The sequence below is a fragment of the Atractosteus spatula genome, chromosome 7, assembly GCF_055471065.1.
Source record: "Atractosteus spatula isolate fAtrSpa1 chromosome 7, fAtrSpa1.hap1, whole genome shotgun sequence".
NCBI lineage: Eukaryota > Metazoa > Chordata > Actinopteri > Semionotiformes > Lepisosteidae > Atractosteus > Atractosteus spatula.
In genome coordinates this window covers 8730-80525 of record NC_142712.1, presented here as the reverse complement: position 1 = coordinate 80525, position 71796 = coordinate 8730, and positions in this window count along the sequence as shown.

The window sequence follows — 71796 nt, the reverse complement described above, 5'->3', positions numbered from 1 at the left end:
ATACAACTGTCGTGTGGTGCACCGCGACCTCCAGGCACCCTGGAGTTTCTGAAAAAAAATTTTCTGCGATTTTCACGATACCACTTTTCTTCAACTTGAATTGGGCTAAAAATCCATCCCTGAAAATAAAAATTCTCTGTGTAGTGTGGAAATGCTGATCCTTACCCTGCCTGGGTTGTCCACTGAGCATTTCCACGAACTCTACCTGAAGTTCTCTGGGCATGGGATTTTGACATTTTCCCCAAACCAAAAGGAATGAGTGGGAAGCAATCAAGAAAACAGATAGAAGCACTTGCATTTGAATGAGTTTCAAGCATGCTTGGGTACTCGTGTGATCTGAGTGACTCAGTTTTGGAATGCAACTGTCGCGTGGTGCACCGCGACCTTCAGGCACCCCGGAGTTTCTGAAAAAAAATTTTCTGCGATTTTCACGAAACCACTTTTCTTCAACTTGAATTGGGCTAAAAATCCATGCCTGAAAAAAAAAATTCTCTGAGTAGTGTGGAAATGCTGATCCTTACCCTACCTGGGGTGTCCACTGAGCATTTTCGCGATCTCTAGTTGAAGTTCTCTGGGCATAGGATTTTGACATGTCCCCCAAACCAAAAGGAATGAGTGGGAAAAACTCAAGAAAACAGACAGAAGCACTTGCATTTGAATGAGTTTCAAGCATGCTTGGGTACTCGTGTGATCTGAGTGACTCAGTTTTGGAATACAACTGTCGTGTGGTGCACCACGACCTCCAGGCACCCCGGAGTTTCTGAAAAAAAAATGTCTGCGATTTTCACGAAACCACTTTTCATCAACTTGAATTGGGCTAAAAATCCATCCCTGAAAATAAAAATTCTCTGAGTAGTGTGGAAATGCTGATCCTTACCCTGCCTGGGCTGTCCACTGAGCATTTCCCCGAACTCTACCTGAAGTTCTCTGGGCATGGGATTTTGACATGTTACCCAAACCAAAAGGAATGAGTGGGAAACAATCAAGACAACAGATAGAAGCACTTGCATTTGAATGAGTTTCAAGCATGCTTGGGTACTCGTGTGATCTGAATTACTCAGTTTTGGAATGCAACTGTCGCGTGGTGCACCGCGACCTCCAGGCACCCCGGAGTTTCTGAAAAAAAATTTTCTGCGATTTTCACGAAACCACTTTTCTTCAACTTGAATTGGGCTAAAAATCCATCCCTGAAAATAAAAATTCTCTAAGTAGTGTGGAAATGCTGATCCTTACCCTACCTGGCGTATCCACGGAGCATTTCCGCAAACTCTAGTTGAATTTCTCTCGGCATGGGATTTTGACATTTTCCCCAAACCAATAGGAATGAGTGGGAAAAAATCAAGAAAACAGATAGAAGCACTTGCATTTGAATGAGTTTTAAGCATGCTTGGGTACTCGTGTGATCTGAATGACTCAGTTTTGGAATTCAACTGTCGTGTGGTGCACCTCGACCTCCAGGCACCCCGTAGTTTCTGAAAAAAAATTTTCTGCGATTTTCACGAAACCACTTTTCTTCAACTTGAATTGGGCTAAAAATCCATCCCTGAAAATAAAAATTCTCTGAGTAGTGTGGAAATGCTGATCCTTACCCTGCCTGGGTTGTCCACTGAGCATTTCCGCGAACTCTCCCTGAAGTTCTCTGGGCATGGGATTTTGACATTTTCCCCAAACCAAAAGGAATGAGTGGGAAAAAATCAAGAAAACAGATAGAAGCACTTGCATTTGAATGAGTTTCAAGCATGCTTGGGTACTCGTGTGATCTGAGTGACTCAGTTTTGGAATACAATTGTCGCGTGGTGCACCGCGACATCCAGGCACCCCGGAATTTCTGAAAAAAAATTTTCTGCGATTTTCATGAAACCACTTTTCTTCAACTTGAATTGGGCTAAAAATCCATCCCTGAAAATAAAACTTCTCTGAGTAGTTTGGAAATGCTGATCCTTACCCTGCCTGGGCTGTCCACTGAGCATTTCCCCGAACTCTACCTGAAGTTCTCTGGGCATGGGATTTTGACATGTTCCCCAAACCAAAAGGAATGAGTGGGAAACAATCAAGAAAACAGATAGAGGCACTTGCATTGGAATGAGTTTCAAGCATACTTGGGTACTCGTGTGATCTGAGTGACTCAGTTTTGGAATAGAACTGTCGCGTGGTGCACCGCGACCTCAAGGCACCCCGGAGTTTCTGAAAAAAAATTTTCTGCAATTTTCACAAAACCACTTTTCATCAACTTGAATTGGGCTAAAAATCCATCCCTGAAAATAAAAATTCTCTGAGTAGTGTGGAAATGCTGATCCTTACCCTCCCTGGGTTGTCCACTGAGCATTTCCGTGAGCTCTACCTGAAGTTCTCTGGGCATGGGATTTTGACATGTTACCCAAACCAATAGGAATGAGTGGGAAGCAATCAAGAAAACAGATAGAAGCACTTGCATTTGAAGGAGTTTCAAGCATGCTTGGGTACTCGTGTGATCTGAGTGACTCTGTTTTGGAATACAACTGTCGCGTGGTGCACCGCGACATCCAGGCACCCCGGAATTTCTGAAAAAAAAATTTCTGCGATTTTCATGAAACCACTTTTCTTCAACTTGAATTGGGCTAAAAATCCATCCCTGAAAATAAAACTTCTCTGAGTAGTGTGGAAATGCTGATCCTTACCCTGCCTGGGTTGTCCACTGAGCATTTCCGCGAACTCTACCTGAAGTTCTCTGGGCATGGGATTTTGACATTTTCCCCAAACCAAAAGGAATGAGTGGGAAGCAATGAAGAAAACAGATAGAAGCACTTGCATTTGAAGGAGTTTCAAGCATGCTTGGGTACTCGTGTGATCTGAGTGACTCAGTTTTGGAATACAACTGTCGCGTGGTGCACCGCGACCTCCAGGCACCCCGGAGTTTCTGGAAAAAATTTTTCTGCGATTTTCACGAAACCACTTTTCTTCTACTTGAATTCGGCTAAAAATCCATCCCTGAAAATAAAAATTCTCTGAGTAGTGTGGAAATGCTGATCCTTACTCTACCTGGGTTGTCCACTGAGCATTTCCACGAACTCTACCTGAAGTTCTCTGGGCATGGGATTTTGACATTTTCCCCAAACCAAAGGAATGAGTTTGAAACAATCAAGAAAACAGATAGAAGCACTTGCATTTGAATGAGGTTCAAGCATGCTTGGGTACTCGTGTGATCTGAGTGACTCAGTTTTGGAATACAATTGTCGCGTGGTGCACCGCGACATCCAGGCACCCCGGAATTTCTGAAAAAAAATTTTCTGCGATTTTAATGAAACCACTTTTCTTCAACTTGAATTGCGCTAAAAATCCATCCCTGAAAATAAAAATTCTCTGAGTAGTGTGGAAATGCTGATCCTTACCCTGCCTTGGCTGTCCACTGAGCATTTCCCCGAACTCTACCTGAAGTTCTCTGGGCATGGGATTTTGACATGTTCCCCAAACCAAAAGGAATCAGTGGGAAACAATCAAGACAACAGATAGAAGCACTTGCATTTGAATGAGTGTCAAGCATGCTTGGGTACTCTTGTGATCTGAGTGACTCAGTTTTCGAATACAACTGTCGCGTGGTGCACCGCGACCTCCAGGCACCCCGGAGTTTCTGAAAAAAAATTTTCTGCGATTTTCACGAAACCACTTTTCTTCAACTTGAATTGGGCTAAAAATCCATCACTGAAAATAAAAATTCTCTGAGTAGTGTGGAAATACTGATCCTTACCCTGCCTGGGTTGTCCACTGAGCATTTCCGCGAGCTCTACCTGAAGTTCTCTGGGTATGGGATTTTCACATGTTCCCCAAACCAAAAGGAATGATTGGGAAACAATCAAGACAACAGATAGAAGCACTTGCATTTGAAAGAGGTTCAAGCATGCCTGGGTACTCGTGTGATCTGAGTGACTCAGTTTTGGAATACAACTGTCGCGTCGTGCACCGCGACCTCCAGGCACCCCGGAGTTTCTGAAAAAAAATTTTCTGCGATTTTCAAGAAACCACTTTTCTTCAACTTGAATTGGGCTAAAAATCCATCCCTGAAAATAAAAATTCTCTGAGTAGTGTGGAAATGCTGATCCTTACCCTTCCTGGGTTGTCCACTGAGCATTTCCCCGAACTCTACCTGAAGTTCTCTGGGCATGGGATTTTGACATGTTCCCCAAACCAAAAGGAATGAGTGGGAAACAATCAAGAAAACAGATAGAGGCACTTGCATTGGAATGAGTTTCAAGCATGCTTGGGTACTCGTGTGATCTGAGTGACTCAGTTTTGGAATACAACTGTCGCGTGGTGCACCGCGACCTCAAGGCACCCCGGAGTTTCTGAAAAAAAATTTTCTGCAATTTTCACAAAACCACTTTTCATCAACTTGAATTGGGCTAAAAATCCATCCCTGAAAATAAAAATTCTCTGAGTAGTGTGGAAATGCTGATCCTTACCCTGCCTGGGTTGTCCACTGAGCATTTCCGTGAGCTCTACCTGAAGTTCTCTGGGCATGGGATTTTGACATGTTACCCAAACCAAAAGGAATGAGTGGGAAACAATGAAGAAAACAGATAGAAGCACTTGCATTTCAATGAGTTTCAAGCCTGCTTGGGTACTCGTGTGATCTGAGTGACTCAGTTTTGGAATACAACTGTCGCGTGGTGCACAGCGACCTCCAGGCACCCCGGAGTTTCTGAAAAAAAATTTTCTGCGATTTTCACGAAACCACTTTTCTTCAACTTGAATTGGGCTAAAAATCCATCCCTGAAAATAAAAATTCTCTGAGTAGTGTGGAAATGCTGATCCTTACCCTGCCTGGGTTGTCCACTGAGCATTTCCGCGAACTCTACCTGAAGTTCTCTGGGCATGGGATTTTGACATGTTCCCCAAACCAAAAGGAATCAGTGGGAAACAATCAAGACAACAGATAGAAGCACTTGCATTTGAATGAGTTTCAAGCATGCTTGGGTACTCTTGTGATCTGAGTGACTCAGTTTTCGAATACAACTGTCGCGTGGTGCACCGCGACCTCCAGGCACCCCGGAGTTTCTGAAAAAAAATTTTCTGCGATTTTCACGAAACCACTTTTCTTCAACTTGAATTGGGCTAAAAATCCATCACTGAAAATAAAAATTCTCTGAGTAGTGTGGAAATACTGATCCTTACCCTGCCTGGGTTGTCCACTGAGCATTTCCGCGAGCTCTACCTGAAGTTCTCTGGGTATGGGATTTTGACATGTTCCCCAAACCAAAAGGAATGATTGGGAAACAATCAAGACAACAGATAGAAGCACTTGCATTTGAATGAGTTTCAAGCATGCTTGGGTACTCGTGTGATCTGAGTGACTCAGTTTTGGAATGCAACTGTCACGTGGTGCACCGCGACCTCCAGGCACCCCGGAGTTTCTGAAAAAAAATTTTCTGCGATTTTCACGAAACCACTTTTCATCAACTTGAAATAGGCTAAAAATCCATCCCTGAAAATAAAAATTCTCTGAGTAGTGTGGAAATGCTGATCCTTACCCTACCTGGCGTATCCACGGAGCATTTCCGCAAACTCTAGTTGAAGTTCTCTGGGCATGGGATTTTGACATTTTCCCCAAACCAATAGGAATGAGTGGGAAAAAATCAAGAAAACAGATAGAAGCACTTGCATTTGAATGAGTTTCAAGCATGCTTGGGTACTCGTGTGATCTGAGTGACTCAGTTTTGGAATGCAACTGTCGCGTGGTGCACCGCGACCTCCAGGCACCCCGGAGTTTCTGAAAAAAAATGTTCTGCGATTTTCACGAAACCACTTTTCTTCAACTTGAATTGGGCTAAAAATACATCCTTGAAAATAAAAATTCTCTGAGTAGTGTGGAAATGCTGATCCTTACCCTAACTGGGGTGTCCACTGAGCATTTTCGCGAACTCTAGTTGAAGTTCTCTGTGCATGGGATTTTGACATGTCCACCAAACCAAAAGGAATGAGTGTGAAAAACTCAAGAAAACAGATAGAAGCACTTGCATTTGAATGAGTTTTAAGCATGCTTGGGTACTCGTGTGATCTGAGTGACTCAGTTTTGGAATACAACTGTCGTGTGGTGCACCGCGACCTCCAGGCACCCCGGAGTTTCTGAAAAAAAATTTTCTGCGATTTTCACGATACCACTTTTCTTCAACTTGAATTGGGCTAAAAATCCATCCCTAAAAATAAAAATTCTCTGAGTAGTGTGGAAATGCTGATCCTTACCCTGCCTGGGTTGTCCACTGAGCATTTCCACGAACTCTACCTGAAGTTCTCTGGGCATGGGATTTTGACATTTTCCCCAAACCAAAAGGAATGAGTGGGAAGCAATCAAGAAAACAGATAGAAGCACTTGCATTTGAATGAGTTTCAAGCATGCTTGGGTACTCGTGTGATCTGAATGACTCAGTTTTGGAATTCAACTGTCGCGTGGTGCACCGCGACATCCAGGCACCCCGGAGTTTCTGAAAAAAAAATTTCTGCGATTTTCACGAAACCACTTCTCTTCTACTTGAAGTGGGCTAAAAATCCATCCCTGAAAAAAAAAATTCTCTGAGTAGTGTGGAAATGCTGATCCTTACCCTACCTGGGGTGTCCACTGAGCATTTTCGCGATCTCTAGTTGAAGTTCTCTGGGCATGGGATTTTGACATTTTCCCCAAACCAAAAGGAATGAGTTGGAAGAAATCAAGAAAACAGATAGAAGCACTTGCATTTGAATGAGTTTCAAGCATGCTTGGGTACTCGTGTGATTTGAGTGACTCAGTTTTGGAATGCAACTGTCGCGTGGTGCACCGCGACCTCCAGGCACCCCGGAGTTTCTGAAAAAAAATTTTCTGCGATTTTCACGAAACCACTTTTCATCAACTTGAAATAGGCTAAAAATCCATCCCTGAAAATAAAAATTCTCTGAGTAGTGTGGAAATGCTGATCCTTACCCTACCTGGCGTATCCACGGAGCATTTCCGCAAACTCTAGTTGAAGTTCTCTGGGCATGGGATTTTGACATTTTCCCCAAACCAATAGGAATGAGTGGGAAAAAATCAAGAAAACAGATAGAAGCACTTGCATTTGACTGAGTTTTAAGCATGCTTGGGTACTCGTGTGATCTGAATGACTCAGTTTTGGAATTCAACTGTCGTGTGGTGCACCTCAACCTCCAGGCACCCCGGAGTTTCTGAAAAAAAATTTTCTGCGATTTTCACGAAACCACTTTTCTTCTACTTGAATTGGGCTAAAAATCCATCCCTGAAAATAAAAATTCTCTGAGTAGTGTGGAAATGCTGATCCTTACCCTGCCTGGGTTGTCCACTGAGCATTTCCACGAACTCTACCTGAAGTTCTCTGGGCATGGGATTTTGATATTTTCCACAAACCAAAAGGAATGAGTGGGAAGCAATCAAGAAAACAGATAGAAGCACTTGCATTTGAATGAGTTTCAAGCATGCTTGGGTACTCGGGTGATCTGAGTGACTCAGTTTTGGAATACAACTGTCGCGTGGTGCTCCGCGACATCCAGGCACCCCGGAGTTTCTGAAAAAAAATTTTCTGCGATTTTCACGAAACCACTTTTCTTCAACTTGAATTGGGCTAAAAATACATCCTTGAAAATAAAAATTCTCTGAGTAGTGTGGAAATGCTGATCCTTACCCTAACTGGGGTGTCCACTGAGCATTTTCGCGAACTCTAGTTGAAGTTCTCTGTGCATGGGATTTTGACATGTCCACCAAACCAAAAGGAATGAGTGTGAAAAACTCAAGAAAACAGATAGAAGCACTTGCATTTGAAGGAGTTTCAAGCATTCTTGGGTACTCGTGTGATCTGAGTGACTCAATTTTCGAATACAACTGTCGCGTGGTGCACCGCGACATCCAGGCACCCCGGAGTTTCTGAAAAAAAATTTTCTGCGATTTTCACGAAACCACTTTTCTTCAACTTGAACTGGGCTAAAAATCCATCCCTGAAAATAAAACTTCTCTGAGTAGTGTGGAAATGCTGATCCTTACCCTGCCTGGGTTGTCCACTGAGCATTTCCGCGAACTCTACCTGAAGTTCACTGGGCATGGGATTTTGACATTTTCCCCAAACCAAAAGGAATGAGTGGGAAGCAATGAAGAAAACAGATAGAAGCACTTGCATTTGAATGAGTTTCAAGCATGCTTGGGTACTCGTGTGATCTGAATGACTCAGTTTTGGAATTCATCTGTCGCGTGGTGCACCGCGACATCCAGGCACCCCGGAGTTTCTGAAAAAAAATTTTCTGCGATTTTCACGAAACCACTTTTCTTCAACTTGAATTGGGCTAAAAATCCATCCCTAAAAATAAATATTCTCTGAGTAGTGTGAAAATGCTGATCCTTACCCTACCTGGGGTGTCCACAAAGCATTTCCGCGAACTCTACTTGAAGTTCTCTGGGCATGGGATTTTGACATGTTCACCAAAACAAAAGGAATCAGTGGGAAACAATCAAGACAACAGATAGAAGCACTTGCATTTGAATGAGTTTCAAGCATGCTTGGGTTCTCTTGTGATCTGAGTGACTCAGTTTTCGAATACAACTGTCGCGTGGTGCACCGCGACCTCCAGGCACCCCGGAGTTTCTGAAAAAAAATTTTCTGCGATTTTCACAAACCACTTTTCTTCAACTTGAATTGGGCTAAAAATCCATCACTGAAAATAAAAATTCTCTGAGTAGTGTGGAAATACTGATCCTTACCCTGCCTGGGTTGTCCACTGAGCATTTCCGCGAGCTCTACCTGAAGTTCTCTGGGCATGGGATTTTGACATGTTCCCCAAACCAAAAGGAATGATTGGGAAACAATCAAGACAACAGATAGAAGAACTTGCATTTGAATGAGGTTCAAGCATGCTTGGGTACTCGTGTGATCTGAGTGACTCAGATTTGGAATACAACTGTCGCGTGGTGCACCGCGACCTCCAGGCACCCCGGAGTTTCTGAAAAAAAATTTTCTGCGATTTTCACGAAACCACTTTTCTTCAACTTGAATTGGGCTAAAAATCCATCCCTGAAAATAAAAATTCTCTGAGTAGTGTGGAAATGCTGATCCTTACCCTGCCTGGGTTGTCCACTGAGCATTTCCCCGAACTCTACCTGACGTTCTCTGGGCATGGGATTTTGACATGTTCCCCAAACCAAAAGGAATGAGTGGAAAACAATCAAGAAAACAGATAGAGGCACTTGCATTGGAATGAGTTTCAAGCATGCTTGGGTACTCGTGTGATCTGAGTGACTCAGTTTTGGAATACAACTGTCGCGTGGTGCACCGCGACCTCAAGGCACCCCGGAGTTTCTGAAAAAAAATTTTCTGCAATTTTCACGAAACCACTTTTCATCAACTTGAATTGGGCTAAAAATCCATCCCTGAAAATAAAAATTCTCTGAGTAGTGTGGAAATGCTGATCCTTACCCTGCCTGGGTTGTCCACTGAGCATTTCCGCGAGTTCTACCTGAAGTTCTCTGGGCTTGGGATTTTGACATGTTACCCAAACCAAAAGGAATGAGTGGGAAACAATCAAGACAACAGATACAAGCACTTGCATTTGAATGAGTTTCAAGCATGCTTGGGTACTCGTGTGATCTGAGTGACTCAGTTTTGGAATACAACTGTCACGTGGTGCACCGCGACCTCCAGGCACCCCGGAGTTTCTGAAAAAAAAATTTCTGCGATTTTCACGAAACCACTTTTCTTCAACTTGAATTGGGCTAAAAATCCATCCCTAAAAATAAATATTCTCTGAGTAGTGTGAAAATGCTGATCCTTACCCTACCTGGGGTGTCCACAAAGCATTTCCGCGAACTCTACTTGAAGTTCTCTGGGCATTTGATTTTGACATGTTCCCCAAACCAAAAGGAATGAGTGGGAAACAATCAAGACAACAGATAGAAGCACTTGCATTTGAATGAGTTTCAAGCATGCTTGGGTACTCTTGTGATCTGAGTGACTCAGTTTTCGAATACAACTGTCGCGTGGTGCACCGCGACCTCCAGGCACCCCGGAGTTTCTGAAAAAAAATTTTCTGCGATTTTCACGAAACCACTTTTCTTCAACTTGAAAATTGGCTAAAAATCCATCCCTGAAAATAAAAATTCTCTGAGTAGTGTGGAAATGCTGATCCTTACCCTGCCTGGGTTGTCCACTGAGCATTTCCCCGAAATCTACCTGAAGTTCTCTGGGCATGGGATTTTGACATGTTCCCCAAACCAAAAGGAATGAGTGGGAAACAATCAAGACAACAGATAGAACCACTTGCATTTGAATGAGTTTCAAGCATGCTTGGGTACTCTTGTGATCTGAATGACTCAGTTTTGGAATACAACTGTCGCGTGGTGCACCGCGACCTCCAGGCACCCCGGAGTTTCTGAAAAAAAATTTTCTGCGATTTTCACAAACCACTTTTCTTCAACTTGAATTGGGCTAAAAATCCATCACTGAAAATAAAAATTCTCTGAGTAGTGTGGAAATACTGATCCTTACCCTGCCTGGGTTGTCCACTGAGCATTTCTGCGAGCTCTACCTGAAGTTCTCTGGGCATGGGATTTTGACATGTTCCCCAAACCAAAAGGAATGATTGGGAAACAATCAAGACAACAGATAGAAGAACTTGCATTTGAATGAGGTTCAAGCATGCTTGGGTATTCGTGTGATCTGAGTGACTCAGTTTTGGAATACAACTGTCGCGTGGTGCACCGCGACCTCAAGGCACCCCGGAGTTTCTGAAAAAAAATTTTCTGCAATTTTCACGAAACCGCTTTTCATCAACTTGAATTGGGCTAAAAATCCATCCCTGAAAATAAAAATTCTCTGAGTAGTGTGGAAATGCTGATCCTTACCCTGCCTGGGTTGTCCACTGAGCATTTCCCCGAACTCTACCTGACGTTCTCTGGGCATGGGATTTTGACATGTTCCCCAAACCAAAAGGAATGAGTGGAAAACAATCAAGAAAACAGATAGAGGCACTTGCATTGGAATGAGTTTCAAGCATGCTTGGGTACTCGTGCGATCTGAGTGACTCAGTTTTGGAATACAACTGTCGCGTGGTGCACCGCGACCTCAAGGCACCCCGGAGTTTCTGAAAAAAAATTTTCTGCAATTTTCACGAAACCACTTTTCATCAACTTGAATTGGGCTAAAAATCCATCCCTGAAAATAAAAATTCTCTGAGTAGTGTGGAAATGCTGATCCTTACCCTGCCTGGGTTGTCCACTGAGCATTTCCGCGAGTTCTACCTGAAGTTCTCTGGGCATGGGATTTTGACATGTTACCCAAACCAAAAGGAATGAGTGGGAAACAATCAAGACAACAGATACAAGCACTTGCATTTGAATGAGTTTCAAGCATGCTTGGGTACTCGTGTGATCTGAGTGACTCAGTTTTGGAATACAACTGTCACGTGGTGCACCGCGAACTCCAGGCACCCCGGAGTTTCTGAAAAAAAATTTTCTGCGATTTTCACGAAACCACTTTTCTTCAACTTGAATTGGGCTAAAAATCCATCCCTGAAAATAAAAATTCTCTGAGTAGTGTGGAAATGCTGATCCTTACCCTGCCTGGGTTGTCCACTGAGCATTTCCCCGAACTCTACCTGAAGTTCTCTGGGCATGGGATTTTGACATGTTCCCCAAACCAAAAGGAATGAGAGGGAAACAATCAAGACAACAGATAGAAGCACTTGCATTTGAATGAGTTTCAAGCATGCTTGGGTACTCTTGTGATCTGAGTGACTCAGTTTTCGAATACAACTGTCGCGTTGTGCACCGCGACCTCCAGGCACCCCGGAGTTTCTGAAAAAAAATTTTCTGCGATTTTCACGAAACCACTTTTCTTCAACTTGAATTGGGCTAAAAATCCATCCCTGAAAATAAAAATTCTCTGAGTAGTGTGGAAATGCTGATCCTTACTCTGCCTGGGTTGTCCACTGAGCATTTCCCCGAACTCTACCTGACGTTCTCTGGGCATGGGATTTTGACATGTTCCCCAAACCAAAAGGAATGAGTGGAAAACAATCAAGAAAACAGATAGAGGCACTTGCATTGGAATGAGTTTCAAGCATGCTTGGGTACTCGTGTGATCTGAGTGACTCAGTTTTGGAATACAACTGTCGCGTGGTGCACCTCGACCTCAAGGCACCCCGGAGTTTCTGAAAAAAAATTTTCTGCAATTTTCACGAAACCACTTTTCATCAACTTGAATTGGGCTAAAAATCCATCCCTGAAAATAAAAATTCTCTGAGTAGTGTGGAAATGCTGATCCTTACCCTGCCTGGGTTGTCCACTGAGCATTTCCCCGAACTCTACCTGAAGTTCTCTGGGCATGGGATTTTGACATGTTCCCCAAACCAAAAGGAATGAGTGGGAAACAATCAAGACAACAGATAGAAGCACTTGCATTTGAATGAGTTTCAAGCATGCTTGGGTACTCTTGTGATCTGAGTGACTCAGTTTTGGAATACAACTGTCGCCTCGTGTACCGCGACCTCCAGGCACCCCGGAGTTTCTGAAAAAAAAATTTCTGCGATTTTCACGAAACCACTTTTCTTCAACTTGACTTGGGCTAAAAATCCATCCCTGAAAATGAAAATTCTCTGAGTAGTGTGGAAATGCTGATCCTTACCCTGCCTGGGTTGTCCACTGAGCATTTCCGCGAACTCTACCTGAAGTTCTCTGGGCATGGGATTTTGACATGTTACCCAAACCAAAAGGAATGAGTGGGAAACAATCAAGAAAACAGATAGAGGCACTTGCATTGGAATGAGTTTCAAGCATGCTTAGGTACTCGTGTGATCTGAGTGACTCAGTTTTGGAATACAACTGTCGCGTGGTGCACCGCGACCTCAAGGCACCCCGGAGTTTCTGAAAAAAAATTTTCTGCAATTTTCACGAAACCACTTTTCATCAACTTGAATTGGGCTAAAAATCCATCCCTGAAAATAAAAATTCTCTGAGTAGTGTGGAAATGCTGATCCTTACCCTGCCTGGGTTTCCACTGAGCATTTCCGCGAGCTCTACCTGAAGTTCTCTGGGCATGGGATTTTGACATGTTACCCAAACCAAAAGGAATGAGTGGGAAACAATCAAGACAACAGATACAAACACTTGCATTTGAATGAGTTTCAAGCATGCTTGGGTACTCGTGTGATCTGAGTGACTCAGTTTTGGAATACAACTGTCACGTGGTGCACCGCGAACTCCAGGCACCCCGGAGTTTCTGAAAAAAAAGTTTCTGCGATTTTCACGAAACCACTTTTCTTCAACTTGAATTGGGCTAAAAATCCATCTCTGAAAATAAAAATTCTCTGAGTAGTGTGGAAATGCTGATCCTTACCCTGCCTGGGTTGTCCACTGAGCATTTCCCCGAACTCTACCTGAAGTTCTCTGGGCATGGGATTTTGACATTTTCCCCAAACCAAAAGGAATGAGTGGGAAAAAATAAAGAAAACAGATAGAAGCACTTGCATTTGAATGAGTTTCAAGCATGCTTGGGTACTCGTGTGATCTGAATGACTCAGTTTTGGAATTCATCTGTCGCGTGGTGCACCGCGACATCCAGGCACCCCGGAGTTTCTGAAAAAAAATTTTCTGCAATTTTCACGAAACCACTTTTCATCAACTTGAATTGGGCTAAAAATCCATCCCTGTAAATGAAAATTCTCTGAGTAGTGTGTAAATGCTGATTCTTACCCTGCCTGGGTTGTCCACTGAGCCTTTCCGCGAGCTCTACCTGAAGTTCTCTGGGCATGGGATTTTGACATGTTCCCCAAACCAAAAGGAATGAGTGGGAAACAATCAAGACAACAGATAGAAGCACTTGCATTTGAATGAGTTTCAAGCATGCTTGGGTACTCGTGTGATCTGAGTGACTCAGTTTTCGAATACAACTGTCGCGTCGTGCACCGCGACCTCCAGGCAGCCCGGAGTTTCTGAAAAAAAATTTTCTGCGATTTTCACGAAACCACTTTTCTTCAACTTGAATTGGGCTTAAATTCCATCCCTGAAAATAAAAATTCTCTGAGTAGTGTGGAAATGCTGATCCTTACCTTACCTGGGGTGTCCACTGAGCATTTCCGCGAACTCTACTTGAAGTTCTCTGGGCATGGGATTTTGACATGTTACACAAACCAAAAGGAACGACAGGGAAACAAAGAAGATCACGGATAGAAGCACTTGCATTTGAATGAGTTTCAATCATGCTGGGTACTCGTGTGATCCGACTGACTCAGTTTTGGAATACATCTGCCGCGCGGCGTATCGCTACAACTAGGCACCCCGGAGATTCTGAAAAAAAATTTTCAGCTATGTTCATGAAACCAATTTTCTTCACCTTGACTTGGGCTACAAAACCATCCCTGAAAATAAAAATTCTCTAAGTAGTGTGTAAATGCTGATCCTTACCCCACCTGGGGTGTCCACTGAGTATTTCCGCGAAAACTATCTGAAGTTCTATGGGCATTGGATTTTGACATGTTCCCTAAACCAAAAGGAATGAGTGGGAAACAATCAAGACCACGGATAGAAGTTCTTGCATTTGAATGAGTTTCAATCATGCTTGGGTGCTCATGTGATACGACTGTCTCAGTTTTGGAATACAAATGCCGCGCGGCAGTTTGCGACAACCAGGCACCCCTGAGTTTCTGAAAAGAAATGTTCAGCTAGGATCACAAAACCGCTTTTCTTCAACTTGACTTGGGCAACAATCCATCTCTGAAAATAAATATTCTCTGAGTAGTGTGTAAATGCTGATCCTACCTACCTGGGGGGTCCACTGAGCATTTCCCTGAACTCTATCTGAAGTTTTCTGGGCACAGGATTTTGACATGTTCCCCAAACCAAAAGGAACGAGTGGGAAACAATCAAGACCACGGATAGAAGCACTTGCATTTGAATGAGTTTCAATCATGCTGGGTACTTGTATGATCCGACTGTCTCAGTTTTGGAATACAACTGTCACGCGGCGTATCGCGACAACCAGGCACCCCGGAGTTTCTGAAAAAAAATGTTCAGCTATGTTCACGAAACCACTTTTCTTCAACTTGACTTGGGCCAAAAATCCATCCCTGAAAATATAAATGTTCTAAGTAGTGTGTAAATGCCGGATCTGTTAGAAGGCTGGTCTGCTCTGGGTTTTACTCTTCCAATCCGGACCTATGGAAGTCTGATCTGCTTCTTGTTTTACTCTAGCAGTCTGGATCACATGGAAGTCTGGTCTGTCTTGGGATTTACTTTGCAATTCTTGATTCCATGGGAGTCGGATCTTCTTGGGTTTTGCTTTAAGTTTTAACCTAGCAGTGTGGATCCCTTAGAAGTCTGTTTCGCTCCGGGTTTTATTCTTCCAGTCCGGATCCCAGGGAAGTCTGATCCCGTCAGGGTTTTACTCTTCCAGTCCGGATCCCATGGAAGTTGGTTCCCTTCTGGGCTGTACTCTACCAGTTTGGATCCCATGGAAGACTGATCTGGCCCGGGATTTACTCTACCATTCCAGATTCCATGCGGGTTGGATCTGCTCCGGATTTAATCTAGCTAGGAGTTCGGATCCCATGGATGTCTGATCCGTTCCAGGATTTACTCTACTAGTCCCGAGTAAGTGGAAGTCTGATTCCCTCTGGGTTTTATTCTATCAGTCTAGATCCCATGGAAGATTGAACGACTCCGATATTTACTCTACCCTTCGGGATCCCATGGGAGTCGGATCCTCTCCAGGTTTTACTCTACCAGACCTGAACCCATGGAAGTTGGATCTGCTCCAGGTTTTACTCTTCCAGCTTGGATCCCATGGAAGTTTGATCCACTCTGGGTTTTTCTCTACCAATCCGGACCCATGGAAGTCTGATCCACTCCTGGTTTTACTCTAGCAGTCTGGATCCAATGGAAGTCTTATCTGCTTTGGGTTTTACTCTTGCAGACCGGATCCCATGGAAGACTGATCTGAGCCGAGTTTTACTCTACCAGTCTGGATCCCATGGGAATCTGGTCCAGTCCACATTTTACTCTACAAGTCCAGATCTTTTGGAATTCTGATCCGCTCTGGGTTTTGCTTTAGCAGTCCGGATCCCATGGAAGTCTGATCCGCTCTAGGATTTACTCTACTAGTCCGGATACTATGGAAGTCTGATCCACTCCGAGTTTTAATCTACTGGTTCGAATTCCTTTGAAGTCTGATCCTCTCCAGCTTTTATTCTGCCAGTCCACATCCCATGGAAGTCTGATCCGCTCTAGGATTTAATCTACTAGTCCGGTTCCTATGGAAGTCTGATCCACTCAGAGTTTTACTCTTCCAATCCGCATCCCATGGATCTGATCCGGTCCAGGTTTTACACTTCCAGTCTGGATCCCATGGAAGTCTGATCCGCTCCTGGTTTCACTCTTCCAGTCTGGATCCCATGGATGTCAGATCCGGTCCAGGTTTCACTCCAGTAATCCAGATCTGGTCTGATAAGTCTGATCCTCTCCGGGTTTTATATACCAGTCTGGACCCCAATGAAGTCTGATCTGCTCTGGGTTTTACTCTAGTAGTTTGGATCCCATGGAAGTCTGATCCATGTCGGTTTTTACTTTTCCAGTTTGGATCCCATGGTAGTCGGATCTGTTCCAGGTTTATTCTAGTTACAAGTTTGGATCCCATGGAAGTCTGAGCCATACCAGGTTTTACTCTTCCAGTCCGGATCCCATGGAAATCTGAGCCGCTCCAGGTTTAACTCGACAAATCCGGATTATTTGGAAGTCTGATCCGCTCCGAGTTAATCCTGGGATTAACTTTACAATTCCCAATCCCATTGGAGTCGGATCCGCTCGGGTTTTGCTTTAAGTTTTAACCTAGCAGTCTGGATCCCTTAGAAGTCTGATCCGTTCCGGGTTTTATTCTTCCAGTCCGGATCCCATGGAAGTCTGATCTGGCCCGGGATTTACTCTACCATTCCAGATCCCATGCGGGTCAGATCTGCTCCAGGTTTAATCTAGCTACAAGTTCGGATCCCATGGAAGTCTGATCCATTCCAGGATTTACTCTACTAGTCCGGAGTCAGTGGAAGTCTGATCCGCTCCAGGTTTTACTGTATCAGTCTAGATCCCATGGAAGTATTATCCGCTCTAGGTTTTACTCTACCACTACTAAGGTTTCCTCGGCCTGAGCTACGTATCTAGTTAGCAATTTATCTGACATTGTTTGTTCTTGTGACCCCCTGGATTTCTGACCTACCGCTTCTTATCTCCGACCTCGCTCTAGCATCACGACTTGGATTACGTTCACCTAGGAATTCAGTGTTCTCTCTCACACTCCTCATAGGGTCTTTTCCCTACCTTTTCCCCTCGGAGTACATAACATTAACTTTTATTTTTTTCTTGTGATCTGTGATTATTTTGACCAAATAAAACAGAGCTACTGTCAAGGTTGCTGTTATGTTTGGTTGTACAACATGTAATCAGTGAAGTGTTTTTTATGGTGTTGACTTTATACAGATGCAGCCATTTAAAATGCGCGGTACAAACCCGTACCTCATGCAACTACCCACAAGCCACTGCGGTGTACCGAGGTGCACGATTGGCTGGCCAAAATGACTGACAGGGGCACTCGTGGTGCATTGGTCATTAGTGAAAAGATTTAATAATTTAATCTCTTTACTGTGCAAGTATTGAATGTTTATATAGAATTTTACAACTAAAGGGAAATTTTAGTAGCTGAGCATAAACAGAAGAGGAGCATAACGTGTCTGATCATCATAAATAATATTAATTTAGGAACATAAACATATTATGTAATCTGTATATGGCTGGTATTGGTCGTTTAAAGAAAAAATACACACCAGTATTCCACTTTCTTCCTAAACATTTTAAGCATCAAAGTCTTACATGTGGTTATTTTGGAAACATTTTTACCTGCTCCTTCTGACCATATTAAGTTTATATACTTTGTGAAAAGTGATAATGTTTTAACCTTTACTGTTAATACGCTCGTTATCGGAGTAAACAAAAGCATACTTTTAGAATTTGATTAATAGGGAATATAATATGGAATCGCGTATCTAAAGAAATTAATAATGATATAATTAGATTCATATACTGTATCTCAAACAGTAGTATAAGACTTTCTATGGATATGTGTACTTCAGTTTCAGTGTTTTCTGTGTGACTGTGTCTGTGGCATGATGGCTTAAGTGACTGAGTTATAAGCCTCAGGTCCAGTGTTCTAACCCAGCTATTGTCATGAGCTTTCACTTAAATAAACATTTCTTTGAAAAACTAAAATAGCAAATGTTATGGACACTACTGTATATTGACATTTTTTATACTGTTAAATATCACCACTGTTCGAAGCTAAGTCATTTATTAATAACGAATAATTTGAAGCTGCTACTACTGTCGTTATTACTGATAATAAATATTATCGACACTATATTGAATTTGTTGGTCTTTCTAAATATCACAAAACATTCAAAGTTAAGTGATTACCATTTTCCATGAATACTTGCGCTCGTTATCACAGTAACAGAAAATCATATTTTTCAGAATTTAATTTTTTAAGCAATAAGGCACTAGTGGCCGTGCTATATCGTGGATATAGTCACAGTTAAAAGGTGTTATCAGGCCTGATGTAATGCGGAGGGCCGGCAACCTTTTACTGTGACTATATCCACGATATAGCACAGGCCTCGAGTGTCTTATTGCTTTTATAAAACGGTCCCCAAATATGCGAGTGCTGTATAGAATGAAGTTTAATTAAAAAAAATTATTAAACACGAAAATTAAGATGTTTAAGTTCCTTCACCTGAGAATATAGTCCCCCGTTGCTACACAATGCAGAAACACAGTCACAACTACCATTAGCTAGCAAAGAGGACAATATGATAGCCAATATGATAAACACAGGGAAAAAAATCAATTGAGATAAAAAGAGCTGCTGATCTGTTCTACATGCATTTTTAACGTTTAATTAAGAAGAAAAAAACTTAAAGCATACACAAAGATTCTAAGCTGATCACGAGGAAGAAAGATCACCCATTTTTCACACATTAAAAGTGGTTATTAACTATCGAAACCTGTTTTTATAGCTTTTAAAATCATATAATGTCTAAGTTAAGCAGGAACATAGCATTATATCTAATTTTTTATTTCTTTTTTTAAAACTAAAAAAATAATTTGCCGAACCTAAAGGTGTTTATAATATAAGGACTGTCTAAAGAAATAAATAACGATATAATTATATTCATATACTGTCTGGCAGAATAAACTGAAGAGTTAGTTAATGCAACACAGAAGATAGTATTAATAATGTAGTGTTTTCAGGCTCATGCCCTACCAACTGAGGAATTGAACTCAGGCCCCCGGCATCACTTAATAGGGAAGCAGCCAGTTGAGCTACAGTGAGACCTGCCCTCAATGCTAACAGACCAGGTCCCACCTATCCATATGAAAGGCAGTGATGCCACTGCGCTGGCAAGCCCTCAGTCACCTGACCAGTGAATGCACTGCATCAGAGAGAGTCAGTATAGCTTCTGGGAAATACATTTTTCCAGCATCAAAGTTTAACTCGTTCAGAGCGCCCGACAAACTCCAAGCGTTTCATTTTGAACTGAAGACCCTCACACCTGAAGAAGGCTTCAAAGCCGAAACGTTGCATTTTCTCTCTTCTCTTTTCAGCATGGAATAAACCTATTACTTGTTCCTTTACAGACTACGCAGGCTGACGCAGCCACCCACCATGAAGTAATGGCTACAGTGATAATAGAAGTGGATAATGTCATCCCTGTTAAACAATGTGCTTATCGTGCAAAACTAAAAACTAAACTGCTAAACTAAAAATTAGGCACAAGAAGAGTTTTATTGGACAATGTTTTGAGGGTCTGGCGGAATTTCTCTGTGAACTGAAGAGTTATAGATGAGACACGTATCACCTCTATTTACACTTGTAAAAAAGAACATTCCACTCAGTGGGCGATGCATTATCTCAATCACCTGCTAATTCGTTTAACACCACGGGAAGGCAGGATAATGTGATTGTTCTGTAGCTGTACAGAATGTGTGTTGTGTTTACAAAATTAAAGTGTTTTAAATGTATAAAAGTTAAAAAAAAACTTACAGCTTACACAAAGATTCTTAGATGATCACGAGAAAGTGTATTGCATATCTAATGGTCTAACCCCACTACACCCATTTTGATTAAAATTGCAAATGTAGTGTTTCATAGCCGTTCAGGGACGCCAAATATGTAATCATAGTGGCTCTCTGAAGGCACCAGTTCTGTAGGGTTTGGGCATTTACTGAGACAATTATTAATTGTAGCAGTAAATCACAAAATTGATTCTTTTGATGGCTTTAGAATCCAACCATGCGATATAACTCAAACAACGCACACACACAGGTACTAATACACGAGGATACATTTATTAATACATAGAATATGCATGTAAACCTAACAGATCTTATCGAGAGGGTTATCAGAATACAAAAGGTATATATTCAATCAGTTACGAAGTGTTACACATCAAGAGGACATACGTTCAGTATATCATTCATTAAGACCGTTTCGTAAATGAACTTGGTTATAACTTCTACATTAGATACTCAAAACAAGTACATAACTCTTAGGAATTAAATTGATATCAACTGGTTGGGATAACAATTGAATTCTCGAGCTGTAATGCATTGAAGTTGAATACTCATCCAATTTCTGGGAATTCAGATCTCCTGCAGGCACAAAGAAACAGTTGCAGGCTGTTGCTGTCCAATCCGCGCTGTCTGGCTCGGTGCCAGGCTGTGCTGTGCGGCTTGCGACGGTGCGCTGCAGATGCTCACTGACCGGCTAGTTAGTGTTGGCTTTAACTAGCAAAGTTTGTGCACAGGAGAAAAGATGACTGTGGGTCCCAGCAAGTCAGGAAGAGGACTGGTTCGTTCCTGATGAAGAGCTAGTTCTGAATGGTGATTCAGCTGTCCACAGTTCTGACCTGTTCACGAGGCCTGCTGCTGGTTACTCTCTGGCAACCTCCACTCTAGACTCTTAGAACAAAGGAAAGTTCTGGCACTCGGACACACTGGCCGTTCCGTGGTTGTCCGGGCTGAGTCTCGGGATGGTCAGGAGGCGCGCTGCGAGAATGTCCTGCCCTTGGGAGCCTTCTGCTCCTGGGCCGTCCTGCCCTGGAATTCTCCTTTGAATTCCCTTTAGAACAGTCCACAGAATCCTCTCCAGAATCTTACTGAATCTGAATCTCAATCTTGTTGAATCTCAATCTTGTTGAATCTCTCAGGCTCTCTGTGTTGCCTGTTTTTACCTGGAGGAACTTCAGCTCGTTGATTGGCTGAAAGTTCCATGGGCATCAGAGTCCCACGTGGGTTACTCAGCCCTACCAGTCCCTGATTGGTTGATCAAGGTGAGATATGAGTCACTTAGTCCTGACACTTAGTAATGCAGTCCAGATGTCCATCCGGCACTCCCTAGACTGATAGGCGCCAGTGGATGACCATTGATCATGATAGCCAGACTTAGCTAAGTGCATCCCCCTTTGGGAGCTGTCCTAGGAAACCTTAAATCATCTTGCATGAATAGTTTCTCTGTGGCTGCACCACAGAGATGAACAGAGAAATGGGGCCTCATTTGGGAAGCTCAGAAACACTTAATTCTGCCTTATTATTAAGCCTCGCCGCTACATATCCCCCCTTTTTGAAGGTCACGAGGTCCTGAGGCGTTGTTGCCTTCAAAACAAAACAGAGTTAAGTGATGTCCCTTGCCATTAGAACATTAATCTTAAATGTCTACATTACTCCTCGAGAATTCATACCGGAACCAGCATTGGATACAAACAGGATGAATAACATCTGGAGTATGTATAAAAACGGTAGGAGACATTATCTAAGTCTAGGAATTACACATCAGGAAGTTCACTGTCAATATCTGATACCTCTGTGGTAGATATTTGGGGAGAAGTCACTTCCTTTCTTTTGGCATGCTACCTTTGACTCATTCATGCTACCCGGAGTACATCTTGATGTGAGAATACAGCATTCAGAGTACATCCAGTCATGATCCAGCTACCCGGCAGTAGTGTTACAATAACAACAGTTCCTGTTCCCAGCCCCCCGATAAACCACAACACCTGTGTTGGGTATCTGCTAGGGTGGTTTGGAGGTTTGTTCCATTAAAGCAAACTAACTACCTGTACCTCTTCAGGGCTTACTGTTTCTTGGATTTCTATCCAATTCCTTAGTGTGGCACCTGAAGGCATCCATGACCTCAAGTTTGGTCTTATGTTGTCTGGTTCTAGACCGTACAGTGTTAAGTTACCATGCTGTACTATGGCCTCCTCAGGAACTTAAAGGAACTGTTTTATTAGGTAGCTGCATCATGCCTGTCACAAGTCACAGTGTCAGTTAAACGTGGTGTGCTGACCAGCCATTTACTTCCCACCTGCTCTTCATGGGGTTCATTAACCTTCCTCTGCTCGTTAGTAGCTTTACACCCTTCATTGGTGAATCGTTTAGACACAGCCAATGGATAGCTTTGGTAGCCATACCCATCTCAAGATTTGGAACCGAATTCAACCTTGGATTGCCTTCTGGGTGAGCTATGAGCGATGGGGTTAATGTCACATACTCCTCTACTGAGAAGAGTGGAATCAAGTGGGTTGGGATTTGTGCCGTGGCTAGACTGGCTACAGTGGCACTAAACTCCCTTAACAGGTCTTGTGTCAACATTCTGGCCTGTTGCACACAAGCATAAACCCACTGTATAACACCAACAATCATGTCCACTGGTTGGGGAATAAGGTTTAACCCTGTTGCATAGGAGGTTGCCTGTAGGATTTTCCCTAAGCTTTCCAACTTTTGCTGCTGTCGATACAGTCTGTCACTACCCTCTGGCCTCTCTGACACCTGCCTTCTTGGGGCAGTCAGGGTGAGAGTGCCAGTAGCACACAAACCTACCAAAAAGAGCAAATGCACAACAGTGGTGGCAGCAATCAGTCCTCCCAAAAGTCTTTTAGGGTGGCTGATCCCAGTCATCTCCTTCTGAGTGACTGTTGCCTTTCTAAGCTGGCGCAGCGTGTACATGGTGTCTTTCTCAGTATGCCATGTGGCATCTTGGGCACCAACATCCTGGAAATCTGGGGAGATCTGACACAGCTGCTGATGCTGCTCCTCCATTTCCAGGGCATCTGCTTTTTCGATTTGTTCATGCCGGTGCTCTAGGAACCCTGCAGGGGGCGGTGCAGCGGTGGACCATGCCTGACCCTCGGCTGAGTGGTCATCTGGAGCACCTGAGTTATCTGGGATTGTTACCCCATTCTCACTGTTCAGGTCCACCCTGCACACTTCCTGATTGAGGAATCCCTCTATCGGCATGTTTACAGTCGTTCGCTGGGGGTAGGTGTAGGACACCTGCTCGCTCCCCCCTTCCCTCGCTAGGGGTTCAGGGAGCTGCCCCAGCACTGGGATAGCTAGTTCATTGTCTTTGAACTTACTATCACCCACCAGGCCCATGTCAGTGCAGGCGGGGATTCTGACACCCCTCTTTGCGATGTCCTGCACTGGCAGGCGGGTGACTTGACCATCCAGCTCCAGTCTGGGTGAACCACTGTTGGTCAGACTCAGACTGACAGACTGAGCTGGTGGCTGTAAGAAAACCGGCTCGGCTTTCATTCCCTGTCCCTTCTGGGGGACTGGGTGTGTTGGCAACCCTGCTGTCGAGGCAGGAACAATCAGGTCAGTCTCACTCACTACCTGGTAGTTGTGAGAAATAATGTTACCTGACTGCAGGTTCCCTGGGTCACAGCAGAGGGAATCGGCATCTGGGATCAGGTGTGTCCACAGCGCAGTAGTCTCAGCGTCCAGCTGGACCTCCTGTCTAACCTGTGAATGTTGCACCAGGGGCACCTGGCGGTGGCCCTGTGACAGCTGCTCAAGCAGATCCTCACTAATAGAGGACCTCTCAGGGCTAAGGGCGAGGGCTACATCACCAACCTGCTCTCCTGCCATCTGGATCCCTTCCACCACTGCAGGGTGGTGGTCCTGACCCCTCTTGGGTGCCAGGGTGCACAGGGAAAGCTCCTTTTCATCGCCAGGTGGGGAGATCTGCTCCTCTTTAGGGATGTAAAAGGTGTGTGCTTTACCTGGTGGATCAGGCGGCTGCTCGGAGCACCGCTCCTGTGGCATGGAGGCTGTTGGGACCTTGGCCAGGGCACGACTTCCCTGTATATCCGGGGAACAAGAAAATATTTTTATTTCTTGTCCAGAGGGAACAGAAGGAATCTCCGCATAGGCTTCTGTGTTCGGTGGGCACTGTGTAAGCACAGTCTGCCTCTTGGCCCCCCTTTCCTTCTGTACAGAAGGCTTAGGAGCCTTGACCTGTTTCCACACTTTGCCTTTCTGGTGATCCACCAAAGGTTCCACTCTGAGTCGCATACCCTTTTCTTTTTCTACCCGTTTGAGCTTGCCGTGTGACATCAAACACCTTTCAACCTCAGTGTCAATCAGTGTCTCACTGGGTAAGACATCTCCCATGGCAGCCTTGAGGTAAAAGCTTCCTGCTTTTCCTCTGTGTTTTACTGCCTGCTCTGTGACTTCAGGGGTGGAGTCAGCACTCGCTTGGGAGTGGCCGACCTCATCCAGGCAGGAACCCTTCCGCTCAATCAGATAGACTGAGGGAGTGGGAGGGGGCGGGTCTCCGCCTCCTCCAGTGGAGAGTATCAGCTCATTCACGCTTCCGGCAGCCTTGGGGAGCGGTTGTCCCTGTCCTAATAAAGCTTGTTCAAGCCTGGCCAGGCGGGTGGCTACTGAATCCTTTTGTTCAGCTTTTTCTAGCCCTTTCCCTTCCCCGGTGTTCTCATGGCACTTAGGACGCTGGGTGCGGTCCTGTGTGAGTGCTTTGGAACGGGGCTTAGCCAGCTCAGGAGCCTGTGCTCCTTCGAGCAGGGGGGAATTAACCCTGCTGGCTCTGACGGCGAACACAGTCGCTTTAGCAGCTTTTTGCTCAGAGCGACTTTGGACATCATACTCCCAGGCTTTCTGCGCGAATCTCTTAATATCAGTCATTTTCATGGTCTGTGCATCTGTATGCATTAAGATCATCTTTCTGACTGACGGGTGGAGATTCGCAATGAATAAACCCTTGAAATGTGTGTTCTCTTCGCAACCCTCATAATTTCGCCCTGCAAAATAAGTTCGTCTAAGTCTCTCGTAATATTCGCGAGGGGACTCTGCTCTCTCGTGCTTAATGTTAAGGGCGGCGGCTATCGCGGCAGTCGGGTCAATAAACGCACTGTATTCTTCGATAAGTGCTTGACATAGCTGCTCAAAGTCATTACAGACTTCTTTCATCTGCCTAGCCATCCACTCATGTACGGCTCTGCTGGTAGTTTTCCTGACCAGAAATACTTTCTCCTGTTCTGTGGCGTTTGGCAGGAACTGCAGGTTATACCTGAGGTCTTGAATATAACTCTCGATATTATTCTCTGACACTGCGGGGTCAAATCTCTCTATGTCCTTCGCTAGCTCTCTCAGAGAATGGAGATTTATTCTTCTAGCTTCTCCGCTGACGGAGATATGGAAGAGATCGTGGTCAGACTTGTCGCTGCTAGAGAGAGTGCTTAATAGCGACTCGAATTCAGACCTTTTAGCAACCATCGTTAAACTTAAAGAGTATTACTTTTAAGCACGAAATCACAGTTTTACCACAGAAAACCACAAGATCAAGTATGCAATCAACCCGGTAGATTGCAAAAGATCACAAAACAATCAAGCACTGCTTAAAGAGCAAGGGGAACTTTTTTCCTTTCGGCTTTCAGCACACTGTATTGTCGTGTATGAAACCCGCGGCGTTTTATATGAATTATTCCGCTTGGTTGATTCATTTCAGTCTTGCCACGCCCACCCAGGGACGCCATAAATGTAGTGTTTCATAGCCGTTCAGGGACGCCAAATATGTAATCATAGTGGCTCTCTGAAGGCACCAGTTCTGTAGGGTTTGGGCATTTACTGAGACAATTATTAATTGTAGCAGTAAATCACAAAATTGATTCTTTTGATGGCTTTAGAATCCAACCATGCGATATAACTCAAACAACGCACACACACAGGTACTAATACACGAGGATACATTTATTAATACATAGAATATGCATGTAAACCTAACAGATCTTATCGAGAGGGTTATCAGAATACAAAAGGTATATATTCAATCAGTTACGAAGTGTTACACATCAAGAGGACATACGTTCAGTATATCATTCATTAAGACCGTTTCGTAAATGAACTTGGTTATAACTTCTACATTAGATACTCAAAACAAGTACATAACTCTTAGGAATTAAATTGATATCAACTGGTTGGGATAACAATTGAATTCTCGAGCTGTAATGCATTGAAGTTGAATACTCATCCAATTTCTGGGAATTCAGATCTCCTGCAGGCACAAAGAAACAGTTGCAGGCTGTTGCTGTCCAATCCGCGCTGTCTGGCTCGGTGCCAGGCTGTGCTGTGCGGCTTGCGACGGTGCGCTGCAGATGCTCACTGACCGGCTAGTTAGTGTTGGCTTTAACTAGCAAAGTTTGTGCACAGGAGAAAAGATGACTGTGGGTCCCAGCAAGTCAGGAAGAGGACTGGTTCGTTCCTGATGAAGAGCTAGTTCTGAATGGTGATTCAGCTGTCCACAGTTCTGACCTGTTCACGAGGCCTGCTGCTGGTTACTCTCTGGCAACCTCCACTCTAGACTCTTAGAACAAAGGAAAGTTCTGGCACTCGGACACACTGGCCGTTCCGTAGTTGTCCGGGCTGAGTCTCGGGATGGTCAGGAGGCGCGCTGCGAGAATGTCCTGCCCTTGGGAGCCTTCTGCTCCTGGGCCGTCCTGCCCTGGAATTCTCCTTTGAATTCCCTTTAGAACAGTCCACAGAATCCTCTCCAGAATCTTACTGAATCTGAATCTCAATCTTGTTGAATCTCAATCTTGTTGAATCTCTCAGGCTCTCTGTGTTGCCTGTTTTTACCTGGAGGAACTTCAGCTCGTTGATTGGCTGAAAGTTCCATGGGCATCAGAGTCCCACGTGGGTTACTCAGCCCTACCAGTCCCTGATTGGTTGATCAAGGTGAGATATGAGTCACTTAGTCCTGACACTTAGTAATGCAGTCCAGATGTCCATCCGGCACTCCCTAGACTGATAGGCGCCAGTGGATGACCATTGATCATGATAGCCAGACTTAGCTAAGTGCATCCCCCTTTGGGAGCTGTCCTAGGAAACCTTAAATCATCTTGCATGAATAGTTTCTCTGTGGCTGCACCACAGAGATGAACAGAGAAATGGGGCCTCATTTGGGAAGCTCAGAAACACTTAATTCTGCCTTATTATTAAGCCTCGCCGCTACACAAACGTGTTTAATTAAATGCCTTTATTGATTCACAATCTGACAATGTAATGTAAATCGTTATCTTTGTCTTCTAAGTCCCTTAATTAACTTTAAGCATAGCTTTCTCACCATTTAGATTTATTTTTCATACCATTGTTAAACAAAGCAGGAGTGTATTGTACTTCCTCATGGGATCAAAGGTGGAAAGATTAGATTGTAAGGCTAGCTGGTGTCTGTGTGGTTCGGGCCGGGTGGCTGTGCCAAAAAAATAAATAGAACATTAAATAGAACCGGTTTAACAGCTCTTAAGCATACTGTACTTTTTGTTAACACAACTTTGTCAGTGAAAAGACCGAGGGCACTTTTCCTCCCTCCTACATTCTCAGAGTACAATAGGCGAACCTTCGAATGAAAGGCAATCCCCCTTACCCCCATGGACAGGTAGACAAATGTTTTCACTGCCTATTATTAGAGGCTGAGGTCCCTGCTAGCTATTCAGAGGGAAAGGCGGTGATGTCACCACGCTGGCAAGCATGCTCTTTAGATACTTTTCTTTAGGTACACGATTCCATATTATATTCCTTGTTAATCAAATTCTAAAAGTATGCTTTATTTTATGCTGATAACGAGCAAATTCACAGAAAAGGTTAAAACATTATCACTTTTCACAAAGTATATAAACTTAATATGGTCAGAAGGATCACATAAAAAGTTTTCTAAAATAACCACATGTAAGACTTTGATGCTTAAAATGTTTAGGGAGAAAGTGAAATACTGTTGTGTATTTTTTCTTTAAAATACCAATACTAGCCATATACAGTTTGTAATGTAGGGATTTCTTTATTTATGTCTTTATTTAGTGGTTAAATTAGTGACAAAGCTAAACTTTTAGCTTCAGTAATGCGTACACAAGAACAATAGAAGATTTTTTTTTTAAAGAAACACGTCAAAATGTTTCCAAAACATTCACTTGTGGTACTTTAGCTGCTTAGTTACACAAATCCATATTAATATAGCTATCAAGTGAATTTAACTCACTACAACATTTATCTTTTTACATTAACAGCAAATGGTGTTCTTACTACTGTACTGTACGTATTCTTGGAAAATGATCCAATGTTATAACTTTTTTATGAAGTACAGAATATAAGCTTAATGTACTGCATACGGCTGACATTACAGGTTGTGCGAGCTGGCTTACCAGCACGGTGACGTCACCGCCCTTCCCTGTGGATAGTAGAGTCCACAGCCACTGGGTTGAGAGAAGATCTCCCATTAGCTCAGCTGGGTGGTTCCCTGTGGAGTGATGCTAGAGGCCTGGGTTTGAGTTCCAAGTGGTGAGGGGCCAGCCTGAGGTGGCAGTGGTGAGGGTGCATACCCATGTGAACCTGAGAGTGTTCATTAATAATGTTACAACAAGTACATTAAAGCCAGAACCCATGTAAATTAAGAAGTTAAAGACTTTGATACATAAAACATTTATGTATAATTAAAATCTTTATGAAGAAGGTGGAAGGTTGTGTACTTTTGTCCAACAGCAATCTTGCTTTTATAAAATATACCAACTTTTTAATGTTTAATGATTAACATGCTGTAATACACAGTTTAAAATTAAAATTCTAAAGAGTATACAACTTAAATTCTTAATTAGATAAAGATTGTCCCTCAGCAGTGATCGGGATTCGAAACCAGGTGTTTTCTGGTGACAGCTCAAACGCTGTACATGAGAGGTTAAGCTTTATTAGCTCCACCTGGCAGTGATTCTGGATACTATTATCATAGCTGTGGTATGATGTTATATGACACGTTATGACGTGTTGTGATGCAACACGCCCACCGCGTTTTACCACAGCGTACCTCGCTCGTTTTGAATGGCTGCATCTGTATATGTGATATACAGTATGGATACATACACTTTGAACATTTGGAGTTATGTAAAGGACACTTTAAAGATCTTGAATAATTTGAAGTTTGACTTCAAAGTCAATTTTCACCATTTATGGGTTACTTTGAAGTGATAAATCACTAAGAAACTGCAACTAATTGAATAATTGGAGCATATTGCTATTTAATGAGTGTTCTTGTAAGTAATTTGGAAATTAATTTGGCTTTGGGATGGAGAGATCAATAGGTTAGCTTGCTAATACTTGTTTGGTCACAGGAAGCAGGTGTGTGTTGTATTAGAAGTGGTGGGGATTTGGTGTTTGCACTTTGAGGAGATGTTAGGATTGGCTCTTGGTGAATTAGCTATTCCCCTGAGGTCATCGTGAGGCTTATATCAAGGCAGCCTGGGAAGCTGGGCTCTGTTTGTTTCTGTCTATAGCAAGAGAAAGATCTCTTGAGGCTTTGTGGTGTTGGGCTGGTGGTTGTTAGTTTTTGGTGTTACTGTGCAAGGTGAGTGGTTTTGCTATGTATTTTTTTTAATCAAGAGACGTTTGGAAGGGTTTTTATAGTTCTTTTTTAAATAACTTTAAGAAATTTAAGTTTGTGAAAGCATAGGGTGAAGTTAAGGTTATTGTGAAATTCCTATTTGCTTTTGGTTGAGACAATTTTAAATTTTCTAACATCTATAGAAATGAGTCTCTTCCTCTACTTGTAGGATTCTGAAGAGTTGTGAAACAGATGATCACAGCTGTGACAGCTGGGTTCTGATTTTAGTGTATTAAACTCTTGTTACTAAATACTGATTTTTTTTTCTCTAGGTCTCAAACCAGCAACAAGAAAGAGGATTTATATCCTGACTGAGCAGTTTCATTAGGATAACAAGGAAGAACCTACTCCCTCTCCTACTCTGTCCAACATGCTGGTGCTTCTGTCCCTGCTGGACTGTAGAAAGCTGTGCTGCTGTTTGTGTTCTTGGGCTTCCCTCAGTGAACAAGGTGAGCTGAAGGTAAGTAGAGGGGAGATACAGGTCAGGGTTAGTGTGAGGCTTTGAAGGCTGGGATCAGTCTGTACAGCACTTGTGCTGGTCCCCTCTCGGTGGGAGTGGGGTGGTCATCACTGTTTTGCTTCCCTTGTCTCCTTCAGGTGCTGTTCTGAGAAGAAGATCATGACAATGAGCACAGTCACTGGAGAGAGGATGCTGGTGGAGTTGCCAGTTGAGATCTTGTCAGAACAGTTTGTGGAAACCTTGGGCTTCTGTGCACAGAGCTGCTTCTTTTTATAAGGCTGGTCAGCAGTGGTGTTGATTGTTGTGAGGTAAACTACAGTGCAATGATCAGAGCTCCCAGTCCCTGGCCATCTGAAAGCACAGTGTGGAGTGACAGGCTTGGAGAATTGTTCAGAGGAAGCTCACTGGGTGGCTAAAAGGATACCCACTGTGTGACCTGTTGATGCCCACCTGTAAGTATTGAAGTCTTGTGGTTTCAACAGCTGAAAGTGAAGAGGTGCTGCAAGCAGTCCTTGAACTTCCTGGATGCCCATGGTTCTTGGAACAGTTGCAAAGGTAGTGTCTAGAAGGACACTGTACCTGGAGAAGAGGTGAATTTCACTCCTGTATCATGTTTTTCACTTGGAGTAGGTTAATTTTCCATATACGTGGCTTTTAATAACCAGTTCATGAGTATTGAGTGCTTTTGTACCCATTAGAATAGGCCCAGTGTTAGAGTTTGGAAGCTTTTGGTGATTTTCTATCATGTTTGAGTGTTAAATATGAGGTGTAGGCCTTTTTGTGTTTTTTTTTTCTCCTGACTTTCTTCTGGGTGCTACACTTCTACACTGACATGCACTTGACTGGCTGTCATTCTGGCTCTCAAAAAGTGAATTATTGCTTTGTATCTGATTTATTTCATGGGTGCACACATGTAAGTAAATTACTTTGGATACACTGCAGTACAACAGTGAACTGGCACACTGCAGACTCTTTGCTGGTTAAGGCTCTGTGGAGACAGCATGACAGCCAGGTTCTCTTGATGGGTGTTGGCACAGAAACTGCTTCTCACAGGAGGAACTGCACTGGATTCCTCCCCTGTGGCAACAAGCATGGAGTGAGGGGTTTTCTCTTTGCTCTCTGCAGGATTTTTTCCCGTTGGTTTGTCCTGGATAGGTGCTGCACTGTGAACATTTGTGCAGTTTAGTACAAAACTGGAGCTGGAAGTAAATAATTTTTTACTGTTTCTAAGTGCAGAGGCTCAAATCTAAATCTTTCTCCACTTCAGGTTCTCTGCTGTTGGAAGGGTTGACCAGGCCTTTGCTCCCAGAGGGATGACCTTTATTTGCCAGGAATAACATGCAGATGTGGCACACTGTAGACTGGGTGCTTTCTCTTCTGTGAAGATCTGCTTGAGGAGTTAAGTGTTTCTAAACCAATACAACAGCCAGGGCACCCAGTCAGTTGCTGAGTGAGTTATCTACCAACCAGGAAAAGGGACCACGGGAGATCATGTGTGGGGCAGCTTTGGGCTTGACATCACTTAAGCATATTTTAAAGGTAGGAACAGCTTCCTGTTCTGACTGATGGTCTTTACAGCAGCTTTGTGATGACTGTTTCCAGGAGCACCTGAGCCACCTGGCTGGTTGAGCCAAAGCTGACTGTTAGGTAGGAGGGGACCCTGATTTTAAAGCCTTTGTTTAGCCTGCAGCTGCTGGAGTTCTTTGTAGGTTTTCTAGCCTTAATGGCAGTATTCCCCTAGCAGAAGCACAGGTTAATCAGGAAATGAGTGCCAAATATTGGAAGTGTTGTGCAAGCACTGGGAAAAAATTGGCTAAATTGTATTATGGTACCACTGGAAAAGAATCAGCAGGTTGTAAGATTTATTTCATGGGTGCACACATGTAACTAAATCTTACATTGACTGAAATTCAGAAGTGAATTAAGTAAATTGTAAAACGGGGGAAACTATGCTCCTGTCTAGTGTAAGGCAGACTTCCTGATTTAACCCAGTGAGACAGTATTTTTCTAATTTCCTGCACTAAAAGCAATGCTGACTGGAATTGGCTGTGTACTGTGCTTTGTGAGAAGGGAGAGAGCAGTATGAAAATGTGCTTTTTCTGGAGGACTCCCTTGTTCTGGATGTTTAATTGTGCTTTGTTTAGTACTGCATAGTTTGCCCTTGGCTCCTGTGTATTGACTTGTGACGTATAGGATACTATGGTAGTAAACCATTTCTATTTGGTTCAATTTTTAGAACCCATTTGAAGGAGCGGAGTAGTGAATGTGAAGCTTAGTTTTACCAAACGTTTGTATATGTACAAGCTGTAATCTCTCTGATGGTAGAAAACATGATGTGGCTGGAAGGCTTAAATCTATATACAGTGGCCAGCAATAGGGTTTTAGTGCTATTTGTGCTTTTGTATTTCAATTGTTTAAAATGTTGAAGCTCTAAAACCTTTCCCCTCATGGCGTTCCAGTCAAGGCTGCAGCTGTTAAGTAATAAAGATGGTTGGTGTTTTTGGTCTTGTACTGCTATGGAACCCAAATTTGGGGGGGGGGGACTTGAAATGTTCTTTATGTAAAACCAACTGTAAACCTACTGCAGCCTTAGGTGTGTTGACTTTTTTTTTAAAAAAAGTGAATGTCCACCACTTTTTGATGGGATATACAACTTTACAAAATTCTAAGGTCAATTTGCTGTACTGTAAACTTGTTACTACTTTTTTTTGTAGAAGTACTGGTAGTTTTTAGGTGTACATTAATTGAGCTTGTATGTACCCTAGGTCCACATGGAATACTGTAAATGGAATTAAGAAACATATATTTCCTTGGATTTAGGAATGTGGAGAAAGTTAAATTCTGTAAATTGACCTCAAGATCTGAGTATTTGTGGGGAGGGGGAAGCAAAGTTGAAGAATTCTAATGTCTTGCCTTAGGAAGCTGCTGTCAAGAAGAGGAGCAAGAGCATCTATGTCCTGGGTGAGCAGGGCAAGGACTTGGGTTATTGTTTGTCTGTTTGGGCCAGTAAGAGGCCAGTGTTTAAGGTTAGGATCAGTGATCAGTCAGGATTGGGGGTGGAGTTGAGTCCATCTGTACGTTTTGAGATGGATTCACTGAATTTGAATCTGAACTTTAATCCTTTTTGTTTTGCACTGCATGTGAATTCTAGCAAGCTGGTGACAACTGTCATCATGGAATATTGCAACAGGATCTGGAGGTTCCCTGGAAATCTGCTGTGTCAATGGAACTATAAGGAAGCGGAAGGCTGTGCCTATTTTTCAGCTATTGCCTGAATCACTGACCTTGGCTGCTCTGTGATGTACAGTTTGGAGGAGTGTCTATCCACTGCAGGAGCCCATGATGCCATTCTGCCAGTGGCCCAGCTCTGAGTAAAGGAGGCTAGTTCTGTCCTGAGAAAGGCGAGGTGATCCACCTGCTCAAAGTTCTCATCAGCCACAACTGGCAAACCTCTGCGTGAGGTGGGAATAATGGTGGTCGATAATCCAATCATCTCACTGCCTGAAGTTCTTGGACCATAGCCTGCATCTTTAATGCTGATCTGCTTATTGCTCTTAACCCAATCAGTGCAACTTTTTGGCCAAGGTAAAGGTGAGTTTGAAGGTTAGTAGAGGGGAGGTACAACTCAAACTCTTTTTATGAGGCTGGTCAGTAGTGGTGTTGATTGTGTTTGTAAATGAGACTAGTGCAATGATCGGTGCTTCCCAGTCCCTGGCCATCTGAAAGCACAGTGTGGAGTGACAGGCGTGGAGAATCCTGTTCAGAAAAAGCTCACTGGCTGGCTAAAAGGATACCAGCTGTGTGACCTGTTGATGTCCATTTGTGAGAATTGAAGTCTTCCACTTTGAAGAGTGGAAAGTGAAGAGATGCTGCAAGCTGTCCTTCTTGAAATTCCTAGATGCCCATGGGCCTTGGAGCAGGTACAAAGGTAATGTCTTTTGACATGGTCCCTGGACCAGAGGTGGGTTTCACTGTTTTCCCATCATGAAAAGGTGCTTTTGGAGAAGGCTGTGTTAAGCTCTTGGACATCTTCAGATGGATAAGGTCATGCTTTAATGTGCTAAATGTTTTTTTTATTTTGGCTATCTTCTGGGTTTTGTTCCCTGCTTGGGTGAAGCACTCCCACACTGACGTGCACTTGACTGGCTGTCATTCTGGCTCAAAGACTGAATTAGTTTTGTATCTGATTTATTTCATGGGTGCACACATGTAAATAAATCACTTTGGATACACTGCAGTACAACAGTGACTTGGCGCACCAGCAGCCTCTTCCACTGCGGACTCCTTGCTGGTTATGTCTTTGAGGAGACAGCATGTCAGCCAGGTTCTCTTGATTGGTGTTGGCACAGGAACTGATTTCCTCTCAGGGGAGGAACTGCAATGGATCCCATCCCCTGTGGCACAAGCTCTGGACTGGGGATTTTCTCTTTTGCTCTCTGCAGGGTGTTTTACAGTTGGTCTGTGTTGGACAGATGCTGCACTGTGTCCATGATGGAAGTAGAAATGCTGGCTTGTCCGTTTCGAACAAGTGCAGAGGACTTGGTCTAAATTTCTCTCCTTTTCAGGCTCTCTGCTGCCAGAAGGGTTGACCAGGCCTTTGCTTCAGAGGGAGGATCTTTTATCACCAGGAGTGGAGAACAGATGGTGCTGGTCTCCAGGACCTTTCCATGAAGATCTGTTGGAGGAGTGGGGTGCTTGTTCCAAGACAAAGTCAACAGTAACATCAAAGGATCTAGTCAGGTGAGTGGGTCAGGTGAGTCCCTTTCCATCCAGGAAGAGAGATGGGGCATTTTGAGCATAATGAGCACACTGAGTACATGGGGTTTTAATCGGGTACATTTGGGTACTACGGGTATATATTGGTTTACTTGGGTACATTCAGGTACATTAGTGTAGACTGCATATCATGTTAAATGGGGTACGTTGAGTATATTGGGCAGGCAGCTTTTGGCGTGTGCACGGGAGTTGCAGCATACACTGCAGTACATCCTAAAAACTCCATATATTACTCTTGACTTTTATCGTTTTTTACACTTAAAATGGATTTGAAAGACCCTGTTGTCAGAGGAATGTAGGACAATCTGAAAGCCGTGCATTATCTTTAGTTCATTTCACGGAGAATTGAATATTTGAGAATCTTTGATTTTGTAATTTTAACAGTTCTATTTCTTTTCTCAGTGTCCACTCTTTATAAGGCATTGGAAGAGAAGCAAGTGGATCTATGTCCTGGGTAAGCAGGCAAGAACATTCTGGGTTATTTTGTTTGGGTTTGTTGGGGTTGAGGGAAGGGATAAGTTGGTTAGCTGGCTGTTTAGAGAAGGATGAACCTGTAATTTGTAACTTGTGTACTTATGTTGAAATAATGTTTTAAACAAGATAATATAACTGAAGTTCTCCCTTGTGGTAGGAGTCCTGCACCGTGGGGTTTTGCTTTTGCACTCTTCAGGGTGGGTTTCTGTTAGTTTGTCCTGAAAAGGTGTAGCACTGAACATTATGGTGGTTTAGGTCAAAACTGGTGTTGGGAGTGGGAATGTTGGCTGGACCACTTCTGACTAGTGCAGAGGACTCAGTCCAGTTTCTTATTTTTTCTTGAGGTTCTCTGCTGTCTGGGGGATGATCAGGCCTTTGCTGCCAAGGGAGGACGTTCACCAGGACCGGAGCCCAGATGCAGCAGACTGGGTAGTGGGTTCTGTCTGCCAAGATCTGCTTGGGGAATCATGTGCCTGTTCCAATTCCAGAAGCCAATGGACTCACCAGAGGAGCATCAAAGCTGCTTTAGAAGTTCCTAACAACAAAGGCAGAGAAAGGGAGGGAGGTCTTTGGTGGGTTAATTGTGGGCAGGAAAGAGGTTCAGGTGCTATTCATGGTACAACAAGAGTTGCATGAAGCTCTAAGTGAATCTCTGCACACCAGCCTTGTAATGGCTGTTAGGACCATGGCTTGTTACTTCAGCACCTGAGCCACCTGGCAGGGAGGAGACAAAGTGACTTCTAGTGCTGGATTGGAGAAAGAGTTGGCAGTTGGTAACTTTGTAGCTGTTTTGCACATTCTAGGCCATTTGAAAAGCAGAGTTTGAGAGACTCAAAGGTCATGCAATGATTTATTTGCATGGGTGCACACATGTATATAAATCTTGCATTGGCTGTAGAGTAAAGCTGAATTGAGCATGTAAGGTAGAAATGAATAAAAGGAAAACTAATGCCATCCACTCACTTGGAAAAGAGGGATTGGTTTAGCTGTGTGCCGCTCTTTTTTGGTACCTGCACAGAAAGCCCTTTGTCATGGGAGGGGATTTCCTACAGAATGAGGTAGGAGAAAGATGGGGGTTGTTTGTTCTGTTTTGTGAGAAGAGATATGTAGTTATGTGGCTTTGTAAATTCTTTGCCAGAAAATGTCATGTATTGAAAATCTATTTTTGTTGGTGTGGGATGATTAAAAATGGCTAAATGTACCGAGTCGGTTTTCTTTTGTTTCTTGTATGCTGATTGTGGTTGTGGTTGTACAAGGTGCTATATTGCTATACTGGCACTGGACCTGCTTTTCCCTACCTTGTTTTATTTAGGTCACAATCTTTGGGTACATTTATTTAACATTTATTTGGGTACTCTTTGGGTACATTCCTCAGCATAGAGGATGTTTATAAGCAGTTTTAATTTTATTTTTAGTGATCTAAGCATTTGTATACATTCCTGTATTATGAAAACCTGTGGTATTTGTGGAGAAAATAGGTGAGCTTTAAGGTATATATTTTAGACATTGACGGTGTAAAACACAGAATTGAAATGCAGTTTGTGGTTTTTAAATGTTTTTAAATTTGCCACTGGGTGACTTGTGCATAGTGAAATAGTGTAGAAATTAATATGCACATTTATTCCCATTTGTTTATATGCTGGGGCGGCATTATGCAGGGGTGAGCCCAGTGTGGAGCTGGAGCCCTGGTAGAAGGGTAACCCCTTGTCTTTGTAGTCCCAGCTGTCCTGGCTTCCAGCTCATGAGCCCCAGCTGGGCAAGTCCTATAAAGGCACACTGGACAACCTCTGAGAGGAGCAGAGCCACCCCTGGATGATGGTGTTTTTGCACCATCAGTCCTGCTGAGGATTGTACCTGTCTTAGGTTTTCATCTTCTGTTTTGCCTGTCCCTTTATGCCCTTTCATAGGGGCAGGCAAACGCATGCAGCTTTTTATGCACTAACTTGTTATGCACAGACTGGACCCCACTGAATAGCAAATGTTCAGTCTGGTGACTGCTGTGCTAGCAGTTTTTTCCCCAAGCTGGACCCCATTAGATAGGTTAAGCCCAGCTTGTAGGTAACATGGCAGTCGCTTACTTTATTTTCTCACTTTTTTTATTGTTTTCGTTCCCAGCTAACCTCACACTGGTGCTTCTGTCTCCTCAGCTGGGGTGTTGACTTTTTACTGGTGCGGTCTGTGGTGCCTCCCACTATACACTTTCATTTAAGAGAAATTGCTGTATAATTTCAGTTTTCCATTCCATTTCAAGTGAAAATGTCTGAAAAGCAGTTTACTTAAGTATGTTGTGTAGTATATCAGGTTTATTGTATTTGCGGTGAATTGGGCTGCTGGCATTACTAAATCTCTCTTAATGTAACAGTTGATGTCTTTTAAAGGGGTACAAAAGTGTGGGACTGAGATAGTACAAGTACTGCTACAGATCAAGCCATTTCATACTGTATAGATTGAGACTGCATTGCAAAGGAAAGTGCTATTTTTGTAACACCTTGTTTGTGAAATATTTATGTAATTAGTTAGTGTGAAATTGTTATAGCTGCAGCAGTTTAAGATTACAGAGTAGACCAACAGCAGGAATATAATAGTTTATTTATGAAAAAAGGAGTTGTCAGAATTGTATGGAGTTGTGTAGAGGTTGCAGTTTGGGGTAGAGACAACTGCTAGCCATGCTGGCAGTACAAAGGGTTAAATTCAAAAGAGGTTAATGGTCTAGAAAATGTAAATAAAATGTAATGTGTAGAAAAATAAACTGGTGACACAAGGACCATGTGTAAGGAGTGTTTATTTTTATGAGCACAGGGTAGACGAGTCATTGACAACCACAATGATGTCCTGGAGAGGAGCAAGAATGTGCACATTGACTTTAGCAATGGTATGCATCATTCATAGGGTACATAAAAATAGTCTGGTTTAACATGAGTAATTATCATGTCAAACTGTTGGGTTGCTAGTTGATTCACAGCAGCCTTTTATTCGTCATTTTTAAAAGAATCCAGGGTGTTCAGCTCAAGGATTTGCCATGTAGTGTTTTCCAGACCATCACGGCAGTTGTGACATGTCTCCCATTCTTGCCTCCAAAGTCCTCCAGATTAACAAACAATAGGTACGTGAATCTTATTTTGAAGGGGGTGAGAGGAAATTATATGAAAAGGTCAGATCCAGATCCAGCTTTAAGTTCAACTGCTTTTAGATGTAATTAAATTGAAGGAAACTGTGACATGCTATGTTCTGAAATATTTTAAATGTCACTCTAGTTGTGCCATACTCATATGAGCCATAGGAGATTAGTAGTTATTGTACTTATCAAGGTTTTGTTGATTTATTAAGCTTCTGTTTTTGGTACGGTAGCTAAAGTGCTCAGTTTATTCAAACTATTAGGGCTTAGGGGTCTTTTTCTCCAATCCCGGAGGTTAAAGTGTGTATTGGTTCAGTCCAGCACAGAATTTAAGGACCTTTAAAATTATAATGTAGTCCATTTCATTAGTTAAATTCCAGTTTTTCAAGTATCTTATCTTGTTTTTCTTATAACCTTTTAAAGTTAATTACATAATTATAATAATAATTGCTTACACTTATATAGTGATTTCCTGGACACTCCACTCAAAGTGCTTTACAGGCAATGGGGAGTACCCTCCATCACCACCAATGTGCAGCCTTACCTGCATGATGCAAACGCAGCCATAGTGTGTCAGAACTCTCACCACACACCAGCTCTCACTGTGGAAGAGAACAGAGTAATGAAGCCAGCTCAGAGATGGGGTTATTAGGAGTACATGATCAGTAAGATCTCAGGATCTCAGTTTTACTTTTCATCTGAAAAGTGCCTTTTTACAGTGTAGTGTCCCCTTCACTATACTGGGGCATTAGGACCCACCTAGACTGAAAGGTGAGTGCTCCCTGCAAGCCCAAATAACAGCTCTTCCAGCAGCAACCTTAGTTTTTCCCAGGAGGTCTCCAATTCAGGTATTGACCAGGCTCATGTCTGCTTAGCTTTAGTGGGCTACCATCTGGGAGCTGCAGGGTGATATGGCTGCTGGCAAGATAATGAAATAGGTCCTCTTAATTAATATGGAGCTGTTTGGAAGTTTCCACAAATTATAAAGTCAGTAGAAACTTTAACAAGTATGAGTAGGCTATTACAAAAAAGGTAGTAGATTGGGTTCTTAAATATCAAGCTAAAAGTAAAAGTACTTTTCTCAACAAAAGTTTTGTAGGAGCAGCAAAGTGAATTTAATCTAAGCACTCCTTCTCTAAAATAAAGTTTGTAAGAAAAAACATGGGACTAACCAGCAAATGAAAGATTTGTCCCAAAACCAGTAAAGAAACAGTACTCACCACTCTCCTCAGCTCCTGGACTCTTGAATGAAAACAGAGGCACAGGGAGTCTGCTCTTTTATCCTCTGAGCTGGGCTGGCTCCTCCCCCTCAGAATATACCAAGTCCAGTGAGGGGTAAAACCTTCATAGCTGACAGCTATAGTGAATCCCATTGGTCCTTACCAATCATGGCCTCCTAATAATCCCCATCTATGAACTGGCTCCATCACTCTGCTCTCCTCTCCACTGAGAACTGGTGTGTGGGGAGTGGGCTGGCGCATCATCCAGGTGGGTGCTGCACATTGGTGGTGGTGGAGGGGATCCCCATTACCTGTAAAGTGCTTTGAGTGGAGTGTCCAGAAAAGTGCTATATAAGTGTAAGCAATTATTATTATAAATCAAAAGATATTCAAATTCAATATAATATGTCTATTCATTTGAAGATGGATTCTAAATTTATAATTTTTTGGGTTAAATAAAGTGGAACTGATTGAATCTTATGAGTGGGATGCTATTCATTGATTCTTCCTGTTTTCGCTTTTGAGCTTCTCTGTGTTTGGTGATCAAGAGATTTATACAGAAATAAGCATTCAAAGTGCATGTTTAAATATTAATATGGAATTTTACAGCTAAAGGGAAATTTTGGTAGCTGAGCATAAAAATAACAGGAGCATAATGTCCTTCAAGATCATATTATCATAAAAGATATTAATATAGGAATATAAACATTATATTTAATGTCCATGGCTGATAGTGGTAGCTTATATAAACAGTACACAACAATTTTCCACTTTACAAACATTTTATGCATCAGTCTTTAACTATGTGACTTACTGTAGTTATTTTGGAAAAGTTGTGATGTGCTCTTTCTGACTATATTTGTAGTTTAAAATACTATTTTAATATATAATTATATATATTTTCTATGAATCCTTGCTGTTTTTATGCCAGTAAAAAAGTGTACTTTTTAGAATCTGCTTAGTAGGGAATATAATATGGAATCATGTAGAAAAAAAATTAGTAATGATATTAATAGATCAAAATATGATATATTTATATAACTGATGGTATAACCGCAGTCCACTTTCTTTGTAAATTTTTTTTTCTGACTCGTTCACTCTTGATTCCTTTCGGTACATTTTGACCTGTCTGTTTCAGCAATGGTTGCAAGTGCTCTGTTGGTGTAGTGTGTTTGGGGGGTGGGTTCCTCTCTGGGAGATCTGGGTTCAGTTCCTGCTTAGGGCACATGTTTGTTTTCTAATAAACAGTCTCATTAGAAAGTAAATAGTAGGTACACTATATTTTTATATAACTGCAAAAAAAGACACACCATGTTCAAACCATAAGCATGTTAAAAATAGGTTTAGATAGTAAAAATTCTTAATGTATGAAATAGGGTAGAGCATGCTACATTACGGTCCATGACCAGTTTTTCGGGGCCTGGTTAGCTCAATTGGTAAGCACGTGGTGCTGATAACACCGAGGTTGTGGGTTCAATCCCCATATGAGCCAGGAAATCCCCTTTTCCTTGGGGCAGTGTAGTGGCTCTGTGGCTGAGGATCTGTGGCTGGCAGAGGAGTCCTATGTCATTGGGCTCCTGAGTGAACACCCAACTGCTCTGGGGACACTGTAAAAATGGCTGACCCTGTGCTCTGACCCCCAGCTTCTCTCCCTGTCTGTGTGTCTCGTGGAGAGCAAGTTGGGGTCTATGAAAAGACAAATTCCTAATATCAAAAAATCATATATGGCCAATGCAGTGATCTTATCTATTTTCCATTACCTCAATGGGGACACTAAAAGTTTTAATAATTAAATGTCAAATTGTTTCCAAAACATCACAGTTCCATATTAAAATTATTATCAAGTGGTATTAATTCAGTACCACTTTTTTATAATAACAGGAAGTGGTGTTTTTACTATACATTCTTAGAAAAGGATAAAACATTATGACTTTTTATGAAGTACAGTATATAAACTTTATAATGGTAGAAGCAACATGTTTAAACTTTTCCATAATCCATTGTAAGTCACCAAGTTAAAGATTTTGATGCATAAAAATATGTATGAAGAAGGTGGAATACTGTTGTGTACATTTTATTATTTAGCTTCCACTACCATCTACTGTATGTACATTATTTATATATTACATTATGCTTCTGTTTTTAATTTACAGTATAATATTAAACGTTTTTATATTTCCAACTGAGCAATCTTGTTTTTATTAAATCTACCTACTTTTTAAGTACTTTAATATTTAACACGCTGTCATACACAGTATACAAATCGATTTCTATTACTGAAAAAAGATTGAACATCCCCTTTGAATGGGATTCAAAATCAGGCATTTTCTGGTGACTGTCCAAATGTTCCACAAAGTAGTGTAGTCCCACAACTAAGTATTTGTAAAAAGTTTTGGTACCCAGCAGATCCTGAACCTCTTAAGTACCCCTGCATTGTCACCCATGCATTCTGAATGGCTGGATCTGTAGATGGGCTGGCTAATACTTTGTCATTGGAAACTGGTGTGTCGCATTATAAACAATTTGGTTTTGCTAACTGACCATTTCGAGGAGATGTTGGGATAGGTTCTTGCTGAATTAGCCACACCTCTGAGTTAATCATGAGGGTTTTAAAGACACAGCATTGGGATCAGTAGTCATTCTGTTTCTGGCTCCTGCAAGGGTAGGAGCTCTTGGCTTGCAGCTGTGGTGGCCCGAAGACTGTGGAGAAAGGTGAGTGGTTTCGATGTGTTTGGGTAGTAATTTGAAAAAGTTTGAAGGTTGAAGGTGTTTAGAATATTTGTGCACTGTGAGTTTGAGAAGGTTTTTGGTATTTGTCTGGTGGAAAGGTGGCATATTCAGTTGAAACTGAACTTTCTTCTAAAGACTGTCCAAATGTTCCACAAAGTAGTGTAGTCCCACAACTGAGTATTTGTAAAAACTTGTGGTACCCAGCAGATCCTGATCCTCTAAGTAACCCCCAGCATTATCACCCGTGCATTCTGAATGGCTGGATCTGTAGATGGGCTGGCTAATACTTGTTTAGTCATTGGAAACAGGTGTGTGTTGCATTATAAACAATAGGGCTTTGCAAATTGACCATTTCAAGGAGATGTTGGGATAGGTTCTTGGTGAATTGGCCACACCTCTGAGTTAATCATGAGGGTTTTAAAGAGACAGTCTGGGGGCTGGTAGTCATTCTGTTTCCGGCTCCTGTAAGGGTAGGAGCTCTTGGCTTGCAGCTGTGATGTCCTGAAGGCTGCTGTGGAAGGTGGGTGGTTTTGATGTGTTTGTTGGCTTTGGGTTGTAATTTGAAAAACAATTTGAAGGTGTTTAGAATATTTAATGTGAGTTTGGGAAAGTTTTTGGTATGTGTTGGGTGGTAGCATATTCAGTTGAAACTAGACTTTCTTTGAAAGACTCTGAAGAAACATGTCTACTGAAATCTGGATTTTTTTTGCATCTTTAAATTGAAATGTTTTCACCCATGGGTTATCTTCAATAAGATGACCTTTGTAAATGGCTTTCCAAAGGCTGGTAGATGTGGATTTAAACCTCTTGGGACCTGAATTTGTTAATTTTCCTTGCTTTTTGTAAGCATTCAAAGAAATAAGAGAATACAATCCTGGATGAGTGCTTTCACAAGGATGGCAGGTAAGAGAATACACATTTTAGGGGTTGACAAGAAGGTAGTATTTTTAGATCAGGGTCAGTGTTCTGGGAAGATTTGAGTTGGAGAAATTGAGATGTATGTTTGGGGTGTGTAACTGATTTTTGTTGTATATCTAAAGTAATTTTTGATGGCAATTTGACATTTGGAATAATTACATGATGGTTTTTCCTTTCAGATGGGAGAAGAATGAGGAGTTAAAGGGTTAGGGACTAATTTGGTCAAATGTTTTTAGTGATGTCTGGCATTTATAGCTTGTTGAATTGTGAATATTGTACTGGAGGTAAAGTATGTTGTTGGTGGTATGTTTTTTTTTCATACAATGTAAAACTGAAGTTGGAGCATTTCTTTCTCTTTGATTGTGGAGGTAGTTTAGTTGTTTCTTGATGGGGAAACTGCACAATTACCTTTTTTTTTGCAAGGGGTATTCTGTGGGAAGGGAGTTCTTGGTTTTGGGGGAGGGTTTGTTATGAATTGAAGTATTTTATTTTGATGTTTAATATAAATGTAAACTAATCTTTAAGTTGTTTTGTTTTCTACTTTGGTCATTTTGTGGGAGGTGGTGGCCAGATCTTTGTTTCATTGGGTACCTGTATGTCTGCATGTGGTGCAGATGTGGGAGATGGTGTCCATCTTCCAAGAGAGGTGTTTGTAGTGTGACATTTTTTAGTATTTTTATTTCCTGACCAGAATTGGAACAGAAGGTGAAAATGGTGTGCATCTTGAAGAGGCCTCATCAGGAGCAGCTTTTGAGTGGACCTTTTTCCTCTGCCAGTGTTTCAACTTTAGACTTTTTCTACAACCAAATTATGTGTCTGGATGGAGTCGAGGAGCCTGTCTGAAGTAGTAATGGACTTTTAAAAGAAGTAAATAGTTGTGGTATGTTAAGTAAATTTGTTCTGTGTATTATGTTGAGTAAGTGAATGTGGAATCATTGTAGCCTGTAATGTGGTGTTTTCTTGGATTGTAAAGAACCTGATTATGATGGGGAAAAATGGTTTGTAAATTGTTTTGTATTTTTAAGGGCAATGTCCCTAACATTGCCTAATTAAAAACTTTGTTTTTAATTAATTGTAATGCAATGTCCTTGAAATAGTTTAATGCTCACTGAATGTTATGTTGCCAATTGTCATGATGTAGTATTGTAATTTGAGCACAATAAAGTTTCTGGGAGTGCTCTTTGGGGATTTGTATTGATGGCAGGAAAACAATGTGGGTATGTTTGTTGTACAATGTTGTTTTAAGCTGTACTGTATTTTTAGTGAATTGAGAAATCATCCTTTGTGTGTTTTTATTTTCAAATGAGCTAGAATGCAAGTTCTTTTTTTAAAGAGCAGTGTTTGATTGTTTAGGTTTTGTTGAAAGTATGTAAATTGTAATGTTTAACACCCTTTTATAGCTTGAAGAGGCAGGTGGTAAGTACTTTTTTTTTTGTGTGTGTGTGTGTGTGGGGGGGGGGGGTTAGGGATAGCTTTTAGCTCAGTTTTAGCTTGCTGTTGTTAGCTTGTTAAGGATTAACTTTGCTTCTAACCCTAGAACCATACCACCATGTTCTGTGGATTGTTTTGAACAAGTGGATGTGGGATCATTGTAGCATGTAATGTGGTGTTTTCTTGGATTGTAAAGAACATGATTATGTTGGGGGAAAAATGGTTTGTAAATTGTTTTCTGTCAAGGACAATGTCCCTAACTGTAAACTGTTTTTAATGTTTGTAATGCAATGTACTTGAAATAGTTATTGCTCACTGAATGTTATGTTGCCAATCTTCATGATGTAGTTGAGTATTGTAATTTGAGCAAAGTAAAGTTTCTGGGTGTGCTTTTTGAGATTTGTAATGATGGCAAAAGATGTTATGCAATGTCATTGTTTTAAGCTGTACTGTATTTTAGTGATGTGAGAATTTGTCTTATGTTTTTTTAAATGAGGTAGTGAAAAATCTGAATTGCAAAGTGTATTTATAATTTGTAATGCAATGTATTGGAAGAGATTTAATTTTAAATGAATGTTATGTTGCAAATATTTGTGTTCAGTATTGTAATTTGAGCACAATAAAGTTTTGGGTGTGCTCTGTTAGGGTTTATCAATGATTGGAAAGTTTTTGATTTTTTTTGTGTATTGTTATTATTTGAACTGTATTTGTAGTGATTTGAGTTTTGTGTCTGTAAGATTAGTTGTAATTAATTTATACTTTGAACTTGTTAAAGTTTGTAAACAGTTCTGATTCTTTCCTTCAAGGGTTGAGAAAGGAGGTGGTGAGTACAATTTGTGATTGTATGAGTGTAGTCTTTAGCTGTAGTAATCATAGGATTTAATTCCAATGCTAACTTTCCTTGGACCCTTGAATAAGAAGTTAAGTTTAGGGGTCAGGGTTTAGGGTCAGGGTTTAGGGCTAGGGCTAGGGGTCAGGGTCAGGGTTTAGGGTTAGGGAACAAAGCTCTTTCTCCCAGATTTTCTCTAAGAAGGGACCATCTGGGACAAGGAGTGTTGCACTCTCCTTCCAACGACTGAAACCCTCCCAGTTTATTTTCTGATGTTCAGGCCTTGTGGAAAGGTTGTATGAAGTCTTTTGATCCACTCCGTTTCCTTTTTCTTTCTTTCCATCTCTGTCCAGTTGGGGTTGCTCTCCAGTCCTGTGGCCTCCAGCCCGTGCTGTAGGAAGTGTGCCACCAGGTGAGTCCTCCTTTCCCGCTGGTTCCGGATGTTGTACCTGTGTTGTGCCAGTCGGGTTCGGATGGAGTTACCTGTTTCCCCCACATAGGTCACCCCGCACGTTTTGCACTGGATGCCATAGACAGCGTTATTGGTGTTTTCTGAGAGCGCCCTTTGCAACTGGAAGATTTCTTTGGTTTTGTTGTTTTGGATGGTTGTTTTTTGTTTGAAGTGTTTGGCTTTTGGTGTATTTGATCTGTTTTGTATCGGTTTTAGTTTGCTTTGGACTAAGTAATCCTGTAGGTTTTTGTTTTTTCTATATGCAGATATGATTTTGTGTTCCCTCAGTAGGTTTGTGTTTTCTAATATCGTGGTGAATGTAGACTTTAGTTTTTGGTTGGTTATTACGCTGAGTTGGGAATATGTTGTGATGAGGGGTATTATTTTGCTGTCATCAGGTGTTTTTCTGTTTAGAAATGTTTGTGCCACATTTTTGAGGAAACTTCGTGTGTATCCTCTCTGGCGTAGAGCTTGGAAGAGTATGTGTTTGGCTTCCTCAAAGTCTTGCTGTTGTGTGCAGATTTTGTGGAAGCGTAGGAGTTGTGATTTTACCAGTCCTTTGAAAGTATGTTTTGGGTGGAAGCTGTCTTTGTGCAGTAAGCCGTGTGTGTCCGTGTCTTTGAAATATACCTTGATGTCCAGTTTGCCTGTGTTGTTGAAGGAGGAACCCTTGTATGTGGTGGTGTCTAGGAAGTCTATGTGGTTTTCATGCTTGGTGTATTTGAGTTTAATGGACCTGTGGTGTGTGTTGAGGGTGTTAATGAATTCTTGGAAGGCCTGTGGGCCGTGCGTCCAGGTTCCCCAGATGTCATCAAGGTACCTGAAGTAGTGTGTAGGTTTGTGTGTACATTTTGGGAATACTGTGGCTTCCCAATGGGCCATATAGATGTCAGCATAGGCCGGAGCAAAGCGTTTCCCCATAGCAGTTCCTTTTATTTGTAAGTAGTATTGCTCTTCAAATTCAAAATCATTTTTGTTGAGGCTAATTTCCAATAGCTTCAGAATTTGTGTTTCTGGTCTGTTGCGGTCAGGGTATTTGAGAAAGCACTCCCGGACTGCTTTCAGTCCCTCCGTAGTTTCAATGTTGGTGTATAAACTGTCAATGTCAATGGTGAACAGGAAGGCTTCCTGTTGTATTGTAGCATTTTTGACTTTGGCTACAAAGTCATAGGTGTCTTTGATGTAACTTGGGTGGTGTTTAGAAATGGGGTTGAGGAAATGGTCTAGATATTCTGCTATTCTGTAGGATTCACTGTTGCAGTCGGACACTATGGGCCTCCCAGGTGGAATTTCGTAGGGGAGTGGCCATGTTTCTGGGGCTTTATGAATTTTTGGGAGGAGGTAGAAAATCCTCGGTCGTGGTGATTCCTCTCCTCTTAGGTAGAATGCCTGTTTTTTTGTTAGGTGTTTTAGTTCAACGAGTTTGTAGGATTTGCCCTATTTCTAGTGCTGTTTGTTTGTACAGTGGTTCTTCCAGAGTCGTATAGTGTTCCTGATTATTTAATTGTCTGTGTGCTTCTGCAATGTATTGTTCTCTATCCATGATAACTATTGCACTCCCTTTGTCTGCTGGTTTTATGACTATATGTTTGTTTTCCTTTAAATGTTTTAAGGCTATGGTTTCCTCCTTTGTTATGTTGTGTGAGTCCCTGTATGGTCGGAGTTTTTGTAGAATTCTGTTGTCCTCTTGAATGATTTCCTGGATTTCTGGTGGCAGTTGGTTTTCCCCTGGTTCCCAGCTGGATTTAGGCAGGAAGGGAACCCTTTCTGTGTCGGTGTCTTTATCCTCAAAGAAGGCGGTCAGTTTAAGGCGACGGTGGTATTGTCGGATTTCGCTTTTCAGTCTGGTTTTCTGACCTTTCTTTGTCCCTACTGTGGGGACAAATGATAAGCCCTTATTGAGGAGGTTGATTTGTTCAGTTGTGGGGTGGAAGTTGTTGCTTAGATTTATAATATTTTTGTTGTTCTTGTCCCCCTCTTGTTCTGTGGCTTTGGGGCTTACCAGTTTAAATGTTGTGACCAGTGGTCTAGCATTTTTTGAGCTGTTGCAATGGTCGAGTGAATTCCATCTCTTTCTGTCTTGAAAAGGGCTTCTTCCAGTTTGGGGAGGTATGGCATGTTTTGCTCTATGTGATTGTTTATTGTGTCCAGGTTTTTCCTGAATCCTGGTTCCAGGTCTCTGGAGTAATTAATCAGTGGGATGTATATTTCTGCAGATGGGAAGGATCCCTTAGCTTCCCGTAGCATCTGTTGTAGTTGTTTGATAGCTGTTTCCTTTGCTTTTTGTGCCTTGTTATTGATTCCAAAGGATAGAATGATTTTCTCCACTCCTGTGTTCCGGGGGGTGTGTTGTAGGAGGTTTGCTGCGTTGTAAAATGATGCTCCTGGGTAGCTTTCTATCTGAAGATCTGGATTTTCAAAGGGGGGTATTCTTGATAAATTGGAGTCCCCTATGAAGAGCCAGCGTTTGTGGGTTTCCAGCTTCCAGTCCGTTAGCTTTCTTGTGGTCTTGTCATGTCGGTGTGGTCGGTATCTTGGTTGGGCTGGTGGTGGTGTGGGGGGGTAAAGGTCGGGGTCTGAGTCAGGGTTAGGGTTAGGATCAGGGTTGGGGTTAGGATCAGGGTTAATGTCAGGGTTATGATTAGGGTTAGGATCAGGGTCGGGGTTAGGATCAGGGTTAATGTCCGGGTTAGGGTTAGGATCAGGGTTAATGTCAGGGTTAGTATTTGGGTTAGGGTTAGGATCAGGGTTGGGGTTAGGATCAGGGTTAATGTCAGGGTTAGGATTAGGGTTGGGGATAAGGTTAGGGTTAGGGTTGGGGTCAGGGTTGGTGTTAAGGTCAGTATAAGCGTTAGTGTTAGGGCTGAGGTTAGGGTCAGAGTTAGAGTCCTGGGAGAGGTGGACCCTGGTGGTGCTGTTTGGGATACAGGTTCCAGTTAGGGTGTTTCTCATGGTTCCCTCTGGTCTTCTCTGCTTTCTTCGGATCCTTTGTGGCATGGGGATCGGAGGAAAGTCATCTATTTCCGGATTATATGATCTGGCTCTCATGGGGCCAGATTTCTGGGTTGGATGTCTGCTTTCCCAGTGTCTCTTCACGGGTTCTGGATGGGATTCTGCCTGGGTTACGAATGTCTCTTCTGAGCCATTTACCTCTTCCCTGGTTAGTGTGGCGAGTATTTGGAATCTGTTTGGAGACGTGGGGATAGTGGATTCCTTGTTGCTAAGTGTAGCAGTAACCATAGCTTGTGTATGGTTAGGGTTAGGGCTAGGGCTAGGGCTAGGGTGGGTTAGGGTTCGGGTGAGGGTGAGGGGTAGGGTCAGGGTTAGGGGTTAGGGGTTAGGGTTAGGTTAGGGTTAGGTCAGGGTCAGGGTCAGGTTAGGGGTTAGGGTTAGGGCTAGGGCTAGGGTCAGGGTCAGGGCTAGGGCTAGGGCTAGGGCTAGGGTCAGGGGTTAGGGTTAAGGGTTAGGGTTAGGGTTGGGTTAGGGTTAGGGTAGGGTGAGGGTCAGGGTCAGGGTTAGAGGGTTAGGGGTTAGGGGTTAGGGTTAGGGGTTAGGGGTCAGGGTCATGGTTAGGGTTAGGGGTCAGGGTCAGGGTCAGGGGTTAGGGTGAGGGTGAGGGTTAGGGTAGGGTGAGGGTGAGGGTGAGGGTCAGGGTCAGGGTCAGGGTTAGAGGGTCAGGGTCAGGGTTAGGGTTAGGGTTAGGGTTGGGTTAGGGTTAGGGTTAGGGTAGGGGAACAAAGCTCTTTCTCCCAGATTTTCCCTAAGAAGGGACCATCTGGGACAAGGAGTGTTGCACTCTCCTTCCAACGACTGAAACCCTCCCAGTTTATTTTCTGATGTTCAGGCCTTGTGGAAAGGTAGTATGAAGTCTTTTGATCCACTCTGCTTCCTTTTTCTTTCTTTCCATCTCTGTCCAGTTGGGGTTGCTCTCCAGTCCTGTGGCCTCCAGTGCTTCCAGCCCGTGCTGTAGGAAGTGTGCCACCAGGTGAGTCCTCCTTTCCCGCTGGTTCCGGATGTTGTACCTGTGTTGTGCCAGTCGGGTTCGGATGGAGTTACCTGTTTCCCCCACATAGGTCACCCCACACGTTTTGCACTGGATGCCATAGACAGCGTTACTGGTGTTTTCTGAGAGCGCCCTTTGCAACTGGAAGATTTCTTTGGTTTTGTTGTTTTGGATGGTAGTTTTTTGTTTGAAGTGTTTGGCTTTTGGTGTATTTGATCTGTTTTGTATCGGTTTTAGTTTGCTTTGGACTAAGTAATCCTGTAGGTTTTTGTTTTTTCTATATGCAGATATGATTTTGTGTTCCCTCAGGAGGTTTGTGTTTTCTAATATCGTGGTGAATGTAGACTTTAGTTTTTGGTTGGTTATTACGCTGAGTTGAGAATATGTTGTGATGAGGGGTATTATTTTGCTGTCATCAGGTGTTTTTCTGTTTAGAAATGTTTGTGCCACATTTTTGAGGAAACTTCGTGTGTATCCTCTCAGGCGTAGAGCTTGGAAGAGTATGTGTTTGGCTTCCTCAAAGTCTTGTTGTTGTGTGCAGATTTTGTGGAAGCGTAGGAGTTGTGATTTTACCAGTCCTTTGAAAGTATGTTTTGGGTGGAAGCTGTCTTTGTGCAGTAAGCCGTGTGTGTCCGTGTCTTTGAAATATACCTTGATGTCCAGTTTGCCTGTGTTGTTGAAGGAGGAACCCTTGTATGTGGTGGTGTCTAGGAAGTCTATGTGGTTTTCATGCTTGGTGTATTTGAGTTTAATGGACCTGTGGTGTGTGTTGAGGGTGTTAATGAATTCTTGAAAGGCCTGTGGGCCGTGCGTCCAGGTTCCCCAGATGTCGTCAAGGTACCTGAAGTAGTGTGTAGGTTTGTGTGTACATTTTGGGAATACTGTGGCTTCCCAATGGGCCATATAGATGTCAGCATAGGCCGGAGCAAAGCGTTTCCCCATAGCAGTTCCTTTTATTTGTAAGTAGTATTGCTCTTCAAATTCAAAATCATTTTTGTTGAGACTAATTTCCAATAGCTTCAGAATTTGTGTTTCTGGTCTGTTGCGGTCAGGGTATTTGAGAAACCACTCCCGGACTGCTTTCAGTCCCTCTGTAGTTTCAATGTTGGTGTATAAACTGTCAATGTCAATGGTGAACAGGAAGGCTTCCTGTTGTATTGTAGCATTTTTGACTTTGGCTACAAAGTCATAGGTGTCTTTGATGTAACTTGGGTGGTGTTTAGAAATGGGGTTGAGGAAATGGTCTAGATATTCTGCTATTCTGTAGGATTCACTGTTGCAGTCGGACACTATGGGCCTCCCAGGTGGAATTTCGTAGGGGAGTGGCCATGTTTCTGGGGCTTTATGAATTTTTGGGAGGAGGTAGAAAATCCTCGGTCGTGGTGATTCCTCTCCTCTTAGGTAGAATGCCTGTTTTTTTGTGAGGTGTTTTAGTTCAACCAGAGTTTGTAGGATTTGCCCTATTTCTAGTGCTGTTTGTTTGTACAGCGGTTCTTCCAAAGTAGTATAGTGTTCCTGATTATTTAATTGTCTGTGTGCTTCTGCAATGTATTGTTCTCTATCCATGATAACTATTGCACTCCCTTTGTCTGCTGGTTTTATGACTATATGTTTGTTTTCCTTTAAATGTTTTAAGGCTATGGTTTCCTCCTTTGTTATGTTGTGTGAGTCCCTGTATGGTCGGAGTTTTTGTAGAATTCTGTTGTCCTCTTGAATGATTTCCTGGATTTCTGGTGGCAGTTGGTTTTCCCCTGGTTCCCAGCTGGATTTAGGCAGGAAGGGAACCCTTTCTGTGTCGGTGTCTTTATCCTCAAAGAAGGCGGTCAGTTTAAGGCGACGGTGGTATTGTCGGATTTCGCTTTTCAGTCTGGTTTTCTGACCTTTCTTTGTCCCTACTGTGGGGACAAATGATAAGCCCTTATTGAGGAGGTTGATTTGTTCAGTTGTGGGGTGGAAGTTGTTGCTTAGATTTACAATAGTTTTGTTGTTCTTGTCCCCCTCTTGTTCTGTGGCTTTGGGGCTTACCAGTTTAAATGTTGTGACCAGTGGTCTAGCATTTTTTGAGCTGTTGCGGTGGTCCAGTGAATTCCATCTCTTTCTGTCTTGAAAAGGGTTTCTTCCAGTTTGGGGAGGTATGGCATGTTTTGCTGTATGTGATTGTTTATTGTGTCCAGATTTTTCCTGAATTCTGGTTCCAGGTCTCTGGAGTAATTAATCAGTGGGATGTATATTTCTGCAGATGGGAAGGATCCCTTAGCTTCCCGTAGCATCTGTTGTAGTTGTTTGATAGCTGTTTCCTTTGCTTTTTGTGCCTTGTTATTGATTCCAAAGGATAGAATGATTTTCTCCACTCCTGAGTTCCGGGGGGTGTGTTGTAGGAGGTTTGCTGCGTTGTAAAATGATGCTCCTGGGTAGCTTTCTATCTGTAGATCTGGATTTTCATAGGGGGGTATTCTTGATAAATTAGAGTCCCCTATGAAGAGCCAGCGTTTGTGGGTTTCCAGCTTCCAGTCCGTTAGCTTTCTTGTGGTCTTGTCATGTCGGTGTGGTCGGTATCTTGGTTGGGCTGGTGGTGGTGTGGGGGGGTAAAGGTCGGGGTCTGAGTCAGGGTTAGGGTTAGGATCAGGGTTAATGTCCGGGTTAGGGTTAGGATCAGGGTTAATGTCAGGGTTAGTATTTGGGTTGGGGTTAGGATCAGGGTTGAAGTCAGGGTTAGTATTTGGGTTAGGGTTAGGATCAGGGTCGGGGTTAGGATCAGGGTTAGGATTAGGGTTGGGGATAAGGTTAGGGTTAGGGTTGGGGTCGGGGTTGGTGTTAAGGTCAGTATAAGCGTTAGTGTTAGGGCTGAGGTTAGGGTCAGAGCTAGAGTCCTGGGAGAGGTGTACCCTGGTGGTGTTGTTTGGGATACAGATTCCAGTTGGGGTGTTTCTCATGGTTCCCTCTGGTCTTCTCTGCTTTCTTCGGATCCTTTGTGGCATGGGGATCGGAGGAAAGTCATCTATTTCCGGAGTATATGATCTGGCTCTCATGGGGCCAGATTTCTGGGTTGGATGTCTGCTTTCCCAGTGTCTCTTCACTGTTTCTGGATGGGATTCTGCCTGGGTTACGTATGTCTCTTCTGAGCCATTTACCTCTTCCCTGGTTAGTGTGTCGAGTATTTGGAATCTGTTTGGAGACGTGGGGATAGTGGATTCCTTGTTGCTAAGTGTAGCAGTAACCATAGCTTGTGTATGGTCCAACGTGTCCTTCTGTATTTTCCTCCCATAATTTTTCTTTGCCCAGTTAGAGGCAACCGCGAAAGCTTGTTCCCAGCGGGGAAGCTCCAGGTCCTCCAGTCGTCTGGACAGATGTGTGAGAGTTTCCTCGTAGTGCTCTTCGAGGATCTGCAATGTGGTGTGGAGCCAGTTTTTGGCATTGCTTACTAGCTTTAAACATGTGAGTTCGGTTGGGTTGGCCGGTCTTATGAGGTGCTTGAGTTCCTCTGTCTTCCGTCGTAGGCTGGCGGGTGCCTGGTTCTCCCCTCCGGAAACTGCTGTGTTTTTTAGGTGGTGGACTGTCTGGATCATTTTGTAGATGATCCTGGTTCCTAGTTGGAAGGTATCCTGTCTATTTGATATGTTTGATGTGGTGTGGTTTGGTGTGTAGGAAGTGGCGGCGGTGTGGAGGGTGACCGTACGGTAGCGTGCGTTGTCAACTCTGGGTTGACGCATACCATAACGATCCATACTTACCAGTAAAATGCCTAAAGCTTCGTTGGCACCGTTAGGTTTCCACTGTTAGGCAATTTTACCTCTGTAGAGTCTGTGGCTCCGTGGAATGGCAATCTTGCTTTTCTCTGTGTCGCGACGTTTCGACCTGCCTGGGTCTTCTTCAGGCGTTGTTATGGGGCACTCTGTCCCTGTTGGCCTGTTCTTATCTTGTTTTCAAAGGGGCGGTGAGTGTAGTTCCTCCCAGGGGGGTGGTTTGAATACTATTGTCTGTATTTCTTTTGTTTCTGTGTTAGTAGGTGCAGTTTCAGTGGGTGAATGGGTTTCTGCTTTCCTGCTGGGGATTATGTATGGGCCGTTAACCTCTCAATAGGCCATTAGGGTCTTTTGTTTTCCTTCCTGGTACGACTGGTGTGTGGGCTGTGCAAGTTTCAATTGGTTTTAGGTCTTCTTTTGTTTGTTGCCTGAGTGCTGGAACAGTGACTGTGAAGAGTTCCAGTCCCTGTAGGATCTGGCTAGTTAGGATAGGGGAACAAAGCTCTTTCTCCCAGATTTTCCCTAAGAAGGGACCATCTGGGACAAGGAGTGTTGCACTCTCCTTCCAACGACTGAAACCCTCCCAGTTTATTTTCTGATGTTCAGGCCTTGTGGAAAGGTAGTATGAAGTCTTTTGATCCACTCTGCTTCCTTTTTCTTTCTTTCCATCTCTGTCCAGTTGGGGTTGCTCTCCAGTCCTGTGGCCTCCAGTGCTTCCAGCCCGTGCTGTAGGAAGTGTGCCACCAGGTGAGTCCTCCTTTCCCGCTGGTTCCGGATGTTGTACCTGTGTTGTGCCAGTCGGGTTCGGATGGAGTTACCTGTTTCCCCCACATAGGTCACCCCACACGTTTTGCACTGGATGCCATAGACAGCGTTACTGGTGTTTTCTGAGAGCGCCCTTTGCAACTGGAAGATTTCTTTGGTTTTGTTGTTTTGGATGGTAGTTTTTTGTTTGAAGTGTTTGGCTTTTGGTGTATTTGATCTGTTTTGTATCGGTTTTAGTTTGCTTTGGACTAAGTAATCCTGTAGGTTTTTGTTTTTTCTATATGCAGATATGATTTTGTGTTCCCTCAGGAGGTTTGTGTTTTCTAATATCGTGGTGAATGTAGACTTTAGTTTTTGGTTGGTTATTACGCTGAGTTGAGAATATGTTGTGATGAGGGGTATTATTTTGCTGTCATCAGGTGTTTTTCTGTTTAGAAATGTTTGTGCCACATTTTTGAGGAAACTTCGTGTGTATCCTCTCAGGCGTAGAGCTTGGAAGAGTATGTGTTTGGCTTCCTCAAAGTCTTGTTGTTGTGTGCAGATTTTGTGGAAGCGTAGGAGTTGTGATTTTACCAGTCCTTTGAAAGTATGTTTTGGGTGGAAGCTGTCTTTGTGCAGTAAGCCGTGTGTGTCCGTGTCTTTGAAATATACCTTGATGTCCAGTTTGCCTGTGTTGTTGAAGGAGGAACCCTTGTATGTGGTGGTGTCTAGGAAGTCTATGTGGTTTTCATGCTTGGTGTATTTGAGTTTAATGGACCTGTGGTGTGTGTTGAGGGTGTTAATGAATTCTTGAAAGGCCTGTGGGCCGTGCGTCCAGGTTCCCCAGATGTCGTCAAGGTACCTGAAGTAGTGTGTAGGTTTGTGTGTACATTTTGGGAATACTGTGGCTTCCCAATGGGCCATATAGATGTCAGCATAGGCCGGAGCAAAGCGTTTCCCCATAGCAGTTCCTTTTATTTGTAAGTAGTATTGCTCTTCAAATTCAAAATCATTTTTGTTGAGACTAATTTCCAATAGCTTCAGAATTTGTGTTTCTGGTCTGTTGCGGTCAGGGTATTTGAGAAACCACTCCCGGACTGCTTTCAGTCCCTCTGTAGTTTCAATGTTGGTGTATAAACTGTCAATGTCAATGGTGAACAGGAAGGCTTCCTGTTGTATTGTAGCATTTTTGACTTTGGCTACAAAGTCATAGGTGTCTTTGATGTAACTTGGGTGGTGTTTAGAAATGGGGTTGAGGAAATGGTCTAGATATTCTGCTATTCTGTAGGATTCACTGTTGCAGTCGGACACTATGGGCCTCCCAGGTGGAATTTCGTAGGGGAGTGGCCATGTTTCTGGGGCTTTATGAATTTTTGGGAGGAGGTAGAAAATCCTCGGTCGTGGTGATTCCTCTCCTCTTAGGTAGAATGCCTGTTTTTTTGTGAGGTGTTTTAGTTCAACCAGAGTTTGTAGGATTTGCCCTATTTCTAGTGCTGTTTGTTTGTACAGCGGTTCTTCCAAAGTAGTATAGTGTTCCTGATTATTTAATTGTCTGTGTGCTTCTGCAATGTATTGTTCTCTATCCATGATAACTATTGCACTCCCTTTGTCTGCTGGTTTTATGACTATATGTTTGTTTTCCTTTAAATGTTTTAAGGCTATGGTTTCCTCCTTTGTTATGTTGTGTGAGTCCCTGTATGGTCGGAGTTTTTGTAGAATTCTGTTGTCCTCTTGAATGATTTCCTGGATTTCTGGTGGCAGTTGGTTTTCCCCTGGTTCCCAGCTGGATTTAGGCAGGAAGGGAACCCTTTCTGTGTCGGTGTCTTTATCCTCAAAGAAGGCGGTCAGTTTAAGGCGACGGTGGTATTGTCGGATTTCGCTTTTCAGTCTGGTTTTCTGACCTTTCTTTGTCCCTACTGTGGGGACAAATGATAAGCCCTTATTGAGGAGGTTGATTTGTTCAGTTGTGGGGTGGAAGTTGTTGCTTAGATTTACAATAGTTTTGTTGTTCTTGTCCCCCTCTTGTTCTGTGGCTTTGGGGCTTACCAGTTTAAATGTTGTGACCAGTGGTCTAGCATTTTTTGAGCTGTTGCGGTGGTCCAGTGAATTCCATCTCTTTCTGTCTTGAAAAGGGTTTCTTCCAGTTTGGGGAGGTATGGCATGTTTTGCTGTATGTGATTGTTTATTGTGTCCAGATTTTTCCTGAATTCTGGTTCCAGGTCTCTGGAGTAATTAATCAGTGGGATGTATATTTCTGCAGATGGGAAGGATCCCTTAGCTTCCCGTAGCATCTGTTGTAGTTGTTTGATAGCTGTTTCCTTTGCTTTTTGTGCCTTGTTATTGATTCCAAAGGATAGAATGATTTTCTCCACTCCTGAGTTCCGGGGGGTGTGTTGTAGGAGGTTTGCTGCGTTGTAAAATGATGCTCCTGGGTAGCTTTCTATCTGTAGATCTGGATTTTCATAGGGGGGTATTCTTGATAAATTAGAGTCCCCTATGAAGAGCCAGCGTTTGTGGGTTTCCAGCTTCCAGTCCGTTAGCTTTCTTGTGGTCTTGTCATGTCGGTGTGGTCGGTATCTTGGTTGGGCTGGTGGTGGTGTGGGGGGGTAAAGGTCGGGGTCTGAGTCAGGGTTAGGGTTAGGATCAGGGTTAATGTCCGGGTTAGGGTTAGGATCAGGGTTAATGTCAGGGTTAGTATTTGGGTTGGGGTTAGGATCAGGGTTGAAGTCAGGGTTAGTATTTGGGTTAGGGTTAGGATCAGGGTCGGGGTTAGGATCAGGGTTAGGATTAGGGTTGGGGATAAGGTTAGGGTTAGGGTTGGGGTCGGGGTTGGTGTTAAGGTCAGTATAAGCGTTAGTGTTAGGGCTGAGGTTAGGGTCAGAGCTAGAGTCCTGGGAGAGGTGTACCCTGGTGGTGTTGTTTGGGATACAGATTCCAGTTGGGGTGTTTCTCATGGTTCCCTCTGGTCTTCTCTGCTTTCTTCGGATCCTTTGTGGCATGGGGATCGGAGGAAAGTCATCTATTTCCGGAGTATATGATCTGGCTCTCATGGGGCCAGATTTCTGGGTTGGATGTCTGCTTTCCCAGTGTCTCTTCACTGTTTCTGGATGGGATTCTGCCTGGGTTACGTATGTCTCTTCTGAGCCATTTACCTCTTCCCTGGTTAGTGTGTCGAGTATTTGGAATCTGTTTGGAGACGTGGGGATAGTGGATTCCTTGTTGCTAAGTGTAGCAGTAACCATAGCTTGTGTATGGTCCAACGTGTCCTTCTGTATTTTCCTCCCATAATTTTTCTTTGCCCAGTTAGAGGCAACCGCGAAAGCTTGTTCCCAGCGGGGAAGCTCCAGGTCCTCCAGTCGTCTGGACAGATGTGTGAGAGTTTCCTCGTAGTGCTCTTCGAGGATCTGCAATGTGGTGTGGAGCCAGTTTTTGGCATTGCTTACTAGCTTTAAACATGTGAGTTCGGTTGGGTTGGCCGGTCTTATGAGGTGCTTGAGTTCCTCTGTCTTCCGTCGTAGGCTGGCGGGTGCCTGGTTCTCCCCTCCGGAAACTGCTGTGTTTTTTAGGTGGTGGACTGTCTGGATCATTTTGTAGATGATCCTGGTTCCTAGTTGGAAGGTATCCTGTCTATTTGATATGTTTGATGTGGTGTGGTTTGGTGTGTAGGAAGTGGCGGCGGTGTGGAGGGTGACCGTACGGTAGCGTGCGTTGTCAACTCTGGGTTGACGCATACCATAACGATCCATACTTACCAGTAAAATGCCTAAAGCTTCGTTGGCACCGTTAGGTTTCCACTGTTAGGCAATTTTACCTCTGTAGAGTCTGTGGCTCCGTGGAATGGCAATCTTGCTTTTCTCTGTGTCGCGACGTTTCGACCTGCCTGGGTCTTCTTCAGGCGTTGTTATGGGGCACTCTGTCCCTGTTGGCCTGTTCTTATCTTGTTTTCAAAGGGGCGGTGAGTGTAGTTCCTCCCAGGGGGGTGGTTTGAATACTATTGTCTGTATTTCTTTTGTTTCTGTGTTAGTAGGTGCAGTTTCAGTGGGTGAATGGGTTTCTGCTTTCCTGCTGGGGATTATGTATGGGCCGTTAACCTCTCAATAGGCCATTAGGGTCTTTTGTTTTCCTTCCTGGTACGACTGGTGTGTGGGCTGTGCAAGTTTCAATTGGTTTTAGGTCTTCTTTTGTTTGTTGCCTGAGTGCTGGAACAGTGACTGTGAAGAGTTCCAGTCCCTGTAGGATCTGGCTAGTTAGGATAGGGGAACAAAGCTCTTTCTCCCAGATTTTCCCTAAGAAGGGACCATCTGGGACAAGGAGTGTTGCACTCTCCTTCCAACGACTGAAACCCTCCCAGTTTATTTTCTGATGTTCAGGCCTTGTGGAAAGGTAGTATGAAGTCTTTTGATCCACTCTGCTTCCTTTTTCTTTCTTTCCATCTCTGTCCAGTTGGGGTTGCTCTCCAGTCCTGTGGCCTCCAGTGCTTCCAGCCCGTGCTGTAGGAAGTGTGCCACCAGGTGAGTCCTCCTTTCCCGCTGGTTCCGGATGTTGTACCTGTGTTGTGCCAGTCGGGTTCGGATGGAGTTACCTGTTTCCCCCACATAGGTCACCCCACACGTTTTGCACTGGATGCCATAGACAGCGTTACTGGTGTTTTCTGAGAGCGCCCTTTGCAACTGGAAGATTTCTTTGGTTTTGTTGTTTTGGATGGTAGTTTTTTGTTTGAAGTGTTTGGCTTTTGGTGTATTTGATCTGTTTTGTATCGGTTTTAGTTTGCTTTGGACTAAGTAATCCTGTAGGTTTTTGTTTTTTCTATATGCAGATATGATTTTGTGTTCCCTCAGGAGGTTTGTGTTTTCTAATATCGTGGTGAATGTAGACTTTAGTTTTTGGTTGGTTATTACGCTGAGTTGAGAATATGTTGTGATGAGGGGTATTATTTTGCTGTCATCAGGTGTTTTTCTGTTTAGAAATGTTTGTGCCACATTTTTGAGGAAACTTCGTGTGTATCCTCTCAGGCGTAGAGCTTGGAAGAGTATGTGTTTGGCTTCCTCAAAGTCTTGTTGTTGTGTGCAGATTTTGTGGAAGCGTAGGAGTTGTGATTTTACCAGTCCTTTGAAAGTATGTTTTGGGTGGAAGCTGTCTTTGTGCAGTAAGCCGTGTGTGTCCGTGTCTTTGAAATATACCTTGATGTCCAGTTTGCCTGTGTTGTTGAAGGAGGAACCCTTGTATGTGGTGGTGTCTAGGAAGTCTATGTGGTTTTCATGCTTGGTGTATTTGAGTTTAATGGACCTGTGGTGTGTGTTGAGGGTGTTAATGAATTCTTGAAAGGCCTGTGGGCCGTGCGTCCAGGTTCCCCAGATGTCGTCAAGGTACCTGAAGTAGTGTGTAGGTTTGTGTGTACATTTTGGGAATACTGTGGCTTCCCAATGGGCCATATAGATGTCAGCATAGGCCGGAGCAAAGCGTTTCCCCATAGCAGTTCCTTTTATTTGTAAGTAGTATTGCTCTTCAAATTCAAAATCATTTTTGTTGAGACTAATTTCCAATAGCTTCAGAATTTGTGTTTCTGGTCTGTTGCGGTCAGGGTATTTGAGAAACCACTCCCGGACTGCTTTCAGTCCCTCTGTAGTTTCAATGTTGGTGTATAAACTGTCAATGTCAATGGTGAACAGGAAGGCTTCCTGTTGTATTGTAGCATTTTTGACTTTGGCTACAAAGTCATAGGTGTCTTTGATGTAACTTGGGTGGTGTTTAGAAATGGGGTTGAGGAAATGGTCTAGATATTCTGCTATTCTGTAGGATTCACTGTTGCAGTCGGACACTATGGGCCTCCCAGGTGGAATTTCGTAGGGGAGTGGCCATGTTTCTGGGGCTTTATGAATTTTTGGGAGGAGGTAGAAAATCCTCGGTCGTGGTGATTCCTCTCCTCTTAGGTAGAATGCCTGTTTTTTTGTGAGGTGTTTTAGTTCAACCAGAGTTTGTAGGATTTGCCCTATTTCTAGTGCTGTTTGTTTGTACAGCGGTTCTTCCAAAGTAGTATAGTGTTCCTGATTATTTAATTGTCTGTGTGCTTCTGCAATGTATTGTTCTCTATCCATGATAACTATTGCACTCCCTTTGTCTGCTGGTTTTATGACTATATGTTTGTTTTCCTTTAAATGTTTTAAGGCTATGGTTTCCTCCTTTGTTATGTTGTGTGAGTCCCTGTATGGTCGGAGTTTTTGTAGAATTCTGTTGTCCTCTTGAATGATTTCCTGGATTTCTGGTGGCAGTTGGTTTTCCCCTGGTTCCCAGCTGGATTTAGGCAGGAAGGGAACCCTTTCTGTGTCGGTGTCTTTATCCTCAAAGAAGGCGGTCAGTTTAAGGCGACGGTGGTATTGTCGGATTTCGCTTTTCAGTCTGGTTTTCTGACCTTTCTTTGTCCCTACTGTGGGGACAAATGATAAGCCCTTATTGAGGAGGTTGATTTGTTCAGTTGTGGGGTGGAAGTTGTTGCTTAGATTTACAATAGTTTTGTTGTTCTTGTCCCCCTCTTGTTCTGTGGCTTTGGGGCTTACCAGTTTAAATGTTGTGACCAGTGGTCTAGCATTTTTTGAGCTGTTGCGGTGGTCCAGTGAATTCCATCTCTTTCTGTCTTGAAAAGGGTTTCTTCCAGTTTGGGGAGGTATGGCATGTTTTGCTGTATGTGATTGTTTATTGTGTCCAGATTTTTCCTGAATTCTGGTTCCAGGTCTCTGGAGTAATTAATCAGTGGGATGTATATTTCTGCAGATGGGAAGGATCCCTTAGCTTCCCGTAGCATCTGTTGTAGTTGTTTGATAGCTGTTTCCTTTGCTTTTTGTGCCTTGTTATTGATTCCAAAGGATAGAATGATTTTCTCCACTCCTGAGTTCCGGGGGGTGTGTTGTAGGAGGTTTGCTGCGTTGTAAAATGATGCTCCTGGGTAGCTTTCTATCTGTAGATCTGGATTTTCATAGGGGGGTATTCTTGATAAATTAGAGTCCCCTATGAAGAGCCAGCGTTTGTGGGTTTCCAGCTTCCAGTCCGTTAGCTTTCTTGTGGTCTTGTCATGTCGGTGTGGTCGGTATCTTGGTTGGGCTGGTGGTGGTGTGGGGGGGTAAAGGTCGGGGTCTGAGTCAGGGTTAGGGTTAGGATCAGGGTTAATGTCCGGGTTAGGGTTAGGATCAGGGTTAATGTCAGGGTTAGTATTTGGGTTGGGGTTAGGATCAGGGTTGAAGTCAGGGTTAGTATTTGGGTTAGGGTTAGGATCAGGGTCGGGGTTAGGATCAGGGTTAGGATTAGGGTTGGGGATAAGGTTAGGGTTAGGGTTGGGGTCGGGGTTGGTGTTAAGGTCAGTATAAGCGTTAGTGTTAGGGCTGAGGTTAGGGTCAGAGCTAGAGTCCTGGGAGAGGTGTACCCTGGTGGTGTTGTTTGGGATACAGATTCCAGTTGGGGTGTTTCTCATGGTTCCCTCTGGTCTTCTCTGCTTTCTTCGGATCCTTTGTGGCATGGGGATCGGAGGAAAGTCATCTATTTCCGGAGTATATGATCTGGCTCTCATGGGGCCAGATTTCTGGGTTGGATGTCTGCTTTCCCAGTGTCTCTTCACTGTTTCTGGATGGGATTCTGCCTGGGTTACGTATGTCTCTTCTGAGCCATTTACCTCTTCCCTGGTTAGTGTGTCGAGTATTTGGAATCTGTTTGGAGACGTGGGGATAGTGGATTCCTTGTTGCTAAGTGTAGCAGTAACCATAGCTTGTGTATGGTCCAACGTGTCCTTCTGTATTTTCCTCCCATAATTTTTCTTTGCCCAGTTAGAGGCAACCGCGAAAGCTTGTTCCCAGCGGGGAAGCTCCAGGTCCTCCAGTCGTCTGGACAGATGTGTGAGAGTTTCCTCGTAGTGCTCTTCGAGGATCTGCAATGTGGTGTGGAGCCAGTTTTTGGCATTGCTTACTAGCTTTAAACATGTGAGTTCGGTTGGGTTGGCCGGTCTTATGAGGTGCTTGAGTTCCTCTGTCTTCCGTCGTAGGCTGGCGGGTGCCTGGTTCTCCCCTCCGGAAACTGCTGTGTTTTTTAGGTGGTGGACTGTCTGGATCATTTTGTAGATGATCCTGGTTCCTAGTTGGAAGGTATCCTGTCTATTTGATATGTTTGATGTGGTGTGGTTTGGTGTGTAGGAAGTGGCGGCGGTGTGGAGGGTGACCGTACGGTAGCGTGCGTTGTCAACTCTGGGTTGACGCATACCATAACGATCCATACTTACCAGTAAAATGCCTAAAGCTTCGTTGGCACCGTTAGGTTTCCACTGTTAGGCAATTTTACCTCTGTAGAGTCTGTGGCTCCGTGGAATGGCAATCTTGCTTTTCTCTGTGTCGCGACGTTTCGACCTGCCTGGGTCTTCTTCAGGCGTTGTTATGGGGCACTCTGTCCCTGTTGGCCTGTTCTTATCTTGTTTTCAAAGGGGCGGTGAGTGTAGTTCCTCCCAGGGGGGTGGTTTGAATACTATTGTCTGTATTTCTTTTGTTTCTGTGTTAGTAGGTGCAGTTTCAGTGGGTGAATGGGTTTCTGCTTTCCTGCTGGGGATTATGTATGGGCCGTTAACCTCTCAATAGGCCATTAGGGTCTTTTGTTTTCCTTCCTGGTACGACTGGTGTGTGGGCTGTGCAAGTTTCAATTGGTTTTAGGTCTTCTTTTGTTTGTTGCCTGAGTGCTGGAACAGTGACTGTGAAGAGTTCCAGTCCCTGTAGGATCTGGCTAGTTAGGATAGGGGAACAAAGCTCTTTCTCCCAGATTTTCCCTAAGAAGGGACCATCTGGGACAAGGAGTGTTGCACTCTCCTTCCAACGACTGAAACCCTCCCAGTTTATTTTCTGATGTTCAGGCCTTGTGGAAAGGTAGTATGAAGTCTTTTGATCCACTCTGCTTCCTTTTTCTTTCTTTCCATCTCTGTCCAGTTGGGGTTGCTCTCCAGTCCTGTGGCCTCCAGTGCTTCCAGCCCGTGCTGTAGGAAGTGTGCCACCAGGTGAGTCCTCCTTTCCCGCTGGTTCCGGATGTTGTACCTGTGTTGTGCCAGTCGGGTTCGGATGGAGTTACCTGTTTCCCCCACATAGGTCACCCCACACGTTTTGCACTGGATGCCATAGACAGCGTTACTGGTGTTTTCTGAGAGCGCCCTTTGCAACTGGAAGATTTCTTTGGTTTTGTTGTTTTGGATGGTAGTTTTTTGTTTGAAGTGTTTGGCTTTTGGTGTATTTGATCTGTTTTGTATCGGTTTTAGTTTGCTTTGGACTAAGTAATCCTGTAGGTTTTTGTTTTTTCTATATGCAGATATGATTTTGTGTTCCCTCAGGAGGTTTGTGTTTTCTAATATCGTGGTGAATGTAGACTTTAGTTTTTGGTTGGTTATTACGCTGAGTTGAGAATATGTTGTGATGAGGGGTATTATTTTGCTGTCATCAGGTGTTTTTCTGTTTAGAAATGTTTGTGCCACATTTTTGAGGAAACTTCGTGTGTATCCTCTCAGGCGTAGAGCTTGGAAGAGTATGTGTTTGGCTTCCTCAAAGTCTTGTTGTTGTGTGCAGATTTTGTGGAAGCGTAGGAGTTGTGATTTTACCAGTCCTTTGAAAGTATGTTTTGGGTGGAAGCTGTCTTTGTGCAGTAAGCCGTGTGTGTCCGTGTCTTTGAAATATACCTTGATGTCCAGTTTGCCTGTGTTGTTGAAGGAGGAACCCTTGTATGTGGTGGTGTCTAGGAAGTCTATGTGGTTTTCATGCTTGGTGTATTTGAGTTTAATGGACCTGTGGTGTGTGTTGAGGGTGTTAATGAATTCTTGAAAGGCCTGTGGGCCGTGCGTCCAGGTTCCCCAGATGTCGTCAAGGTACCTGAAGTAGTGTGTAGGTTTGTGTGTACATTTTGGGAATACTGTGGCTTCCCAATGGGCCATATAGATGTCAGCATAGGCCGGAGCAAAGCGTTTCCCCATAGCAGTTCCTTTTATTTGTAAGTAGTATTGCTCTTCAAATTCAAAATCATTTTTGTTGAGACTAATTTCCAATAGCTTCAGAATTTGTGTTTCTGGTCTGTTGCGGTCAGGGTATTTGAGAAACCACTCCCGGACTGCTTTCAGTCCCTCTGTAGTTTCAATGTTGGTGTATAAACTGTCAATGTCAATGGTGAACAGGAAGGCTTCCTGTTGTATTGTAGCATTTTTGACTTTGGCTACAAAGTCATAGGTGTCTTTGATGTAACTTGGGTGGTGTTTAGAAATGGGGTTGAGGAAATGGTCTAGATATTCTGCTATTCTGTAGGATTCACTGTTGCAGTCGGACACTATGGGCCTCCCAGGTGGAATTTCGTAGGGGAGTGGCCATGTTTCTGGGGCTTTATGAATTTTTGGGAGGAGGTAGAAAATCCTCGGTCGTGGTGATTCCTCTCCTCTTAGGTAGAATGCCTGTTTTTTTGTGAGGTGTTTTAGTTCAACCAGAGTTTGTAGGATTTGCCCTATTTCTAGTGCTGTTTGTTTGTACAGCGGTTCTTCCAAAGTAGTATAGTGTTCCTGATTATTTAATTGTCTGTGTGCTTCTGCAATGTATTGTTCTCTATCCATGATAACTATTGCACTCCCTTTGTCTGCTGGTTTTATGACTATATGTTTGTTTTCCTTTAAATGTTTTAAGGCTATGGTTTCCTCCTTTGTTATGTTGTGTGAGTCCCTGTATGGTCGGAGTTTTTGTAGAATTCTGTTGTCCTCTTGAACGATTTCCTGGATTTCTGGTGGCAGTTGGTTTTCCCCTGGTTCCCAGCTGGATTTAGGCAGGAAGGGAACCCTTTCTGTGTCGGTGTCTTTATCCTCAAAGAAGGCGGTCAGTTTAAGGCGACGGTGGTATTGTCGGATTTCGCTTTTCAGTCTGGTTTTCTGACCTTTCTTTGTCCCTACTGTGGGGACAAATGATAAGCCCTTATTGAGGAGGTTGATTTGTTCAGTTGTGGGGTGGAAGTTGTTGCTTAGATTTACAATATTTTTGTTGTTCTTGTCCCCCTCTTGTTCTGTGGCTTTGGGGCTTACCAGTTTAAATGTTGTGACCAGTGGTCTAGCATTTTTTGAGCTGTTGCGGTGGTCCAGTGAATTCCATCTCTTTCTGTCTTGAAAAGGGTTTCTTCCAGTTTGGGGAGGTATGGCATGTTTTGCTGTATGTGATTGTTTATTGTGTCCAGATTTTTCCTGAATTCTGGTTCCAGGTCTCTGGAGTAATTAATCAGTGGGATGTATATTTCTGCAGATGGGAAGGATCCCTTAGCTTCCCGTAGCATCTGTTGTAGTTGTTTGATAGCTGTTTCCTTTGCTTTTTGTGCCTTGTTATTGATTCCAAAGGATAGAATGATTTTCTCCACTCCTGAGTTCCGGGGGGTGTGTTGTAGGAGGTTTGCTGCGTTGTAAAATGATGCTCCTGGGTAGCTTTCTATCTGTAGATCTGGATTTTCATAGGGGGGTATTCTTGATAAATTAGAGTCCCCTATGAAGAGCCAGCGTTTGTGGGTTTCCAGCTTCCAGTCCGTTAGCTTTCTTGTGGTCTTGTCATGTCGGTGTGGTCGGTATCTTGGTTGGGCTGGTGGTGGTGTGGGGGGGTAAAGGTCGGGGTCTGAGTCAGGGTTAGGGTTAGGATCAGGGTTAATGTCCGGGTTAGGGTTAGGATCAGGGTTAATGTCAGGGTTAGTATTTGGGTTGGGGTTAGGATCAGGGTTAAAGTCAGGGTTAGTATTTGGGTTAGGGTTAGGATCAGGGTCGGGGTTAGGATCAGGGTTAGGATTAGGGTTGGGGATAAGGTTAGGGTTAGGGTTGGGGTCGGGGTTGGTGTTAAGGTCAGTATAAGCGTTAGTGTTAGGGCTGAGGTTAGGGTCAGAGCTAGAGTCCTGGGAGAGGTGTACCCTGGTGGTGTTGTTTGGGATACAGATTCCAGTTGGGGTGTTTCTCATGGTTCCCTCTGGTCTTCTCTGCTTTCTTCGGATCCTTTGTGGCATGGGGATCGGAGGAAAGTCATCTATTTCCGGAGTATATGATCTGGCTCTCATGGGGCCAGATTTCTGGGTTGGATGTCTGCTTTCCCAGTGTCTCTTCACTGTTTCTGGATGGGATTCTGCCTGGGTTACGTATGTCTCTTCTGAGCCATTTACCTCTTCCCTGGTTAGTGTGTCGAGTATTTGGAATCTGTTTGGAGACGTGGGGATAGTGGATTCCTTGTTGCTAAGTGTAGCAGTAACCATAGCTTGTGTATGGTCCAACGTGTCCTTCTGTATTTTCCTCCCATAATTTTTCTTTGCCCAGTTAGAGGCAACCGCGAAAGCTTGTTCCCAGCGGGGAAGCTCCAGGTCCTCCAGTCGTCTGGACAGATGTGTGAGAGTTTCCTCGTAGTGCTCTTCGAGGATCTGCAATGTGGTGTGGAGCCAGTTTTTGGCATTGCTTACTAGCTTTAAACATGCGAGTTCGGTTGGGTTGGCCGGTCCTTGAGGTGCTTGAGTTCCTCTATCTTCTGTCGTAGGCTGGCGGGTGCCTGGTTCTCCCCTCCGGAAACTGCTGTTTTTTAGGTGGTGGACTGTCTGGATCATTTTGTAGATGATCCTGGTTCCTAGTTGGAAGGTATCCTGTCTATTTGATATGTTTGATGTGGTGTGGTTTGGTGTGTAGGAAGTGGCGGCGGTGTGGAGGGTGACCGTACGGTAGCGTGCGTTGTCAACTCTGGGTTGACGCATACCATAACGATCCATACTTACCAGTAAAATGCCTAAAGCTTCGTTGGCACCGTTAGGTTTCCACTGTTAGGCAATTTTACCTCTGTAGAGTCTGTGGCTCCGTGGAATGGCAATCTTGCTTTTCTCTGTGTCGCGACGTTTCGACCTGCCTGGGTCTTCTTCAGGCGTTGTTATGGGGCACTCTGTCCCTGTTGGCCTGTTCTTATCTTGTTTTCAAAGGGGCGGTGAGTGTAGTTCCTCCCAGGGGGGTGGTTTGAATACTATTGTCTGTATTTCTTTTGTTTCTGTGTTAGTAGGTGCAGTTTCAGTGGGTGAATGGGTTTCTGCTTTCCTGCTGGGGATTATGTATGGGCCGTTAACCTCTCAATAGGCCATTAGGGTCTTTTGTTTTCCTTCCTGGTACGACTGGTGTGTGGGCTGTGCAAGTTTCAATTGGTTTTAGGTCTTCTTTTGTTTGTTGCCTGAGTGCTGGAACAGTGACTGTGAAGAGTTCCAGTCCCTGTAGGATCTGGCTAGTTAGGATAGGGGAACAAAGCTCTTTCTCCCAGATTTTCCCTAAGAAGGGACCATCTGGGACAAGGAGTGTTGCACTCTCCTTCCAACGACTGAAACCCTCCCAGTTTATTTTCTGATGTTCAGGCCTTGTGGAAAGGTAGTATGAAGTCTTTTGATCCACTCTGCTTCCTTTTTCTTTCTTTCCATCTCTGTCCAGTTGGGGTTGCTCTCCAGTCCTGTGGCCTCCAGTGCTTCCAGCCCGTGCTGTAGGAAGTGTGCCACCAGGTGAGTCCTCCTTTCCCGCTGGTTCCGGATGTTGTACCTGTGTTGTGCCAGTCGGGTTCGGATGGAGTTACCTGTTTCCCCCACATAGGTCACCCCACACGTTTTGCACTGGATGCCATAGACAGCGTTACTGGTGTTTTCTGAGAGCGCCCTTTGCAACTGGAAGATTTCTTTGGTTTTGTTGTTTTGGATGGTAGTTTTTTGTTTGAAGTGTTTGGCTTTTGGTGTATTTGATCTGTTTTGTATCGGTTTTAGTTTGCTTTGGACTAAGTAATCCTGTAGGTTTTTGTTTTTTCTATATGCAGATATGATTTTGTGTTCCCTCAGGAGGTTTGTGTTTTCTAATATCGTGGTGAATGTAGACTTTAGTTTTTGGTTGGTTATTACGCTGAGTTGAGAATATGTTGTGATGAGGGGTATTATTTTGCTGTCATCAGGTGTTTTTCTGTTTAGAAATGTTTGTGCCACATTTTTGAGGAAACTTCGTGTGTATCCTCTCAGGCGTAGAGCTTGGAAGAGTATGTGTTTGGCTTCCTCAAAGTCTTGTTGTTGTGTGCAGATTTTGTGGAAGCGTAGGAGTTGTGATTTTACCAGTCCTTTGAAAGTATGTTTTGGGTGGAAGCTGTCTTTGTGCAGTAAGCCGTGTGTGTCCGTGTCTTTGAAATATACCTTGATGTCCAGTTTGCCTGTGTTGTTGAAGGAGGAACCCTTGTATGTGGTGGTGTCTAGGAAGTCTATGTGGTTTTCATGCTTGGTGTATTTGAGTTTAATGGACCTGTGGTGTGTGTTGAGGGTGTTAATGAATTCTTGAAAGGCCTGTGGGCCGTGCGTCCAGGTTCCCCAGATGTCGTCAAGGTACCTGAAGTAGTGTGTAGGTTTGTGTGTACATTTTGGGAATACTGTGGCTTCCCAATGGGCCATATAGATGTCAGCATAGGCCGGAGCAAAGCGTTTCCCCATAGCAGTTCCTTTTATTTGTAAGTAGTATTGCTCTTCAAATTCAAAATCATTTTTGTTGAGACTAATTTCCAATAGCTTCAGAATTTGTGTTTCTGGTCTGTTGCGGTCAGGGTATTTGAGAAACCACTCCCGGACTGCTTTCAGTCCCTCTGTAGTTTCAATGTTGGTGTATAAACTGTCAATGTCAATGGTGAACAGGAAGGCTTCCTGTTGTATTGTAGCATTTTTGACTTTGGCTACAAAGTCATAGGTGTCTTTGATGTAACTTGGGTGGTGTTTAGAAATGGGGTTGAGGAAATGGTCTAGATATTCTGCTATTCTGTAGGATTCACTGTTGCAGTCGGACACTATGGGCCTCCCAGGTGGAATTTCGTAGGGGAGTGGCCATGTTTCTGGGGCTTTATGAATTTTTGGGAGGAGGTAGAAAATCCTCGGTCGTGGTGATTCCTCTCCTCTTAGGTAGAATGCCTGTTTTTTTGTGAGGTGTTTTAGTTCAACCAGAGTTTGTAGGATTTGCCCTATTTCTAGTGCTGTTTGTTTGTACAGCGGTTCTTCCAAAGTAGTATAGTGTTCCTGATTATTTAATTGTCTGTGTGCTTCTGCAATGTATTGTTCTCTATCCATGATAACTATTGCACTCCCTTTGTCTGCTGGTTTTATGACTATATGTTTGTTTTCCTTTAAATGTTTTAAGGCTATGGTTTCCTCCTTTGTTATGTTGTGTGAGTCCCTGTATGGTCGGAGTTTTTGTAGAATTCTGTTGTCCTCTTGAATGATTTCCTGGATTTCTGGTGGCAGTTGGTTTTCCCCTGGTTCCCAGCTGGATTTAGGCAGGAAGGGAACCCTTTCTGTGTCGGTGTCTTTATCCTCAAAGAAGGCGGTCAGTTTAAGGCGACGGTGGTATTGTCGGATTTCGCTTTTCAGTCTGGTTTTCTGACCTTTCTTTGTCCCTACTGTGGGGACAAATGATAAGCCCTTATTGAGGAGGTTGATTTGTTCAGTTGTGGGGTGGAAGTTGTTGCTTAGATTTACAATAGTTTTGTTGTTCTTGTCCCCCTCTTGTTCTGTGGCTTTGGGGCTTACCAGTTTAAATGTTGTGACCAGTGGTCTAGCATTTTTTGAGCTGTTGCGGTGGTCCAGTGAATTCCATCTCTTTCTGTCTTGAAAAGGGTTTCTTCCAGTTTGGGGAGGTATGGCATGTTTTGCTGTATGTGATTGTTTATTGTGTCCAGATTTTTCCTGAATTCTGGTTCCAGGTCTCTGGAGTAATTAATCAGTGGGATGTATATTTCTGCAGATGGGAAGGATCCCTTAGCTTCCCGTAGCATCTGTTGTAGTTGTTTGATAGCTGTTTCCTTTGCTTTTTGTGCCTTGTTATTGATTCCAAAGGATAGAATGATTTTCTCCACTCCTGAGTTCCGGGGGGTGTGTTGTAGGAGGTTTGCTGCGTTGTAAAATGATGCTCCTGGGTAGCTTTCTATCTGTAGATCTGGATTTTCATAGGGGGGTATTCTTGATAAATTAGAGTCCCCTATGAAGAGCCAGCGTTTGTGGGTTTCCAGCTTCCAGTCCGTTAGCTTTCTTGTGGTCTTGTCATGTCGGTGTGGTCGGTATCTTGGTTGGGCTGGTGGTGGTGTGGGGGGGTAAAGGTCGGGGTCTGAGTCAGGGTTAGGGTTAGGATCAGGGTTAATGTCCGGGTTAGGGTTAGGATCAGGGTTAATGTCAGGGTTAGTATTTGGGTTGGGGTTAGGATCAGGGTTGAAGTCAGGGTTAGTATTTGGGTTAGGGTTAGGATCAGGGTCGGGGTTAGGATCAGGGTTAGGATTAGGGTTGGGGATAAGGTTAGGGTTAGGGTTGGGGTCGGGGTTGGTGTTAAGGTCAGTATAAGCGTTAGTGTTAGGGCTGAGGTTAGGGTCAGAGCTAGAGTCCTGGGAGAGGTGTACCCTGGTGGTGTTGTTTGGGATACAGATTCCAGTTGGGGTGTTTCTCATGGTTCCCTCTGGTCTTCTCTGCTTTCTTCGGATCCTTTGTGGCATGGGGATCGGAGGAAAGTCATCTATTTCCGGAGTATATGATCTGGCTCTCATGGGGCCAGATTTCTGGGTTGGATGTCTGCTTTCCCAGTGTCTCTTCACTGTTTCTGGATGGGATTCTGCCTGGGTTACGTATGTCTCTTCTGAGCCATTTACCTCTTCCCTGGTTAGTGTGTCGAGTATTTGGAATCTGTTTGGAGACGTGGGGATAGTGGATTCCTTGTTGCTAAGTGTAGCAGTAACCATAGCTTGTGTATGGTCCAACGTGTCCTTCTGTATTTTCCTCCCATAATTTTTCTTTGCCCAGTTAGAGGCAACCGCGAAAGCTTGTTCCCAGCGGGGAAGCTCCAGGTCCTCCAGTCGTCTGGACAGATGTGTGAGAGTTTCCTCGTAGTGCTCTTCGAGGATCTGCAATGTGGTGTGGAGCCAGTTTTTGGCATTGCTTACTAGCTTTAAACATGTGAGTTCGGTTGGGTTGGCCGGTCTTATGAGGTGCTTGAGTTCCTCTGTCTTCCGTCGTAGGCTGGCGGGTGCCTGGTTCTCCCCTCCGGAAACTGCTGTGTTTTTTAGGTGGTGGACTGTCTGGATCATTTTGTAGATGATCCTGGTTCCTAGTTGGAAGGTAT